We start from the raw sequence: 72,089 nt of genomic DNA on the forward strand, positions 1-72,089 counted from the left end.
CACAACCAATTTTTACTGTGGTTCGTTTATCCCAAAGGAATAAACTACATCCGTTGAGCTCCAAGTAAAATGGAGACTCACTGCACTATAAGGATCAATCTAATTATAGTACAACTCAATCAAGAACAGCAACTCAAATCTCACACTCACCCAACCTTCAAACCACTCGTAATCTCCACAACAAAAACAACTAATACAAGTGTCTCATCCAGAAGAGCTTAAACTTCTTCTAACCACAATTTAACTAATAAATTGCAACAGATTACAAAACTGAAGATTAACCACACTAAGAACGAACCCTAGCAGAGATGAAAAGCGCGGAGAGGAGAGAGTGTATTCCACTGTTGCTGTTTCTATGTAACTTTAACTTAAATAGGTTGACCTCTAGGCTTCGTTTGCACCGTTGGATTAGACTGGAACCAAAGGCTGAGATTTGTCACTTAAAAAAGCTTCAAAACGATAGTGTATCGATCACTCCAAACGACACCGTTTGAAGCTTCACTCAACACTTTCTTTAGACAATTAGTAGTACTTTTAAAAGTTTTAGATTATCTCTTCATATATGAAATTTAAGAGGCTATAAAAAGATTATTTACTCTAGGGTTGCGATTTTTATTTTTTAGCCCCCATCTTTTCTATCAGTAGCCCTCATTTTTTATTTTGACAAATTTAGCCTTAAATAAAATTACTAAAGGACATTATAAATTTGAAATACATTCATACTTTTATTTTTTTAAACATTTAAAATTCTAGTTCACAATTAAAAAAATAATCACTTTTCGCTTCTCCTTTGTATTCAATTTTAGGTAAAATATGTTGATTTTTCTAAACTTGAAATATAAACTAATCCAATTTTTTTTTAAAAAAAAAAAAACAAACAAAAAAGGCAAAACTTGATTTTCTACTGATGGTGGAGTTTCGGAATGATTTGAATGTTTTAGGAATACATAACTTTGTACTTAATGTTAGAATTTTAATTAATTAAAACTCATTGACTAAAATTACTATTTGGTCTTGCACTTTAACATATTAGTTTTATAAAAAATTAATGGTGAACAATTCTTAGTATTAAGCAGTTATTTTTAGTAGTTATCTTTGATAAAAAGACTTTACGTACTTAAAAAAGGAACATTTACAGGTTCCCAATACACGCAATGAATTCTGATATTTCAAAACCATCATTATGAGAAAATTACAGTGCATTGAAAGAATCTGAAATCTTTGAAGAAGACAACAACAACAAATTGTTATGGCTGAGATTAGTGGTAAAGTTATTTGCTTCTGCAAATTCCATGAATGTATATGTGAATATTATATATATTGTTTAATATTGGATTTCAAAGATTTTTATAAACTTAGACAAAATAAAATTGGAGTGATTAATTTAAAAAAATTAGGAAAATGGGGGTTAAAAGGTATTAACATGTTTAAGTCTAAAAGGATAATTTGGTATTAAGTGAGGTTTAAAATAGATTTTAAAATATAATAGGATATACATATAATTATAGGGGGTTAAAATCACTTCCCTTTTCTATATGGCATGAAACTGAATTTGGAAAAACCCTTGTGATTTGGGCCACAGGAGTCATGGCCCAAACAAATTAAATGGAGCAGCCCAGGTAATTATAATTTTATAGCCATTTTTACCCCTCAAGATCCAGCTTACAATTTTTATTGGTAGGTCAGCTGCTACGTAATTGTTGACATATTTTGTTTTTATTTTATATCTAAAAGAATAACACATTTTATAAAGAAACATTTATAAAATAAAAATACAACTCCAAAAATTAGAAATTTAAAATTGGATCTTTTGTATTTTTCTAAATTTTAGAAAATATAAAGTCACCCAAAACAACTTTGTATCAAAAAGTCAACTTAAAAGTCAACAATTGTCACAAATAGGGTGGTATTCTCGTAATCTCGGGTTTTTAGTGAAAAACTGGAAAAAAATATGTAATTTCAGCCAAAGATGGATAGTGATGTAATTACTATAATCCTATTAGGAAGGTTTTTATATATCATAAATTATTTGAAAATAATTTAGACTTGGGTGTTTTAATCATTTTTCGTAGCTTATTAAGACTAGGATACTCCATTAGAATCCCCCCAAGAGAGCCTAATTCAAACAAGTATTTCGGCCTTTAGACTCTTATTGGAAACCCTATCATACCACCACAACCCACCAAAATTCCAAATTAAATGGGTTGGGCTCGCCAATCTCTTGAAGAGAATTAAAAGTATCTCTAAATGACTTTTATATGATATAAACCCTTTATTATAAATAGTTTATTATAAAAATAAGAGTCCAACAGACTTTTATCTTTAAATATAAATTAGAGAGTAAGTTTGACTCTCTATATTTAAAGAGTGAAATTCACTCTCTATCCTAATTTTAATTAATAAACTATAAGTTTTTATGCATTTTATTTATTAATTCTCTTCTTATTAAGTCTCTTTCTTAAAAATAAAGAGCATCTTCATAAATTAAAGAGCCTATTGGATTTGAATAAAAATTATGTTTTATATTATAAATTAATGAAGATGCTCTTTATTTATATGAAAGATACTTTCAAAATAAAGAACACGATTGAAGATGTCTAAGAGAACAAATCACTCTCAATATTTCTTGTTTAGAGTGTGGATGGCATTGAAATCGCTATTTTGCGGGTTGCCTTGACAAAAATGGGCATTAATAACATTATAGTTGACCGATGTGAGCTGATCGATCGGAATTCGATGTGGATATTCATTGAATTCCGACAGATTGGATCATTACGGTCCTAATAGGACTAGCGGTGAGGAGTAACGTCTGTCATCAAAGTTTGTTAAATCTGACTGCCACCGTTGACGTCCATTGTAGTGTTATTGTCAATTTACTGTTGTAGTACATGTCAGCTTAATTTTATTTATTTAATAAAAAAATATAAATATATATTAAAAAATTAAATTTTTATTAAATCTTGATAAATAAAACTATAATACAAGGGGATATATGTCATTTAAACATACAAAATGAGCTTTGAAAAATAATCGATTTTGAGGTAGTTTAGAGTCGTTTATAAACTTGATTATTTTTGTAATCACTTTCAAATGATGCATTTTAAAATTAAGCTGTTTATGAAACATTTTATTGTTATAGTAAAACTGAATTGATTATTTTTGAAACTGGGGCAATAACAATTAATTTATTTGTAATGAATGAAGATATATAAAAAAAAAATTCATATAATGACGAAATACTAAAAGTCCTTACAAATAATTCACGGATAAATATATATAAAGTCAGCTGTGAATATCTATCTAAATCAATAATGGATGAATATTAAGTCTTGAGCATGTATCGCGTGTTGTACTAGATTAATCAATTCATAAAAAGACTTGAACTTCTGTAACGTGTGATGGCATCGCCAAATCCTGACAAAATTCAGTTGTTCAATCTAAATACAGTCATGTCCCTTCAAATAATTTTGATCAGGACAAAGTACCTGCATATATATCTAAAACTAATTACTTTTAGATTTATTCTGTGAAAGGTTAAAAAAAAAAAAAAAATTAATAGTTGATTGTTCTTCTTTTGAAAAAAATCAAAATTAGTAAGACAAAGGTTAATAATAATAAATTGAATCTTAATTATGTAATGAGTCATGTTCCTTCAATAAAATATATAGTATATAAAGGGATATTATAATTGATGTACATGTATTTCTAAACTAATTATTTAAGGATATAGTTTCCTATCTTTCAAAAAATGGACAATTAATCACTAATTGGTGTTAGATTTAATTTGTGTAAAGCTAAGAAAATAATTGAATAGATTTGAATTATTCTTCTTTTAAACTGATCAAAAATAGTAAAAAAAGTTAATAATAAAAAAGTAGAAAAACCAGAAAAAAGAAAACCAAGAATGTTGAAATAAAAGTTCTAAAAAATAAAAATACCAATATATATATATTATATATAATAAAATAAAAATAATAAAATAAATTCTTCAGAAATCAAAGTTAATATGACTATGCATGGGACTAATATGGACAATTTAATTAATGGACCCATAACTTATTTAACTCTTAGATATGAGAAGAAGAAAGAATTGTAAAAAATTACGATTTTATAAAATTAGAAAAGTTAAAAAAAAAAAAAAAAACTTACATTGTATAGCTGAGATGAAAGAATGAGATAAATGTCTTTAGTTTAAGATAATATACACAACATCATTCCCATACAATATTTCTCATACAATATTAGTGGTAAGATATGATTGGGTGAAAGTTTAATTTTAATTTTAAATCAGCCAATCATATCTTGTCACATAATGTTTTATGAAAATGATATATGGATAGTATTACTTTTATTTAATGATAAATGTATGGCAATAGATTGATTTATTGTTGAGGTTTGTAGAGAGTGTGATGGTAAGAGAGAAGATTTGTGGTTGGATCGATGAATAAGAGGTGAAGAAGTTGGTTTAATAAAAGGGCAAAATTACTAATATGATAAAATGGGGATTATAGAATATAAGACTTTTAAAAATAACTTTTTTTTTTTTTTCAATTCATCCATAAAAATAGGGTTATTTATAATAATTACAAATAAAAATAAATAAACCACCTTAAAATAAAAATAAGAAATAAGAGTTAGGACCGTAATATTGAAAGGTTATTGTGATTGAAAAATTGATGAGTTAAAATAAGAGGTTTAGACATATATAACACAACTCAATAACCTCTATTTTTAAATGTATAGATTTATAAAAAACACATTAAAGTAGGAAAATTTTTATTATATTATTTTGAAAATTTTGGCAAAATTTATTTAAAGATTAAAGTTGCTGGAGTATTTGTTATGTAAAGCTTCGTTTAATTAGTGAATGATGAAATGAAATCTGAAAGTCTTGAAGTTGAAGTTGGAATAGGCGAATGGGTATAAAAGTTAGAGCGCAGTTTGTGGTGGATATTGAATGAATGGATGAATAAACAGGAACAGGAGCGTAATTGACCATGTAAATTACGGTGGCCCTCACCTTCATCAATGCCGTTGATCTGTCTTGTCAGTTGAATATCTAGTCTCTTCTATAGACTCTTAAGACCCAACACATGTCCTTTCTCCATCACATAAATATTTCTTCCCCACTTTCTGGTCACATTCATTGTTTCTTTTGCCAACAAGATCCAGTCTATTTTCTCTTTTCTCTCTTTTGGATTCTTCCCACAAAACGTTCTTTCTTCTCTCTTCTAAACTCATCATATCAGAAAGGAGAAAAGCATAATGGCTGAAGTTACCATGAGTGAAGTCTCTACTTCATTTCGTCGGGTTCTCTTATCTCTGCTGGTGCAAGTCACTCTGTTGCTCTTCTCTGTATATTCTCCTACCTAATTTTTTCTCTTTCATTGTTGTTTTAGTTTTATTGGACTTCCAGTCAAAAGAAAAAATCAAGTTTTGTCATATTTTACAATGTAGAAAATATCAATTTGCTGCAAGTATTGAAACTGTTTCTGAACTTGGATAAGCTTTGTCATTTTAGCATTACCTGTAATTTGTTGTGATGCAAAAGCTGATTGAAGTAAGTAAATTACATGATCATATAGCTTGTAGTGATGTTGATGTTGATGATCAATATAAAATTGAGAATGGAAACTATTTGTTTCTGCATTGTTCTGATTTGACGGCTATACAATTCTCTCTTGCTATGCTATCACAGTGGATGTGGGAATGACTTGGTTAGTGTTCCTGTTTTTGTTGACTGCTTCAAGCCAAAGTGGAGCAAAAGGTATACAGATCGGTTCCCTTAAAGCACATGTGGAGGGGATCAGTGTTAATTGTTTGAGAGTGGGGATGGTGGGCTGGGCTGGGTGGGCAGGTGTATGTGGTAAAGAACTAAAGAAAAAATTAATTTTTGTGTGTTCGTAGAGTTCAGTACTAAAAGGTTTTCCTCTTTCATTTCATTTCTAGCTTGTAACTCATCAGAAGCACATAATTTTTTGAGTTATCTTAAGACTTTGTTTGTTGCTCATTGATACTTGTTATGTCTCCATCAATGACTTCCATGAAATGAATGTTTCTATGAAGCTATCTTTTGTTGATTGTCATGATTGCAAATATCATTTGACTTGGGTATATGCAGCTGGTAGACAATGAATACTCTAAAATTTGTTATTAATTGATGAAGAGTGATATTATGATCATTACAGCTGGAAACCTTGTGTGCTCATGGGGACGAGGAGAAGATGGGCAGTTAGGGCACGGCGATGTGAGGATCGACTTTCTCTACCAATTGAGGGCACTAGACGACTTGAAATAGTGTCTGTTACCTGTGGCGTGTCATACAAATTATTCGAGTACGTATGGAAGTCTATAGTTGGGGATGGTTTTTCTACCTTTCCCTGTCTCTTGGGATCTCCAATTTGATATGCTTTCTCTGCAACAAAATTTTTGATTTTCTTTTTAGGCCTGGTTGAGGGGAATTTAAATAAAATTCTGTGTTCTCGAGGACAAGGGAACCAAGAAATTTCAGAGAGTTTTTGTCTAATTGTTTGCAAAAATATTTTTGGATACAGTCTCTTGAGATCAAATAAGTTAGAGAAGGCATCCACTTCTTTGAAAGTGATTGGATGGGCGCTATGGTAGCTGGGATTGCTTGGTTTCATTTTTGTGTTCGAGATTACTGATTGTTCTTATTGTAATTACTTCTTTCCCAATTATACAAGTTTTTTATTTTGCATAATACACATTTACTATTGACACTGCTTTCTGGGTACGGGCCTGATTTTTTTACTGAAAATTGAAGATTTAATAGAAAAGAGGTTTATTTCATTGTCTCCTGGTCTTGTGCCTATGATATATATATTATATCTCATAAATCAACAGGCTTATTGTATTAGATGTTTTATGTTATTCTGTTCCATATACTAAACCTTGACAAATGGCTAATTTTCATGTCATGACCTGCTTATCAAAAGAATTTTCTTAATTGCTCTTTCTTTATTGTATAACATGTCAACATTATTTTCTCTGTTCAAAAATATCCAGGGTGACTTTGGAAGGCTGGGCCATGGCAATTTATTGACTTGTTCAATCCACAAGCCGATTAAGCATTGCATGGTTTGAGGATAAAGCAAATTGTTGTGGGGACAGCCATTGTTTAGCAGTGACCATGGAGGGAGAGGTTCAGAGGTTAGGGTCTTCCTCAAACTTTCTCGCTTCATCTATAATGCATTGAGTTGATATTTCAGTTTAGATTATCTATTGCTTGGTCCAAATTTTCAAGTGGTTGCTTATGTGCTTTGAAACACAGTGATGACCACCATGAATTTAAGGCTTTACTATTGAGAAGCAATTCCTTTGGGATTTAGAGGTATTACTTGTTTGAGGCGAATTTAACTCAAACATGATAGGTTTTCTGTGATTCGACCCAATGTTTTAAAAACCAACCGGGGTAAACCTAGCAAAGAAGCTGGGTCGCTGGTTGACCGGGTAACCGGTGGGTCAAAAGGTGAAGTATCACCTAAAAAAATTTCAAAATTTTGTATTGGACGCACGTTAGCATGGCGCTAATTTTGGCCAGTTAGCATGCATTGACATTGGCCTTCTTTCTCCTTTTTCCTGTTTTCACCCAAATCACCCTGTCACCACCACTGGAACCCCCACCTCTTCTCTTCAAAACCATACCCTTTATCCCCTCTCTACTCGCTGATCGCCAGCGACGGAAAAACGCGTTTTTCAGGCTGTCCTTTGCCAGATTGGCCGTTTTGAGCGCAACAACTCCAACCACCACCACCTTTAGACTCACGGACTACCCTTACAAAATCCCCAAAGTTCTCAAGCCATTCCACCCACCAATGTCGGCAATCAGAAGCTAGGGTTTTGCTGTTTCTTGGCCAAATTCCGGTGATTCTGGCGACTTAAACCTAATCAGACACTACCTTCAACTCATCGTGTCCACCCTCAAAACCCCATGTTGCCTGCTGAACACGGCTAGAAGTCGCCATTTTCTGCATTTTGATTCACCCGGTTTTTTCCAAAAACTGGTTGGACCGGGGGTGCTACAGTACCCCCAGCCCAACCCTAGTGAATCCTTGCCCCCCCCCCCAAAAAAAAGTTTTTAGGCTCTCCCGGTCGAATCGGTCCAGCCCAGCTCACGACCAATCAGCCTAGCCGGCGGGTTTTAAAACAAGATTCGACAACTTGGCTGTGCCTACACTTTCAAGCACTAGAAGCTGTCCTCTAACCAAAGCCCAACAAGCTTTACAGGCGATGACTTTCCCTTGGCCTGAGCTTACTAGTGACAACATGAAATCCTCAAACCTTTTACAAGGGTGGATAACAGTCTGTAGTTCAAAATGGTTGAAGCTTACTGAGAAATTCTCTGGCAAAAATATATGTTCATATTTAAGAGGTGGAGAATGAATAGACTAATCAATAGCAAACTAAAGAACAAACTTCAATTCATCTAACATGACAGAGAATAATGAGAAGAACATAAGATAAGCTAAAGTCCGTCTGCGGGGTTGAGGCTTGTATACCTTGCCTACTTATCTGTATATATTGGGTGTCAGCGTCAGACAGTATTTAGTAATTGGCCACCTATTAGGGCGAACACCTGGGCTTTATTTTGAACAATGCAGTTGACTGAAAGTGTTAATTCAGATGAGGGAATCAAAGGTTAGTTTGAGGGGTCTCATTCTTTTGCAAGGGGGGACTGTTTCTATGAACATAGGTGGTCTGATTACTTAAAAATGTTTCATGAAACCATTATGCTGGACCGAATGATAGCCTTTAGCAAATGGACAGAGATTGTTATCAAATCACTGCACTCTAAGGCTTCATGATTTTTCCAGGATGTATAACTGATATAGAAGCTTTTCATTAAGTAGATCCACAGTAGTTTTGAAAGAACCTGTAATTCGTTCTTTGTTCTTTGAGCCTGTGTGTATAACAATAAACGGTGCGGTAGTTTTGGGGATTGTGGAATGTTAATCTTAGGCCTGAACCCTAAGATTCCTCGGTTAATTTCAGAACTTCAGTTTGCAACCATATGAAGAATTCTATATTACATTTAAAACTTTTTGATTATCGACGCAAACACAAGTAAGTGCTTGTTATTTCTGGAATGATTCATGTTTTACTGTATTTGCATGAGAAAACGCTGTGCTCCATGTCAATAAAAAGTCAGGGAAAAATGAAAAAGTGAATTTTGGAATCTTACAAACTCATTAGTTGTAAATGTTACCCTTATCTCTTTTCTTCAGTATAAGTGTATTCAATTTCTTCATCTTCTTTATAAACATATATATACTATGGCAATACTGCTGTTTTCTATGAAGAATGACGGGACCTAGAAGTAGTGTAAAGTCTACGAATGGTATTTGGTTGACATGACACTTCATTTGTTATGGTAAAATGTTTACAGAAGGCAGTTATAGTAAATAATGTATATTTGATATAGGTATGTATTGTCGTAAGTATGTACTAGGTTGTAATGGTAATTATGATGTTTCAGTTATTGGTGGTGGTCAGTAACGGCAACTATTTGACATTTTATTTCATGTTATTTTACGTGGTGCTAGAGTTGTATCATATAACTAAATATCTTAACTTAATTGATTCCTGCATCTATATTTACTGCATCAGATGATAATATTATATATCCACAAAAAAACGATGTTGAATAGGATATGCTTTTGACGTGGTTCTGTTTCAGCATGTTGTGGGCAGTTTTAAGCATAAACTTGGAAATGCTTTACTGATTGAGTTTTGTTTCTATTAAGCTGGGGGAGGAATCAAAATGGTCAAACTTGGTCTGGAAACCACGAGATGCTTGTGCCTCAAAAAATCAAGCCTTCAGGTAATTTATGTTACTTTGTTGTTTAGGGACATTAATATAGATGTCCACACTAAATATAAATTTTTGCTGTGAAAAATTTGAGCCTCTTTTAACAACCAGATAAATTTACTATTTTTTTATATTTTACAACTGTAGCGAGTGTATATTTGTAAGCATGAATGTTTTTGTAATACGAGAGAACTGTGGTATTTGACTTATAAAGTGTTCCATATAGGTACATATCTTGGAGCTTCATATTAATTATTGACCAACGTAGGTAAAAGTATTGGATATATTTCAAGGTCTACCCGAAAAAAAGAATATATTAATATAAGGGCAGGATGTTACTTCCATCATAGAAAATCTTCACAAGGATTTTCTTTTGAGAAAGTGGAAGAGGAATATAGTACTTTGTGTCATATCAAAACGTTTCGTTTAGTCCACATTGAGAACTTTGTTAAAATATTTTAGCTCTTAATTTCATATCTTTTGCAGGGAGTGTCTAACATGGTTGCTGCTGGCGCCGAACATTCTGGTGGCGTTATCAGAAAAAGGAGAGCTCTTATGGATGGGGTTGGGGCCGTTATGGAAACCTGGGTTAGGTGACAGAAGATAGCCTAATTCCTGGAAAAATTTCTACTCTTAATGTAGTCACAAACTGGTGTCATTTTATTTGATTTAGTATTATTTAAAAACTAACCATCATCTAATTTTTCAATGCATAACCATCGATATGCAGTGCAATATAGTTTGATAGTTCTTTATATGATTAGGATATTTGCAATTTTTTGAAGGTGATGATCATGACAGGGTTGATGAATCTATACTTGAAATAAGAATCAAAAGTAACCATATAACTGGTCGTTCTAGTTCACGGTGTATGCATAAAAAGGGGATTTTGTTTATATTTTATTTTTAATTCTTATCTCCTAGATACTGGCAATTTCTACGTAGTAGGTAATATTGAGAGTTGTTTTATTTGCTTATCCAGGTTTAACTGTTGGGTTCTGTTTAGTTTTCTTTCACCTAAGTCTTTCGGTTCTAAAGTCAAGCTGTATCATTCAAAGTTGCAGGGAGAAAGGATGGTTATGGTTGCTTGTGGATGGCGACACACCATTCTGTTTCTTCTTCCGGTGGGTTGTACAATTAGGATGGAGCAAATATGGTCAACTAGGCAATTGGGGACTTGTGAAGGATCCCCTTGTCCCTCATAAGCGGGAAGCATTGCGGTGACAGCTTTAATTCTCAGGTGATCTTGAGATTCAATTCCATTAGTAAAGTTTTCCTCTGTGATTTACGATGATAGATGGTAGCTTCAAGACCTAATTTTTCCATATATGTTCCCTTAATTTCTGTAATTTGTAGTAGGAGGGATTACTTGGTATTAAAATTGGATGTCTATGGACCTTCCAGTTACAGCTAATTTTCTGCCTCATACAGTCAAATTGAAAAATGATTCGTGGCCTTGGTGGTGTGATTCTGAATAGGTAGACAACTGCATCACATGTTAGATTTTAAGGTCCATGCAGTAGTCATGGTTGCTTGTAAAATATTTAAGTTTTGGGAAATTCAAAACTTGCTGATTTAGTTTTGGGATAGAGAAACTAAGAAGACTTTTTTTCTGTTGATACTTTCACTATAAAGCAAAGAAGGAAGGCATTTCTTAAAATAGATTTTTATAGGTCTTGGGTCACTGGCAATCTGGGGTTTCTTGGATATTTTTGTGGACCAAAGTTTTGGCAGAAGGTGGGGAAATGGATTTTTTTCACTGAAGGTTAGAGATGCGTGAAACCTGCAAAGTCTCCCTTTATTATTTCAAGCCTGAGCTAATAGTGGGTTTTAGGAGGATTTGAGACTAGGAGAAAACTTTCTTTTCTTTGGTGGGTGGTGCTCTCAGTAGTTTGGTGGAGAGAGCTAGGAGGTGAATTGAGATCGTAATATACTCCAGATAAAAAAAACCCTGTCATAGAGAAAACTTCTTAAGCATCCTATTTGGCTTTCATGCATAGTTTGTGATTTTTAGAGGTTTTAGTGCTTTAGGTTCTTCCTTTATTTCAGTAGTCAAGCCTCTTTCTCAATGTGTATCAGATCAATGTGGAATACTGATGGCACTTCTCTAACACAATACAGATGGATGCCACGGATTTCTCATAGTCTTCAAGGATATTGACAACTATTTTCTTAACCAGTTGAGTTTTTTAACTTTTGTTGGGTATACATGTATGCTACTAGAATACATCAAAGAATGGAGGATTAGTAAATTTTCTTTTGGCAATGCAATACTTTTATTGTCATTGGTGATTGTTGGCATGAAATCAATATTTATGGGTAACATACATCCCAACGATTCCACGTGGTGAAGGCAAATTTTATTGATCTAGTTGGTTTTTATGGGTTAGTGGCTTGCCTTTTTTTGGGAGTAATGATTACAAAGATGGTTGATTGCCCTGTAAAAGGATAACAAAAGAAAAAAGGTAATGATTCGTATATTTATTGAGTTTTACTGTGGTCCACAGATTTTGACGGATGGTTGAAAATGAGGCATGAATTAGTTTGTTTGAAATAGTGGGTTTAGGGTCTTTCCAATTTGTCTATGTAGATTATTTGAAATGAAATTTTTTTTTAGTATGTTTTCTTTAGTATTAACAAAGATTAGATATCAAATTACTTTTGGGAAATGGTGTACTAATTAAGATGCAAGATAGTGGGCTAGGTGTACACATTGTACTGTTAGAGAGCGTGACGTCGGTGTTGGACCTTTATTTCATAGTGAAGACTTTTGAGTCAGCATAGTTACTTAACATGGTACTGAAGTGAAACTCCCAGTACAAATCCAATAGTTAGTGCTAGCATCTGAATTATGCTTTTATCTTAGTATTTGGCATTTGATATGTTTCGTTCAAACAGGCTTGTCCAGTTCTACTGTGGGAACCTGTGTAGAGAGTTTAATAATAATATGTAGACTCTTTTTGATAGCTTTGCATTTAGATTGAGTGGTTACAGACAATATACCATGAATTTTTCAAGCAGAGTATTTCCCTAGTGGTGAATTAGATTATTTAAATGATTTCGTTGTTAAAAAGGTATTTAAGCTCTTCCATTGACGAATGTTATATCTATGTACCCTCAAGACTTGCAATTTTTGCGCTAAAAGTAAGTAATTATATGATGCTCAATATTGTTAGATGAGTGAACCCCATAGAAGGTAGGTATTTGTTGACTTAGTATATTACGAACCTATTTCTGATCCTCAGGTTCAGTTCGATTAAATTTCTTTTGGCATTTTTTCTTTTTTGCAGATATCAGGTGGTTGGAGACACACCAATGGCCCTTACATCTGACGGAAAAATTATGGCGGGTTGGAAATAGGTTGGTCATCATTTCCTTAATTTTCACAATGAACTATTTCCCCTAATTTAAATCAAAATTGATGTCTTGATGAAAATGTGTCACCAATGAACTTCACTTTTCTTTATTGATTTAATCTTTTGATATTTTCTGTAGTCTTAATTTAATTGTTATAAACGTGTTTCTTATGTCTTACAGTTTTTGGACAGGTGGGAGTTGGCTGACAATGCAGATCATTGCTCCTGTGCAAGTGAATTTTCTCATGACCAGGCACATTCTTGTACTGTATGCTCCCGAAATTGGTTAACAAATAGGCCATGAGTTTGACATGCAGTCCGTATATTTCTCCTTTTAACCTGACAGGGTTATTTTCGTGTGTTTGGACCATCTTTCTGAGTCTGAAATTTAGCTTTTGATCTTTTATTTGGCAATCGACCGAAGGGTTTCAGATTTCATGTGGATGGAGACATACACTGCTGTCAAGATCGGCAAAAGGATATTCTTGGGGAAGAGGTACAAAGGGCAGCTTGGTCACTGGACAATCTTCTGACCGGTAATAGGATTCACATCTTGTTTAATATCCTCTTAAGTTTTATGTTAAATATTACATTTTGACTTGATGAAGAATGAATAAGATAATTTAAGACGGTTTTGGTAATAGATCGTCGTTACTCACCTATGTTGTATCTACTACATATAGTATAGCATGTACATTCTATATATGCTTCAAATCGCAATTTAGCATGCAGAAGAAAAGGGAAGAAAATGGTTGAAGTAACCTGTAATTTCGAAATAGAGATGGAAGAGTTAACAAGAGTAATAGAGAATGATGTAAAACTGATTTCAAATGTTGTGATGGTTATAGTAATACACTCTCCCAATTCTTGAAGGGAACGAAGTTTCTAATGACAAGAGCTAAAGGGAGCAATGTGTTAAGTATTACCTTACAAGAGTTGATTTCATGTAAATGCTGTGTCCACTGTGAATTGTTCGTATATGATTAGATGAATGAATGAGATCTGAGAAATCTGTTTTTTATTGTTTTTTGTTTTAAATTTGACGTGTCAGAATCAAATGTCTTTGTATTTTTTGTAAACTCTCTAGTAACAAATAAGCTAAGATGTGCTCTCACATATTGATCTCATTTCGGCAGTCCAGTCAAAGCAAAAACGACAGTTATTTTGATTTTTGAAAGGAATATTCCAATTATATAGAGGCCATTGAGCCTTGTGGAGACGATGGGCCAACTAGAATCCTAACATCGATTCATCATCGGTGCCATGCATTCTCATTAACTGTATTTTTTCGTTAATGTTGAATGGAATTTGCTTTTGGTCGATATTTGTCTTTTCTTCTTCTAAATCTACATCCACTGTGTTAGGGAAACCTGGGCTCACAGAAGGATATGCCTGTGTTCCTGATGACGCGTAAGTGTTCTCCCTAAAATCCTACAAATTTCAGCCAAACCTTTATTTTTGTCAAATTTTGATTATATTAAATTTCTAAGTTTCTGTCTGTTAATTTTTCATCACCATTCTCTCGCCCCTGCTATATACTGTGTTGTGGAAATTGAATGACCATTCAGGTTGAAGGACTCTGTATACAATAAATTCCTGGTGGGTAAGTGGTTAGCATACTTTTGCAGGTAGTGCGAGGGTAACGGGAGCGATATAAGTGTTCCGGCGCTGAGTTCAAATGATAGAGTTAATATCCTCATGAAAAACTTTCGTTATTGCCTTGGAGATGCTAGATCGGTTATGAGGACCAGCAGATGCCATTGCTGGCATGTTTTTTTGGGGTATCCTCATGACTTGTAAATGTCAAATGTACTAACTGGTGAAGCAAGAACTTTTTTTATTTTTTTTTAAGTGGTGTACTTATCTTATAATTAAATGTTTGTTTCAATGGTAATGTTTTGCAATGTTCTCCTATGAGATGAAACTTGCATTTTTTGTCCTGTTTTACTGCAGAGAAACCTACCTGTTCTTGCTGAATTTGTGATTGCATTAGTTACTACCAATAACACAAAATAGGATAGGCAGTTAATAGGGCAGTGACTGTTAGATCATGCCAAAAATAGGTATAACTTACTTGATAAATAAGTTGCTTTAAGATGAATTCATTGATTCCCCTCTATACGTGAACTTCACAAAATGCTCTGTCATTTTTCATATTACAGACTAACAGTATGTTTAATTATAGATGGAACGATTTTTTTTTCTTTTGAATGAGGTCCTGAGATCTTCAATGTGGATTTTCGTATTTCATAAGGCCAATGTTACGTTAAGGAAAAAAAATAATATCATCTTCTGTTTTTCACACTTGAACTTGATATAGATGTTTGGACACTTATCATCCACCTCATAAGATTCTCTTAATACTGACCATTATACGCATGGTCTCCAAAGGCAACCGTCAGCCATGCTCAATAAAATATTTACGTAATCCATGAAATTCAACTTTTGATCAACTCTTTCCTCCAGGTATCTTCATAATAATTACCGTAGGGTATGTGTGTCATTCAATCGATGGACAGGATCCCACCATGCAAGGTTTTGATGAATGTTTCATAATTAATTATGTTACTGATGATTGTTTTAAGGAATAAAACTGCACTTTCAGTGGTGCTGATGAAGCTTCTATATTACGTTGAAATTTCTTTTCTTGTGTACCATCCAATATGTTACTGTACATTTGAATTGTTACGATAAAAAATGTTATATCTATTGAAAAGTTGCACTGAAGCATATGGAGACGGCTACGTTAGACGATTGAATACTGACATAAATGGACGGTCGTTCAACAATGTCCATACATCTTGGATAGTCGTTCATAGTATTACGGACGACCGTCCATAAAAAGTTGTGTTGTTTTAAAAAAAAAAAAAAACAATGGACGTCCGTCCAAATTTGTTGGACTGGCGTCCATCTTTATGGACGGGCGTCCATGCATAAAGATGGACGCCAAATATAGCATTGAATATATATTCAAACTATCATCAATTAATATGCTCAATCATCACTGTCATCATAGCATGATAGCAAAATATTTTTACTTTATAAATGCTATCACGGTAACAAATGCAGATATTTCAAACCAAATGAATAACAATACGAATAATATTAGATATATAAAATTTTTGTACATATTTCTTATACAATTTCTACAAATTGATGTATCACAAAGTGAATATACGAATTTGTATATAAAATTAATTCAATAAATACTAATTTAAAAAAAAAATGTGATGATAAAATAGTTTTACCACATCAATTTATATGCAAAAATTTGTATAATTTGTACATAAATAGCATCACATATAATTTAGCAAAATCCCATGATTTTATATCACTTGTTAATAATCACTATCCTTGTTTTTTTGGTAAGTTAATTAATATCGAAATGCCAGATTCTTTACTAGATTTTAGAAAAAAAAAAAAAAAAAAAAAAGGAAAAGGAAAAGGAAAAAAGAGTTAATGACATGTTCCCACCCAAAAGAAAAAAGAGTTAATGACATGTTCCCACCCATCACGGATGGGCGTCCCTTAAGTATGGACGACCGTCCATACTTAAGGGATGCCCGTCCGTGATGGGTGGGAACATGTCGTTAACTCTTTTACGGTCGTCCATACTTAATGGACAGATGTCCATTCATTATGGACGGCCGTCCATACTTAAGGGACAGCATACAATTTATGTGGTAAGATATGATTGGGTGAAAGTTTAATTTTAATTTTAAATCAGCCAATCATATCTTGTCACATAATGTTTTATGAAAATGATATATGTTAGTATACTTTTTTTTTATAAATGTATGGCAATAGATTGATTTGTTGAGGTTTGTAGAGTTGATGGTAAGAGAGAAGATTTGTGGTTGGATCGATGAATAGAGGTGAAGAGAGTTGGGTTTTACTAAAAGGGCAAATTACTAATATGATAAAATGGGGATTTAGAAATAAGACTTTTAAAAATAACTTTTTTTTTTTTTCAATTCATCCATAAAAATAGGGTTTATTATATATTACAAATAAATAAATAAACCACCTTAAAATAAAATAAGAAATAAGAGTTGGACCGTAATATGAAAGGTTATTGTGATTGAAAAATTGGATGTATAAATAAGAGTGAGACATATAACCAACTCAATACCTCTATTTTTAAAATGTATAGATTTTATAAACAACACATTAACTGTAGGAAAATTTTATTTATATTTTTTGAAAATTTTGGCAAAATTTTTATTTATAAGATTAAAGTTGCTGGAGTATTTGTTATGTAAGCTTCGTTTAATTAGTGAATGATGAAATGAAATCTGAAAGTCTTGAAGTTGAAGTTGAATAGGCGAATGGTAGTTAAAAAGTTAGAGCGCAGTTTGTGGTGGATATTGAATGAATGATGAATAACAGGACAGGAGCGTATTTGACCATGTAAATTCCGGTGGCCCTCACCTTCACAATGCCGTGACCTGTCTTGTCAGTTGAATATCTAGTCTCTTCTTATAGACCTTAGCCCTCACGCACATGTCCTTCTCCATCACTATAAATATTTCTTCCCCACTTTCTGGTCCCATTCATGTTTTCTTTCTGCCAACAGATCCCATTCTATTTCTCTTCTTTCTCTCTTTTGGACTTCTTCCCCACTTCTTCTTCTCTCTCTCTTCTTCTAACATCACATACTCAGAAAGAGAAAAGCATAATGGCTGAAGTTACCATGAGTGAAGTCTCTACTTCATTTCGTCGGGTTCTCTTATCTCTGCTGGTGCAAGTCACTCTGTTGCTCTTCTCTGTATTTCTTCCTACCCTAATTTTATTCTCTTCATTTTTGTTTTTTTAGTCTTTTATTGGACTTCCAGTCAAAAAAAAATCAAGTTTTGTATATTTTACAATGTAGAAAATATCAATTTGCTGCAAGTTTGAAACTGTTTCTGAACTTGGATAATCTTGTCATTTATGCATTACCTTTAATTTGTTGTTGCAAAAGCTGATTGAAGTAAGTAATTTACATGATCATATAGCTGTAGTGATGTTGATGTTGATGATCAATATAAAATTGAGATGGAAACTATTGTTTCTGCATTGTTCTGATTTGACGGCTATACAATTTCTCTCATTGCTATGCTATCACGTTGGATGTGGGAATGACTTAGTTTAAGTGTTCCTGTTTTTGTTGACTGCTTCAAGCCAACTGTGGAGCAAAAGGTATACAGATCGGTCTCCTTAAAGCCAATGTGAGGGGATCAGTTTAATTTGTTTGAGAGTGGGTGGTGGTCTGGGCTGGGCTGGGCAGGTGTATGTGGTAAAGAACTAAAGAAAAATTATATTTTTGTGTGTTCGTGAGTTCAGTCAAAAATTTTCCTCTTTCATTTCATTTAGCTTTAACTCATCAGAAGCACATATTTTTTGAGTTACTTAAGACTTGTTTGTGCCTTCATTGATACTAGTTGTTATGTCTTCCATCAATGACTTCATGCAATGAAGTTTCATGAAGCTATCCTTTTGTTGATTGTCATGATGCATAATTCCCTTCATTTGACTTGGCGTATATGCATGGTAGATCAATTGCAATGCTTCTAAATTTGTTATTAATATGAGAAGAGTTATTATATCATTTACAGCTGGAAACCTTGTGTGCTCATGGGGACGAGGAGAATGGGCAGTTAGGGCACGGCGATGCTGAGGATCGACTTTCTCCTACTCAATTGAGTGCACTAGACTCTTGAAATAGTGTCTGTTACCTGTGGAGCTGATCATACACTGCAATTCTGAGTCACGTATGGAGATCTATAGTTGGGGATGGTTTGTTCCCCTTTCCCTTTGTCTCTTGGGATCTCCAATTTGATATGCTTTCTCACACATAAATTCTTGATTTTCTTTTTAGGCCTGTTTGATGTGGAATTTAAATAAAATTCTGTGTTTCTGAGGACAAGGGAACCAAGAAATTTCAAGAAAATGTTTTTGTCTAATTGTTTGCAAAAAATTTTTGGATACAGTCATTGAGATCAAATAAGTTAGAGAAGGCTCCACTTCTTTGAAAGTGATTGGATGGGCGCTATGGTAGCTGGTGATTGCTTTGGTTTCATTTTTGTGTTCGAGATTTGATTGTTCATTTATTGTAATTACTTCTTTCCCAATCTTATACAAGTTTTTTATATTTTGCAATAATAACATTTACTATTGACACTGCTTTTCTGGTTACGGTCCTGAATTTTTTTTACTGAAATTGAAGATTTTAATATGACAAGAGGTTTTATTTCATTGTCTCCTGGTCTTGTGCCTATGAATTATAATATCTTATATCTCATAAATCAACATGGCTTATTGTATTAGATGTTTTATGTTATTCTGTTCCATATACTAACCTTGACAAATGCTAATTTTCATGTCAGACCTGCTTATCAAAAGAATTTTTCTTATGCTCTTTCTTTATTGTATAAGTCAACATATTTTTCTCTGTTCAAAATTCCAGGGGTGACTTTGGAAGGCTGGGCCATGCAATTCTTTGACTTGTTCACTCCACAGCCGATTAAGCATTGCATGGTTTGAGATAAAGCAAATTGCTTGTGGGGACAGCCATTGTTTAGAGTGACCATGGAGGGAGAGGTTCAGAGGTTAGGGGTCTTCCTCAAACTTTCTCGCTTCATTCTATAAGCATTGATGTTGATTTATTTCAGTTTAGATTATCTATTGCTTTGGTCCAAATTTCAAGTGGTTGCTTATGTCTTTGAAACACAGGAGTGCACCACCTGAATTTAGGCTTACTATTGAGAAGCAATTCCTTTTTGGGATTTAGAGGTATTACTTGTTTGAGAGTCAATTAAACTCAAACATGATAGGTTTTCTGTGATTCGACCCAATGTTTTAAAAACCACCGGTAAACCTAGCAAAGAACTGGGTCGCTGTTGACCGGTTTAACGTTGGGTCAAACTGGTACTATCACCTAAAAAAATTTCAAATTTTTTGATTGGCGCACTTAGAATGGCGACTAATTTTGGCGCACTGTTGCATGCATTGACATTGGCCTTCTTTCTTTCTCTTTTTCGCTGTTTCTCACCCAAATCACCCCTGTCACCACCACTGGAACCCCCACCCTCTTCTCTTCAAACCATACCCTTTATCCCCCTCATTACTCGCGATGACGCTCCGACGAAAAACGCGTTTTTCAGGCTGTCCTTTGCCAGATTCTGGCCGTTTTGAGCGACACACTCACAACCACCACCACCTTAGACTCACCGACTACTCCCTTACAAAATCCCCAAATTCTCAAGCCATTCCACCCACAGCGGCGAATCAGAAGCTAGGGTTTTGCTGTTTCTTGGCCAAATTCCGGTGATTCTGGCAACTTAAACTTAATCAGACACTACCTTCAACTCATCGGTGATCCCCCTTCAAAACCCCTATGTTTGCCTGCTAACACTGGCTAGAAGTCGCCATTTTCTGCATTTTGATTCACCCGTTTTTTCCAAAAACTGGTTGGACGGCGGGTTGCTACAGTACCCCCCCCCACCCTCGTGTAATCCTTCGCCCCCCCCCCCCCCAAAAAAAAGTTTTTAGGCTCTCCGTCGAATCGGTCCAGCCCACTCACCGATCCAATCGACCTAGCCGGCCGTGTTTTAAAACAATGATTCGACAACCTTGCTTGCCTACACTTTCAGCACTAGAGCTGTCCTCTACCCAAAGCCCCACAACTTTACACGTCGATGTGACTTTCCCTGTCCTGAGCTTACTAGTGACAACATGAAATTCCTCAACCTTTTTACAGGGGTGGATAACAGTCTGTAGTTCAATGTTGAAGCTTACTGAGAAATTTCTCTGGCAAAATATATGTTCATATTTAAGAGGTGGAGAATGAATAGACTATCATAGCAAACTAAAGAACAAAACTCTTCAATCTCATCTAACATGACACGAAGAATAATGAGAAAAACATAAGATACTAAGTCCGTCTCTGCGGGGTTGAGGCTGGTACCTTGCTACTTTATCGTTATAATTTGTGGTTGTCACGTCAGACAGTATTAGTCATTGCCACCATTAGGGCTGAACACTGGTCTTTATTTTGAACCAACTGCAGTTGACTGAATTCTAATTCAGATGAGGGAATCAAAGGTTAGTTTGAGGGTCTCATTCCTCTTTGCAAGGTGGGGACTGTTTCTATGAACATAGGTTTTCGATTACGTAAAAATGTTTCATGAAACCATTATGCTGGACACAATTGATCAGCCTTTAGCTAAATGGACAGCAGATTGTTATCAATCACTGCACTCTAAGGCCTTCTTGATTTTCTCCAGGCTAGTTATAACTGTATAGAACTTTCATTAAGTGAGCCACAGTAGTTTGAAAGAATCCTGTTAATGCGTTCTTGTTCTTTTTGAGCCTTGTGTTATAACAATAAACTGGTTGCGGTAGTTTTGGGATTGCGGTGAATGTTAATCTTAGTCCTGAAATCCTAAGATTCCTCGTTATTTCAGAACTTCAGTTTTTGCACCTATGAGAATTCATATTACATTTAAAATCTTTTGTGATATCTACGCAAACACAGTAAGTGCTTGTTATTTCTGGAAGTTTCATGTTCATACTGTATTTGCTATGAAAACGCTTTCTCCATGTCAAATAAAGTCAGAGGAAAAATAAAGTGAATTTTTGGAATCTTACAATCTCATTAGTTTTAAAATTTTACTCTCCTTATCCTCTTTTCTTCAGTCATAGTGTTTCAATTTCTTCATCTTCTTTACTAACCTATACTATACTATGTGCAATACTTGCTTTTTCTATGAAGAATGACGGCCTAGAAGTAGTGTTAAAGTCTAACGACTGGTATTTGGTTACATGACACTTCATTTTGTTTATGTAAAATGTTTACACGAAGCACAGTTATAGTAAATAATGAATATTTGATATAGTATGTATTGTCAGTATGTACTAGGGTTGTAATGGTAATATATGTGTTTCAGTTATTTGGTGGTGGTCAGTAACGGCACTATTTTGACATTTTATTTCATGTTATTTTACGTTGGTGCTAGAGTTTGTAATCATATAACTTATTATCTTTAACTTAATTGATTCTGCATCTAATTTACTGCATCGATGATAAATTTATTATATCTCCACAAACGATGTTGAATAGTATATGCTTTTGACGTGGTTCTGTTTCAGCATGTTTTGACAGTTTTAAGCATTAACTTGGAAATGCTTTTACGTGAGTTTTGTATTCTATTTAAGCTGGGGAGGAAAATCAAATGGTCAACTTGTCTTGGAACCACTGAAGAGGCTCTTGTGCCTCAAAAAATTCAAGCCTTTCAGGTAATTTATGTTACTTTGTTCGTTTTAGGGACATTAATATGATGTTCCACACTTATATAATTTTTGCTGTGAAAAATTTGAGCCTCTCATTTTAACCCAGATAAATTTACTATTTTTTATATATTTTTACAACTGTAGCAGAGTGTATATTTGTAAGCATGAAATGATTTTGTTAATACCGGAAACTGTGTATTTTTTAACTTATAAAGTGTTCCCATATAGGTCATATCTGGAGCTTCTATATTAATTTATTGACCAACGTAGGTAAAGTTTGGCTAATTCAAGTTCTACCCGAAAAAGAATTATTAATATAAGGGCAGGATGTCCTTCCATCATAGAAAATCTTTCACAAGTTTTTCTTTGGAAAAGTGGAAGAGTTATTAGTTACTTTGTGTCTATCAAACTTTTTCGTTTAGTCCACATTGAGGAACTTTGTTAAAATATTTTATGCTCTTTAATTTCATTATCTTTTGCAGGGATGTGTCATCCAAAATGGTTGCTGCTGGTGCCGAACATTCTGTGCTGTTACAAAAATGGAGAGCTCTATGGATGGGGTTGGCCGTTATGGAAACCTGGGCTTAGGTGACAGAAATGATCGCCTAATTCCTGAGAAAATTTCTACTCTTAAGTGTATGTCCACAAACTGGTGTCATTTTATTTGATTTAGTATGTATTTAACAACCTAAACCATCATCTCAATTTTTCAATGCATAACCATCGATATGCAGTGCAATATAGTTTGATAGTTCTTTATATGATTAGGATTATTGCATTTCTTCTGAAGGGATGATTGCATGGTTATGTAATCTAACTTAATAAAGAATTCAAAAGTAACCATATAACTGGTCTGTCTAGTTCATCCGTAATGTATAGCATATAAAGGGGATTTTGTTTATTATTTTATTTTAATTCTTATCTCCTAGATACTGGCAATTTCTTACTGTAGGTAATATTGAAGTTTGTTTTTATTTGTGCTTATCAGGTTTAACTGTTGTTCTTGTTTATTTTTCTTTCCCCCTAAGTCTTTTCGTGTCTCAAAGATCAAGCTGTTATCATTCAAAGTTGCAGGAGAAAGGATGGTATACGGTTGCTTGTGGATGGCGACACACCATTTCTGTTTCTTCTTCCGGTGGTTGTTTAACTTCGGATGGAGCAAATATGGTCAACTAGGCCATGGGGACTTTAGGATCACCTTGTCCCTCATAAGCTGGAAGCATTGCGTGACAGCTTTATATCTCAGGTGATCTTTAGTCATTCAATCCATTAGTAAAGTTTTCCCTGTGATTTACGATGATAGATGGAGCTTCAAGATCCTATTTTTCATATATTTCCCTTAAATTCTGTAATTGTGTAGTGGATATATTAACTTGGTATTAAATTTGAATGTTATCATGGACCTTCCAGTTTACAGCTAAGTTTTTTCTGCCTCATACAGTCAAATTGAAAAATGCATTCATGTCCTTTGGTTTGATTCTTGAATAGTAGACAACTGAACTTGCATCACATGTTTAGATTTAAGGTCCATGGCAGTAGTCATGGTTTTGCTTGTAAACTTTTTAAGTTTTTGAAATTCAAACTTGCTGATTTAGTTTTGGAATAGAGACATCAAAGAAGACTTTCTTTTCTGTTTGATACTTCACTATAAAGCAAAGAGGAAGGCATTTGCTTAAAATAGATTTTTTATAGGTCTTGGGTCATGGCAATCTGGGGTTTCTGGATATTTTTTGTGGACCAAAGGTTTTGGCAGAAGGTGGGGAAAATGGATTTTTTTCACTGAAGGTTAGATGCGTGAAACCTGCCAAAGTCTCCCTTTATCTTATTTCAAGCCTAGAGCTAATGAGTGGTTTTAGGAGGATTGGACTAAGAGATAAGATTCCTCCTTCTTTACTGTTGGTGGTGTGCTCTCAGTAGTTTGGAGAGAGCTAAGGAGGTGAATTGAGATCTTAATATACTCCTATAAAAAAAACCCTGTCTAGAAGAAACTCTCTTAAGATCCTATTTGGCTTTCATGCTATGTTTGTGATTTTTAGAGTTTTATGCTTTAGGTTCTTCCTTTTATTGCAGTAGTCAATGCCTCTTTCTCAATGTGGTATCAATCAATGTGGAATACTGATTGCAGCCTCTAACAATAACAGATGTATGCCACGGATTTCTCATAGTCTTCAAGGATATTGACAACTATTTTCTTAACAGTTGATTTTTAACTTTTGTTGGGTTATACATGTATGCTACTGATATAATCAAAGAATGGAGGATTAGAAAATTTTCTTTTGGCAATGCATATACTTTTAATTGTCATTGGTGTTTGTTGGAATGAAATCAATATTTTTAGGTGTAACATCCATCCCAACGATTCACGTGAATGCAAATTTTATTGATCTAGTTGGATTTTTATGGGTTAGTTTGCGGCCTTTTTGTGGGAGTAATGATTACAAAGAAGGTTGTATTGCCCTGAAAGGAAACAAAAGAAAAATAGGTAATGATTCGTATATTAATTGAGTTTTTACTGTGTGTCCACAGATTTTTGACGTATGGTTGAAAATGAGCATGCATGTAAATGTGTGAAATAGTGGGTTGAGGTTCTTTCCATTGTCTAGTGTGAGATTATTGAAAGTGAAATTTTTTTTTAGTATGTTTCTTTAGTATTAAACAAGATTAGATATCAAAATTACTCTTCCTGGGAAAATGTGGTACTAATTAAGATGCAAGATAGTTGGGCTATGGTTCCACATTGTACTGTTAAGAGCGTGACTTCGGTGTTGGCTTTATTTCATAGTGTAAGCTTTTGAGTCAAATAGATTTACTTACATGGTACTGAAGTGACCTCCCAGTACAAATCCACTAGTTATGTGCTACATCTGTGAATTTGCCTTTTTTATTTAGCATTTGGCATTTGATATGTTCTGTTCAAACATGGCTTGTCCAGTTACATCTGGTGGAACCTTTAGAGAGTTTATAATAATATGTACTCTTTTTGATACTTGTGCATTTATCTGAGTGGTTACAGACAAATATACCATGAATTTTCAAGGCAGAGTATTTCCCTATTGGTGAATTAGTTTGTAATGATTTCGTTGTTAAAAAGGTATTTAGTTCCTTCCATTGACGAATGTTTATATCTATGTACCCTCAAGACTTTCAATTTTGCGCTAAAAGTAAGGTAATTATATGATGCTCATCTTGTTGATGAGTGAATCCCATATAATGGTAGTATTTGTTGACTAGTATATTTACGACCCTATTTCTGATCCTCCAGGTTCAGTTCGATTAAATTTCTTTTGGCTTTTTTTTTTTTTGCAGATATATCAGGTGGTTTGGAGACACACAAGTGGCCCTTACATCTGACGGAAAACTTATGGCTGTGTTGGAATACGGTTGGTCATCAATTCCTTAATTTTCACAATGAACTATTTCCCCTAATTTTAACATCCAAAATTGATTCTTGAAATGAAATGTGTCACAATTAACTTTCACTTTTTTCTTATTGATTTTATCTTTTGATATTTTCTGTAGTCTAATTTAATTGTTATAACTGTCTGTTCTCTATGTCTTACAGTTTGGACAGGTGGGTTGGTGCAATGGCCGATCATTGCTCTCCTGTGCAAGTGAATTTTCCTCATGACCAGGCACATTCTGTTTACTGTAGCTCCCGAAAATTGGTTAAAATAGGGCCAGAGATTGTACATGCAGTCCGTATATTTCCTCCTTTAACTCTGACAGGGTTATTTTCTGTCTTGTTTTTGGACCATCTTTCTGAGTCTGAAATTTTAGCTTTTGACTTTTATTTTGGCAATCGACAGAAGGTATCAGATTTCATGTGGATGGAGACTACCTGTGCTGTGAATGCGCAAAAGTATATTCTTCTGGGGAAGAGGTACAAATGGGCAGCTTGGTCATGGACAATCTTCTGACCGGTATAGATTCACATCTTGTTTAATATTCTCCTTAATGTTTTTGTTTAAATATTCTCATTTTGACTTGATGATGAATGAATAAGATATTTAAGACGTTTTTGGCTAATAGATCCGTCGTTACTCACCTTATGTTTGATACTACTACATATAGTATCCTGCTACATTCTATATTATCGTTCAAATCGCATTTAGTGCAAAGAAAATGGAGAAAATGTTGGAAGTAACCTGTAATTTCGAAGATAAGAGATAGGGAAGAAGTAACAAGAGTATAGAGAACTGATTAAAAACTGAATGTCAATGTTGTGATGGTTTATAGATAATACACTCTGCCCAATCTTGAAGGGAAACACTTTTCTAATGACAGACTCTAAAGGGAGCAATGTGTATCAAGTATTAACCATTCAAGAGTTGATTCATGTAAATGCTGTGTCCACTGACGATTGTTCGTATATGATTATTGAATGATAGATCGAGAAATCGTTTTTTAATTGTTTTTTGTTTTAAATTTGACGTGTCAGAATCAAATGTCTTTGATATTTTTTGTAAACTTCTTACTCGTAACAAACTTAAGATGAGTGCTCTCACATATTGGATCTCATTGTCGAGATCAAGTCCCAAACTAACGACAGTTATTTTGATATTGTTGAAAGGGAATATTCCATATTAGTATGAGCCATTGAGCCTTGATGGACGAGTGGCCAACCTATAGAATCCTCTAACATCGATTCATCATCAGGTGCCATGCAATTCTCATTAACTGTATTTTCTGTTTAATGTTGATTGGAATTTGCTTTTGTCGATATTGTCTTTTTCTTCTTGCATAATCGTACATCCACTGTGTTAGGTAAACTGGGTCCCACCACAGAGATATGCTGTGTTCTGATGACTCGTAGCTGTCCCCTAAAATCCCTCCAAATTTCAGACAACCGTTTATTTTGTCAAATTTTGATATTAGTAAATTTCTAAGTTTTTCTGTCTGTTAATTTTTCATTCACCATTCTTCCTCGCCCCATGCTATATACATGTTGTGGAAATTGAAGACCATTTCAGTGTTGAAGAGCTGTATGCAAAAAATTCCCTGGTGGGTAAGTGGTTTGAGCATACTTTTTCAGGTAGCGAGGGTAACGGAGCGATTAAGTGTTACCTGAGCTGCTGATGTTCAAATTTCGAAAGTTTAATATCCTCACTGAACTAAACTTCGTTATTGCCTGTGAGATGCTAGCTCGGTTTATGAGGAGGACAAGAACAGATGCCATTGCTGGCATGTTTTTTTTGGGTCTCCTCATGACTTGTAAATGTCAAATGTACTATACTGGTGAAGACAGGATACTTTTTTTATTTTTTTTTAATTTTTTGTTGGTGTACTTACTTATAATTAAATGTTTGTTTCAATGTAGTTCATTGGCAATGTTTCCTATGAGATGAAACTTCAATTTTTTTGTCCTTTTTTAACTGCAGATCAAACCTACCTGTTCTTGCTGCATTTGTGTTTCGATCTAGTACATACAATAACACAAACTAGGATAGGCGTTACTAGGGCAACGTTGACTGTAGATCAGGCACAAATAGGTTATAACTTACTTGATAAATAGTTGCTTTAAAGATTGAATCTTGAATTCCCCATCTATAGTGACTCTCACAAAATGCTTGTCATTTTTCATATTACATACTAACAGTATGTTTAATTATAGATGGAACGATTTTTTTTTTCTTTTGAATGAAGGTCTGAGATCTTCAATGTGGATTTTCGTATTTTCATTAAGGCCAATGTTACGTTAAGGAAAAAAAATATATCGTCATCTTCTGTATTTTCACACTTGAATTGATTAGTTTTGGACCACTTATCTCCATACTCATTAAGATTCTCTTAATACGACCCCATTTATACGCATGGTCCTCAAATGCAACCGTCAGCCATGCTCAATAAAATATTTCTACTCCTCCATGAAAATTCAACTTTTTCATAACCTTTTCCTCCAGGTATTCCTTCATAATATACGCGTATGGTTTCTTGTCGTCATTCCATCCCTTTTTAGAAAATATAAAGTCACCAAAAAAACTTTGTATCAAAAAGTCAACTTAAAAGTCAACAAATTGTCATAATAGGGGTATTCTCGTAATCTCGGGTTTTTAGTGAAAAACCTGGAAAAAAATATGTAATTTCATGCCTAAAGCATGGATAGTGATGTAATTACATATAATCCTATTTTAGGAAGGTTTTTAATAATTCATAAAATTATTTTGAAAATAATTTAGACTTGGGTGTTTTAATCATTTTTCGTAGCTTATTAAGACTAGGATACTCCATTAGAATCCCCCCCAAGAGAGCCTAATTCAAACAAGTATTTCGGCCTTAATGACTCTTATTGGACACCCTATCATACCACACCATAACCCACCAAAATTCCAAATTAAATGGGTTGGGCTCGCCAATCTCTTGAAGAGAATTAAAAGTATCTCTAAATGACTTTTTATATGATATAAACCCTTTATTATAAATAGTTTATTCATAAAAATAAGAGTCCAACAGACTTTTTATCTTTAAAATATAAATTAGAGAGTAAGTTTGACTCTCTATATTTAAAGAGTGAAATTTCACTCTCTATCCTAATTTTAATTAATAAACTATAAGTTTTTATGCATTTTATTTATTAATTCTCTCTCTTATTAAGTCTCTTTCTTAAAAATAAAGAGCATCTTCATTAAATTTAAAGAGCCTATTGGATTTGAATAAAAATTATGTTCTTTATATTAAAAAATTAATGAAGATGCTCTTTATTTATATGAAAGATACTCTTCAAAATAAAGAACACGATTGAAGATGCTCTAAGAGAACAAATCACTCTCTAATATTTCTTGTTAAGAGTGTGAGATGGCATTGAAATCGATATGGGCTTTTGCGGGTTGCCTTGACAAAAATGGGCATTAACAACATTATAGCCGACCCGATATGATCGATGTGAGCAGATCGATCGGAATTCGATGTGGATATTCCATTGAATTCCGACAGATTGGATCATATCGGTCCTAATAGGACTAGCGGTGAGGAGTAACGTCTGTCATCAAAGTTTGTTAAAATCTGACTGCCACCGTTGACGTCCATTGTAGTTGTTATTGTCAATTTACTGTTGTAGTACATGTCAGCTTAATTTTATTTATTTAATAAAAAAATTTAAATTATATATTTAATAAATTAAATTTTTATTTAAATTCTTGATAAATAAAACTATAATACAAGGGGATATATGTCATTTAAACATACAAAATGAGCTTTGAAAATAATCTGATTTTGAGGTAGCTTTTAGAGTCGTTTTTATAAACTTGATTATTTTTGTAATCACTTTCAAATTTGATGCATTTTAAAATTAAGCTGTTTATGAAACATTTTTATTGTTATAGTTTAAAACTGAATTGATTATTTTTGAAACTGGGGCAATAACAATTAATTTATTTTGTAATGAATGAAGATATTATAAAAAAAAATTCATATAATGACGAAATACATAAAAGTCCTTACAAATCAATTCACGGATAAATATATATAAAGTCAGCTGTGAATATCTATCTAAATCAATAATGGATGAATATTAAAGTCTTGAGCATGTATCGCGTGTTGTACTAGATTAATCAATTCATAAAAAGGACTTGAACTTCTGTAACGTGTGATGGCATCGCCCAAATCCTGACAAAATTCAGTTGGTTCATGTCCCTTCAAATAGTTTTGATCAGGACAAAGTACATGCATATTTATCTAAAACTAATTACTTTTAGATTTAATTCTGTGTAAAGGTTAAAAAAAAAAAAAAAATTAATAGTTTTGATTGTTCTTCTTTTGAAAATAAATCAAAATTAGTAAGACAAAGGTTAATAATAATAAAATTGAATCTTAAATATGTAATGAGTCATCTTCCTTCAATTAATAATATAGTATATAAAGGGATATTATTAATTGATGTACATGTATTTCTAAAACTAATTATTTAAGGATATAAGTTTCCTATCTTTCAAAAAATGGACAATTAATCACTAATTGGTGTTAGATTTAATTTTGTGTAAAGCTAAGAAAATAATTGAATAGATTTGAATTATTCTTCTTTTTAAACTAGATCAAAATTAGTAAAAAAAAGTTAATAATAAAAAAGTAGAAAACCAGAAAAAAGAAAACCAAGAATGTTGAAATAAAAAGTTCTAAAAAATAAAAATACCAAAAATATATATATATATATATATATAATAAAAATAAAAATAATAAAATAAATTCTTCAGAAATCAAAGTTAATATAGAGCTATGCATGGGACTAATATGGACAATTTAATTAATGGACCCATAACTTATTTAACTCTTAGATATGAGAAGAAGAAAGAATTGTAAAAATATTACGATTTTATTAAAAATTAGAAAAGTTAAAAAAAAAAAAAAAAAAACTTACATTGTATAGCTGAGATGAAAGAATGAGATAAATGTCTTTAGTTTAAGAATAATATTACACATACATCATTCCCATACAATATTTCTCATACAATATTATGTGGTAAGATATGATTGGGTGAAAGTTTAATTTTAATTTTAAATCAGCCAATCATATCTTGTCACATAATGTTTTATGAAAATGATATATGTATAGTATTACTTTTATTTTAATGATAAATGTATGGCAATAGATTGATTTATTGTTGAGGTTTGTAGAGAGTTGATGGTAAGAGAGAAGATTTGTGGTTGGATCGATGAATAAGAGGTGAAGAAGTTGGGTTTTACATAAAAGGGCAAAATTACTAATATGATAAAATGGGGATTATAGAATATAAGACTTTTAAAAATAACTTTTTTTTTTTTTCAATTCATCCATAAAAATAGGGGTATTATAATAAATTACAAATAAAAATAAAATAAACCACCTTAAAATTAAAAATAAGAAATAGAGTTAGGACCGTAATATTGAAAGGCTTATTGTGATTGAAAAATTGATGAGTAAAATAAGAGGTTTAGACATATATAACCAACTCAATAACCTCTATTTTTAAAATGTATAGATTTTATAAAACACATTAACTGTAGGAAAATTTTATTTATATTATTTTTGAAAATTTGGCAAAATTTATTATAAGTTAAAGTTGCTGGAGTATTTGTTATGTAAAGCTTCGTTTAATTAGTGAATGATGAAATGAAATCTGAAAGTCTTGAAGTTGAAGTTGGAATAGGCGAATGGTAGTTAAAAAGTTAGAGCGCAGTTTGTGGTGGATATTGAATGAATGAATGAATAAACAGGAACAGGAGCGTAATTGACCATGTAAATTCACGGTGGCCCTCACCTTCATCAATGCCGTTGATCTGTCTTGTCAGTTGAATACTAGTCTCTTCTTATAGATCTTAGACCCTCAAGCACATGTCCTTTTCTCATCACTATAAATATTTCTTCCCACTTTCTGGTCACCATTCATTGTTTCTTTCTGCCAACAAGATCCCAGTTCTATTTCTCTTCTTTCTCTCTTTTGGACTTCTTCCCCACTAACACGTTCTTTCTCTCTTCCTTTTTAACATCATCATACTCAGAAAGAGAGAAAGCATAATGGCTGAAGTTACCATGAGTGAAGTTCTACTCATTTCGTCGGGTTCTTCTTATCTCTGCTGGTGCAAGTCACTCTGTTGCTCTTCTCTGGATATTCTTCCTACCTAATTTTATTCTCTTCATTTGTTTAGTCTTTTATGGACTTCCAGTCAAAAGAAAATCAAGTTTTGTCATATTTACAATGTAGAAAATATCAATTGCTGCAAGTATTGAAACTGTTTCTGAACTTGGATAAGCTTTGTCATTTAAGCATTACCTGTAATTTGTGTGATGCAAAAGCTGATTGAAGTAAGTAAATTACATGATCATATAGCTTGTAGTGATGTTGATGTTGATGATCAATATAAAATTGAGAATGGAAACATTTGTTTCTGCATTGTTTGATTGACGGCTATACAATTTTCTCATTGCTATGCTATCACAGTTGGATGTGGGAAGACTTAGGTTTAAGGTTCCTGTTTTTGTTGACTGCTCAAGCCAACTGGGAGCAAAAGGTATACAGATCGGTCTCCTTAAAGCCACATGTGGAGGGGGATCAGTTTAATTTGTTTGAGAGTGGGGATGTGGGGTGGGCTGGGCTGGGCAGGTGGTATGTGGTAAAGAACTAAAGAAAAAAATATATTTTGTGTGTTCGTAGAGTTCAGTACTAAAAGGTTTTCCTCTTCATTTCATTTCTAGCTTGTAAATCATCAGAAGCACCTAATTTTTGAGTTATTCTAAGACTTGTTTGTTGCCTTCATTGATACTAGTTGTTATGCTTCCATCAAGACTTCCATGCAAATGAATGTTTCTATGAAGCTATCCTTTTGTGATTGTCATGATTGCATAATTCCTTCATTTGACTTGGCGTATATGCAGCTGGTAGATCAATTGCAATACTTCTAAATTTGTTATTAATATGATGAAGAGTGATATATGATCATTTACAGCTGGAAACCTTGTGTGCTCATGGGGACGAGGAGAAGATGGGCAGTTAGGGCACGGCGATGCTGAGGATCGACTTCTCCTACTCAATTGAGTGCACTAGACGATCTTGAAATAGTGTCTGTTACCTGTGGAGCTGATCATAAAACTGCATATTCTGAGTCACGTATGGAAGTCTATAGTTGGGGATGGTTTGTTCTCTACCTTCCCTTTTGTCTTGGGATCTCCAATTGATATGCTTTCTCTGCAACATAAATTCTTGATTTCTTTTTAGGCCTGTTTGATGTGGAATTTAAATAAAATTCTGTGTTTCTGAGGACAAGGAACCAAGAAATTTCAAGAAAATGTTTGTCTAATGTTTGCAAAAATATTTTTGGATACAGTCTTGAGATCAAATAAGTTAGAGAAGGCATTCCACTTCTTGAAAGTGATTGGATGGGCGCTATGGTAGCTGGTGATTGTTTGGTTTCATTTTTGTGTTCGAGATTACTGATTGTCAGTTATTGTAATTACTTCTTTCCCAATCTTATACAAGTTTTTATATTTTGCAAAATAACATTACTATTGACACTGCTTTCTGGTTACGGTCCTGAATTTTTTTTACTGAAAATTGAAGATTTTAATATGACAAGAGGTTTTATTTCATTGTCTCCTGGTCTTGTGCCTATGAATTATAATATCTTATATCTCATAAATCAACATGGCTTATTGTATTGAGTGGTTTATGTTATTCTGTCCATATACTAAACCTTGACAAATGCTAATTTCATGTCATGACCCGTTATCAAAAGAAATTTTTCTTAATTGCTCTTTCTTTATGTATAACATGTCAACATTATTTTTCTCTGTTCAAAATATTCCAGGGGTGACTTGGAAGGCTGGGCCATGGCAATTCTATGACTTGTTCACTCCACAGCCGATTAAAGCATTGCATGGTTTGAGGATAAAGCAAATTGTTGTGGGGACAGCCATTGTTTAGCAGTGACCATGGAGGGAGAGGTTCAGAGGTTAGGGGTCTTCCTCAAACTTCTCGCTTCATTCTATAATGCATTGATGTTGATTTATTTCAGTTTAGATTATCTATTGCTTTGGTCCAAATTTCAAGTGGTTGCTATGTGCTTTGAAACACAGTGATGCACACCATGAATTTAGGCTTACTATTGAGAAGCAATTCCTTTTTAGGGATTTAGAGGTATTACTGTTTGAGTCGAAATATAACTCAAAAATGATAGGTTTTCTGTGATTCGACCCAATGTTTAAAAACCAACCGGGGCTAAACCTAGCAAAGAAGCTGGGTCCGGTTGAACGGTTTAACCGGTGGGTCAAACTGGTGACGTATCACCTAAAAAAATTTCAAAATTTTGTATTGGCGCACGTTAGCTGGGACTAATTTTGGCACATGTTAGCATGCATTGACATTGGCCTTCTTTCTCCTTTTTTCGCCGTGTCTCACCCAAAATCACCCTGTCACCACCACTGGAACCCCCACCCTCTTCTCTTCAGAACCATACCTTATCCCCTCTCATTACTCGCTGATCGCCAGCGACGAAAAACGCGTTTTTCAGGCTGTCCTTTGCCAGATTCTGGCCGTTTTGAGCGACAACAACTCCAACCACCACCACCTTTAGACTCACCGACTACTCCCTTACAAAATCCCCAAAGTTCTCAAGCCATTCCCCACCAATCGTCGGCAATCAGAAGCTAGGGTTTGCTGTTTCTTGGCCAAATTCGGTGATTCTGGCGACTTAAACTTAATCAGACACTACCTTCAACTCATCGTGATCCACCCTTCAAAACCCCTCATGTTGCCTGCTGAACATGGCTAGAAGTCGCCATTTTCTGCATTTTGATTCACCCGGTTTTTTCCAAAAACTGGTTGGACCGGCGGGTTGCTACAGTACCCCCAGCAACCCCTAGTGAATCCTTCGCCCCCCCCCCCCCAAAAAAAAGTTTTTAGGCTCTCCCGGTCGAATCGGTCCAGCCCAGCTCACCGATCCAATCAGCCTAGCCCGGCCGGGTTTTAAAACAATGATTCGAACCCTGGCTGTGCCTACACTTTCAAGCTACTAGAAGCTGTCCTCTACCCAAAGCCCAACAAGCTTTACAGTCGATTGACTTTCCCTGGCCTGAGCTTACTAGTGACAACATGAAATTCCTCAAACCTTTTTACAAGGGTGGATAACAGTCTGTAGTTCAAAATGGGTGAAGCTACTGAGAAATTCTCTGGCAAAAATATATGTTATATTTAAGAGGTGGAGAATGAATAAGACTAATCAATAGCAAACTAAAGAACAAACTCTCAATCTCATCTAACATGACAGAAGAATAATGAGAAGAAACATAAGATAAGCTAAAGTCCGTCTCTGCGGGGTTGAGGCTTGATACCTTGCCTACTTTATCTGTTATAATTGTGGTTGTCAGCGTCAGACAGTATTAGTCAATGGCCACCATTAGGGCTGAAACACTGGTCTTATTTTGAACCAACTGCAGTTGACTGAAAGTTATAATCAGATGAGGGAATCAAAGGTTAGTTTGAGGGGTCTATTCTCTTGCAAGGGGGGACTGTTTCTATGAACATAGGTGGTTGATTACTTAAAAATGTTTCATGAAACCATTATGCTGGACACGAATGATCAGCCTTTAGCTAAATGGACAGCAGATTGTTATCAAAATCAGCACTCTAAGGCCTCATGATTTTATCCAGGCTAGTATATAACTGATATAGAAGCTTTCATTAAGTAGATCCACAGTAGTTTGAAAGAATCCTTGTAATTCGTTCTGTTCTTTGAGCCTTGTGTTATACAATAAACTGGTTGCGGTAGTTTTGGGGGATTGCTGGAATGTTAATCTTAGTCCTGAAATCCCTAAGATTCCTCGGTTAATTTCAGAACTTCAGTTTTGCAAACCATATGAAGAATTCTATATACATTTAAAATCTTTTGGATTATCTGACGCAAACACAAGTAAGTGCTTGTTATTTCTGGAATGGTTCATGTTTCAGTACTTGTATTGCTATGAGAAAACGCTGTGCTCCATGTCAATAAAAGTCAGGGAAAAATGAAAAAGTGAATTTTTGGAATCTTACAATTCATTAGTTGTAAAATGTTACTCCTTATCTCTTTTCTTCAGTCAAAGTGTATTCAATTTCTTCATCTTCTTTACTAAACATATACTTATACTATGTGCAATACTTGCTGTTTTCTTATGAAGAATGACGGGACCTAGAAGTAGTGTTAAAGTCTACGAAATGGTATTTGGTTGACATGACACTTCATTTTGTTATGGTAAAATGTTTACAGAAGGCCGTTATAGTAAATAATGTAATATTTGATATAGGGAGTATTGGTCGAAGTATGGACAGGTTGTAATGGTAATATATGATGTTTCAGTTATTGGTGGTGGTCAGTAACGGCAACTATTTTGACATTTTATTTCATGTTATTTTACGTTGGTGCTAGAGTTGTAATCAATAACTTAAATTATCTTTAACTTAATTGATTCTGCATTCTAATTACTGCATCAGATGATAAATTATTATCTCCACAAAAACGATGTTGAATAGTATTGCTTTTGACGTGGTTCTGTTTCAGCATGTTTGTGACAGTTTAAGCATAACTTGGGAAATGCTTTACTGATTGAGTTTGTATTCTATTTAAGCTGGGGGAGGAATCAAATGGTCAACTTGGTCTTGGAACCACTGAAGATGCTTTGTGCCTCAAAAAATTCAAGCCTTTCAGGTAATTTATGTTACTTTGTTCGTTTTAGGGACATTAATATAGATGTTCCACACTAAATATAAATTTTTGCTGTGAAAAATTTGAGCCTCTCATTTTAACACCAGATCAAATTTACTATTTTTTATATATTTACAACTGTAGCAGAGTGGTATATTTGTAAGCATGAAATGATTTGTTAATAACGAGAAACTGTAGTATTGGTAACTTATAAATGTTCCATATAGGTACATATCTGGATGCTTCTATATTTAATTATTGACCAACGTAGGTAAAAAGTATTGGCTATATATTCAAGGTCTACCGAAAAAGAATTATTAATATAGGGCAGGATGGTCACTTCCATCATAGAAAACTTTCACAAGGATTTTTCTTGAGAAAAGTGGAAAGAGTAATATTAGTACTTTGTGTCATATCAAACGTTTCGTTTTAGTCCACATTGAGGAACTTTGTTAAAATATTTTATGCTCTTAAATTTCATTTATCTTTGCAGGGAGTGTCTATCAAAATGGTTGCTGCTGGTGCCGAACATTCTGTGGCTGTTACAGAAAATGGAGAGCTCATGGATGGGGTTGGGGCGTTATGGAAACCTGGGCTTAGGTGACAGAAATGATCGCCTAATTCCTGAGAAAATTTCTACTCTTAATGTATGTCCACAAACTGGTGTCATTTTATTGATTTAGTATTATTTAACAACCTAAACCATCATCTCAATTTTTCAATGCATAAACCATCGATATGCAGTGCAAAATAGTTTGATAGTTCTTTATATGATTAGGATTATTTGCAATTCTTTGAAGGTGATGATCATGCATGGTTGATGTAATCTATACTTGAAATAAAGAATTCAAAAAGTAACCATATAACTGGTCGTTCTAGTTTCATCCGTAATGTATAGCATATAAAAGGGGATTTGTTTATTATTTTATTTTTAATTCTTATCTCCTAGATACTTGGCAATTTCTTACTGTAGGTAATATTGAGAGTTGTTTTTATTTGTGCTTATCAGGTTTAACTGTTGTTCTTTTGTTTAGTTTTCTCCACCTAAGTCTTTTCGTGTTCTAAAGATCAAGCTGTTATCATTCAAAGTTGCAGGGAGAAAGGATGGTTATGGTTGCTTGTGGATGGCGACACACCATTTGCTTTTCTTCTTCCGGGGGTGTACACTTACGGATGGAGCAAATATGGTCAACTAGGCCATGGGGACTTAAGGATCACCTTGTCCCTCATAAGCTGGAAGCATTGCGTGACAGCTTATATCTCAGGTGATCTTTAGTCATTCAATTCCATTAGTAAAGTGTTTCTCGTGATTTACGATGATTAGATGGTAGCTTCAAGATCCTAATTTTCATATTATTTCCCTTAAATTTCTGTAAATTGTAGTAGGATGGATATTAACTTGGTATTAAAATTTGAATGTATCATGGACCTTCCAGTTACAGCTAAGTTTTTCTGCCTCATACAGTCAAATTGAAAAATGCATTCGATGGTCCTTTGGTTGATTCTGAATAGGTAGAACAACTGCGATCACATGTTTAGATTTAAGGTCCATGCAGTAGTCAATGTGTTGCTTGTAAACTATTTTAAGTTTTGGAAATTCAAACTTGCTGATTTAGTTTTGGGATAGAGACATCAAAGAAGACTTTCTTTTCTGTTTGATACTTTCACTATAAAGCAAAGAAGGAAGGCATTCTGCTTAAAATAGATTTTTTAAAGGGCTTGGGTCATGGCAATCTGGGGGTTTTGGTATTTTGTGGACCAAAGTTTTGGCAGAAGGTGGGAAAATGGATTTTTTCACTGAAGGTTAGATGCGTGTGAAACCTGCCAAAGTCTCCCTTTATCTTATTTCAAGCCTAGAGCTAATGAGGGGTTTAGGAGGATTGAGACTAGGAGATAAACTTTCCTCCTTATTTACTTTGGTGGGGGTGCTCTCAGTAGTTTGGTGGAGAGAGCTAAGGAGGTGAATTGAGATCTTATATACTCCGATATAAAAAAAACCCTGTGCATAGAAGAAACTCTCTTAAGCATCTATTTGGCTTTCATGCATTATGTTTGTGATTTTTAGAGTTTATGCTTTAGGTTCTTTCCTTTATTTCAGTAGTCAATGCCTCTTTCTCAATGTGGTATCAGATCAATGTGGAATACTGATAGCACTTCTCTAACAATACAGATGGATGCCACGGATTTCTCATAGTCTTCAAGGATATATGACAACTATTTTCTTAACAGTTGGATTTTTAACTTTTGTGGGTTTAACATGTATGCTACTTAGATATCATCAAAGAATGGGAGGATTAGAAATTTTCTTTGGCAATGCATATACTTTATTGTCATTGGTGTTGTTGGAATGAAATTCAATATTTATGGTGTAACATACATCCCAAAGATTCACGTGAGAATGCAAATTTTATGATCTAGTTGGATTTTAGGGTTAGTTGCTTGCCTTTTTTGGAGTAATGATTACAAAGATGGTTGTATTGCCCTGATAAAAAGGAAAACAAAAGAAAAATAGAGTAATGATTCGTTATATTAATTGAGTTTTTACTGTGGTCCACAGATTTTGGGAGGTGGTTGAAAACATGATGCATGAATTATGTTTGTTGAAATAGTGGGTTTAGGGTTCTTTCCAATTTGTTAGTGTAGATTATTGAAATGAAATTTTTTTTAGTATGTTTCTTTAGTATTAACAAGATTAGATATCAAAATACTCTTCTGGGAAATGTGGGTTAATTAAGATGCAAGATAGTTGGGCTAGGTTACACATTGTACTGTTAGAGAGCGGACGTCGGTGTTGGACCTTTATTTCATAGCTGAAGCTTTTGAGTCAAATAGTTACTTACATGGTAATGAAGTGAAACTCCAGTACAAATCCACTAGTTATGTGCTAGCATCTGAATTTGCTTTTTTATTTAGCATTTGGCATTTGATATGTTCTGTTCAAACATGGCTTGTCCAGTTACAATCTGTGGGAACCTGTTAGAGAGTTTAATAATAATATTGACTCTTTTTTGATAGCTTGTGCATTTAGCTTGAGTGGTTACAGAAAAATACCATGAATTTTCAAGCAGAGTATATTTCCCTAGTGGTGAATTAGATTATTTAAATGATTTCGTTGTTAAAAAGGATTAAGTTCCTCCATTGACGAATGTTTATATCTATGTACCCTCAAGACTTGCAATTTTTGCGCTAAAAGTAAGGTAATTATATGATGCTTCATACTGTTAGATGAGTGAATCCCATAGAATGGTAGGTATTTGTTGACTTAGTATATTACGAACTATTTCTGATCCCAGGTTCAGTCGATTAAATTTCTTTTGGCATTTTTCTTTTTTGCAGATATCAGGTGGTTGGAGACACACAATGGCCCTACATCTGACGGAAAACTTTATGGCTGGGGTTGGAATAAGGTTGGTCATCAATTTCCTTAATTTCACAATTGAACTATTTCCCCTAATTTTAACATCCAAAATTGATTTCTTGATGAAAATGTGTCACAATGAACTTTCACTTTTCTTATTTATTATCTTTTGTATTTTGTAGTCTTAATTAATTGTATAAACTTTGTTCTCGTCTTACAGTTTGGACAGGTGGGAGTTGGTGACAATGCCGATCATTGCTCTCCTGTGCAAGTGAATTTTCCTCAGACCAGGCACATTCTTGTTACTGTAGCTCCCGGAAAATTGGTAAAATAGGCCATGAGATTGACATGCAGTTCCGTATAATTTCCTCTTTAACTCTGACAGGGTTATTTTCTGTCTTGTTTGTGACCATCTTTCTGAGTCTGAAATTTTAGCTTTTGATCTTTATTTGGCAATCGACAGAAGGTAGTTCAGATTTCATGTGGATGGAGACATACACTTGCTGTCACTGACGGCAAAATGTATATTCTTGGGGAAGAGGTACAAATGGGCAGCTTGGTCATGGACAATCTTCTGACCGGTAATAGGATTCACATCTGTTTAATATCTTCCTTAATGTTTATTGCTTGAAATATTATCATTTTGACTTGATGAATGAATGAATAAGATATTTAAGACGTTTTGGGTAATAGATCCGTCGTTAATCACCTTATGTTGTATAATACTACATATAGTATAGCCATGATACATTCTATATTTATCTTTCAAATCTGCAATTTAGATGCAGAAGAAAATGGAAGAAAATGTTGGGAAGTAACCTGTAATTTCGAAGATAGAGATTCAGGAAGAAGTAACAAAGAGTAATAGAGAACTGATGTAAAAACTGAATGTCAAATGTTGTGATGGTTATAGATAATACACTCTCCCAATTCTTGAAGGGAAACGACTGTTCTAATGACAAGAGCTAAAGGGAGCAATGTGTATAAGTATTAACACATTCAAGAGTTGATTCATTAAATGCGTGTCCACTGAATGATTGTTCGGTATATGATGATGAAATGAATTAAGATCTGAGATCTGTTTTTTATTGTTTTTTGTTTTAAATTTGACGTGTGTCAGAATCAAATGTCTTTGATATTTTTTGTAAACTTCTTACTCGTAACAAACTTAAGACGAGTGCTCTCACATATTGATCTCATTTCGGCATCCAAGTCCCAAACTAACGACAGTTATTTTGTATTTTTGAAAGGAATATTCAATATTATAGAGCCATTGAGCCTTGATGGATCGAGTGGCCAACATATAGAATCCTCTAACATCGATTCATCATCAGGTGCCATGCAATTCTCATTAACTGTATTTTTCTGTTAATGTTGAATTGGAATTTGCTTTTGTCGATATTGTCTTTTTTCTTCATAAATCTTACATCCACTGTGTATAGGGAAAGCCGGGTCTCACCATCAGAGAGATATGCTGTTGTTCTGATGACTCCGTAAGCGTTCTCCCTAAAATCCTCCAAATTTCAGACAACCTTTTTTTTTGTCAAATTTTGATATATTAAATTTCTAAGTTTTCGTCTGTTAATTTTCATCACCATTTCTCTCGCCCATGCATATATACATTGTTGTGGAAATTAATGACCATTCAGGTGAAGGCATTGTATAAATAAATTCCTTGGGGGGTAAGTGTTTAGCATACTTTGCAGGTAGGCGGAGGTAACGGGAGCGATATAAGTGTTCCGGGGCTGATGTCAAATGAGTAAGAGTTAATATCCCTACATGAATAAACTTTCGTTATTGCCTTGGAGATGCTAGAATCGGTTTATGAGGACCAGACAGATGCCATTGCTGGCATGTTTTTTTGGGTATCCTCATGACTTGTAAATGTCAAATTGTACTACTACTGGTGAAGACAATGAACTTTTTTATTTTATTTTTAATTTTTGTGGTTGTACTTTATCTTATAATTAAAATGTTTGTTTCAATGGTAATGTTATTGAATGTTATCCTATGAGATGAAACTTCCATTTTTGTTGTCCTTTTTACTGCAGAAAACCTACCTGTTCTGCTGCAATTTGTGATTCGATCTATGTACATGACAATAACACAAAACTAGGATAGGCAGTTAATAGGCAACGTTGACTGTTAGGATCATGCCAAAAATAGGTATAAACTTACTTGATAAAAAGTTGCTTAAGAGAATCATTGAATTCCTCCATCTATAGTGAAATCTTCACAAAATGCCTTGTCATTTTTTCAATATTTACAGACTAACAGTATGTTTAATTATAGATGGAACGTTTTTTTTTCTTTTGAATGAAGGTCTGAGATCTTCAATGTGGATTTGTATTTTCATTAAGGCCAATGTTACGTTAAGGGAAAAAAAATATATATCATCTTCTGTATTTTCACACTTGAATTGATTGATGTTTGGACCACTTATCATCCTCACCTCATTAAGATTCTCTTAATACTGACCCCATTTATACGCATGGTCTCAAATGCACCGTCAGCCAGCTCAATAAAATATTTCTACGTACTCATGAAATTCAACTTTGATCAACCTCTTTCCTCAGGTATTCCTTCATAATAATACTCGTAGGGTTCTTGTCGTCATTCCATCCGATGGACAGGATCCCACCATGCAAGGTTTTGATGAATGTTCATAATTAATTATGTACTGATGATGGTTTAAGGAATAAAACTGCACTTTCAGTGGTGCTGATGAAGCTTCTTATTACGTTGAAATTTTTTCTTGTGTACCATCCAATATGTTACTGTACATTTGAATTGTTACGATAAAAAATGTTATATTATTGAAAAGTTGCACTGAAGCATATGGAGACGGCTACGTTAGACGATTGAATACTGACTAAATGGACGGTCGTTCAACAATGTCCATACATCTTGGATAGTCGTTCATAGTATTACGGACGACCGTCCATAAAAAGTTGTGTGTTTTAAAAAAAAAAAAAAAACAATGGACGTCCGTCCAAATTTGTTGGACTGGCGTCCATCTTTATGGAGGGCGTCCATGCATAAAGATGGACGCCAAATATAGCATTGAATATATATTCAAACTATCATCAATTAATATGCTCAATCATCACTGTCATCATAGCATGATAGCAAAATATTTTTACTTTATAAATGCTATCACGGTAACAAATGCAGATATTTCAAACCAAATGAATAACAATACGATAATATTAGATATATAAAATTTTTGTACATATTTCTTATACAATTTCTACAAATTGATGTATCACAAAGTGAATATACGAATTTGTATATAAAATTAATTCAATAAATACTAATTTAAAAAAAATGTGATGATAAAATAGTTTTACCACATCAATTTATAGCAAAAATTTGTATAATTTGTACATAAATAGCATCACATATAATTTAGCAAAATCCCATGATTTTATATCACTTGTTAATAATCACTATCCTTGTTTTTTGGTAAGTTAATTAATATCGAAATGCCAGATTCTTTACTAGATTTTAGAAAAAAAAAAAAAAAAAAAAAAGGAAAAGGAAAAGGAAAAAAGAGTTAATGACATGTTCCCACCCAAAAGAAAAAAGAGTTAATGACATGTTCCCACCCATCACGGATGGGCGTCCCTTAAGTATGGACGACCGTCCATACTTAAGGGATGCCCGTCCGTGATGGGTGGGAACATGTCGTTAACTCTTTTACGGTCGTCCATACTTAATGGACAGATGTCATTCATTATGGACGGCCGCATATAAGGGACGCCGCCCATGATTTATGGACAGACGTCCAAATATTTTTGTTTTATTTTTAAATCAAATTATGGATGGGCGTCTAAATATGGACGGCGTCCATACTTAAGGGACGCCCGTTCGTGATGGGTGGGAACATGTCGTTAACGCTTTTACGGCGTCCATACTTAATGGATGGGCGCCCATTCATTATGGACGGCCGTTCATACTTAAGGGACGCCCGCCCTAAAGCGTTCAAATATTTTTTGTTTTATTTTTAAACCAAATTGGATGGGCGTCCATTCTATACAGACGTCCGTCCACACAATACGGACGCCCGTCACAATTTGTGGATGGGTGTCCTGGTTTTTTTTAAATTTTATATTTTAAAAAAAGGACGGGCGTCTCTTATTTGCGGACGCTCGTCCAAAATTAAGGGAAGGGCGTCCATTAACATATGAACCCCGTCCAATATGTATGCCGTCTCTAATTTTTTTAATATTTTTATTTCATTATCAATGGACGGGCGTCCTTTAAATGAGGAAGTCTGTCTGTGGTAAAGGACTCAGTCCATATAATATGGACGGAGTCCATGTTAATGAAAGGCGTCCATAGTTATGGACGGCCGTTCATTAGAAAAAATTTATTAACATAAAACGCATTGATACGTAAGTCGGTACAAATTTCGGTGTAAAAAACACTGTGTGTAGCATATGACTTCAACCAAACAACACTCTTCCTGCTTTAGCATCTCTTCTGATTCTACTTCTGTGTTCACCTTATTGAAGCTGTAGGGTTAATTTCACAACCCATAGCCACTTTTAGTGGTGATGCACAAAGAAAACTTAAATGTCCAAACTTTATAACTGTCAACTTGTTTATATGCTTTTTTTTTTTTTTTTCCTTCTGTGCGTATAGATATTTTAGAAATTAATTAGTGTCTTGCATGAAAAGTGATATGAAATTCATCAGATTCTATTTAATGCTTAAGAACTGATTATAAACATTTGATTTTTTTCATTACATATATTGTAGCAACATGTACATAAAGTATATATACTATTAAATCATGCTGTAAAATGTCGTAATATGAAATGTTAGACAGTATAAATATTACAAATTAATTTTGGGTTACACATGGAAGTCAGATACTGAGTATAGGGGTGTATTTTTTAAGGAAACTTTGATTGTACAAGAATATTTATTGAATAATACATCTAAAACTCTATATACAAACTCTTCTAAACTAATTGACATTGTACAAACTGAAAGAATGAATCTGTACAAAAAAGTTAATTTTAAGAATGCTCCATCAAAATTTATGTATGGTGTGACAATTAATAAAAGAGTTGTAATATATCAATTTATAGAAAGATATACAATAGTTTTTATACTTAATCTATACGCTACATGTAGCATTACCCAAATTTATGATACCAAGAAAGAAAGAATGGACCGATCATAATAAACCTTACCTCTGAAGGGAAGTGCTATAGTGATAGTCGCGGGTGCGACCATTGCTAACTTTCCTAGTGACATGTGTCTATTTTAATTAAGAATAATGCTACGGACACTGATAATTTGTATCAAATTTTTGTACCGACATACATGACATCTACTTAGACACAACCATATTAGAGATAATACTCGTCTTTCGTAAATGAACGGCTGTCCAATAATTATAAACGCTCGTCCATATTTGATGAATGATTGTTCATCACAAATGGACGAATGTCCACGAAAATAACAATGGACTCCTGTCCATATTATTTGGACGGGAGTCCATCTACTATGGATGAGCATCCACCTCATATGGACGCTCGTCCATAAAAATTTAGAAATAAAATAATGGATGCCGGTCCATATAATATGGAAGGGCGTCCACCACCAATTCACCTGTTGATATTTTTGTCAAACTTATGTTATGGTGACACCTTTTTCCAAGTGGCATTTTCTTTTTGTTGTCTTGCACATCAAGTTTATTTTGATTTATGATATTTTTGTGTGCCTTATGCCTTTCGTTTTTTCAATTCATGTGTGTGCACAATGGATGTGTGCTTGCACAATTATGTCAGACATATGTATGCTGCATTTCATTTCGCATTTTACTTCGTGTGTGCACACACATTTCTGCTGTGGAAAGGTCGCATGTCTAACTCATTTTTTACAAGTTGCATTTTTAACTTTATTAGGTGAGATATTTTTGTCCATTTGTTGTGCTTTCATGAGATCACATACAGGTGTCCCAATATCCTCTTGTAGTCTGGGGAAATAAGTTTTTTCCTTTTTTGGTTGTGGTCCCAAAAGATAGATGAAATCTTTTCCATTTCTGGACCAACATATGTCAGCCCTTGTTTGCTGACTTGACAAGAATTGGGGAGCACGAAATTGGTCTATATCTTCTTCGTTCTTGCTCATTTGTAAACTAACTTTTATGTTTGTTTTTGCCTTGTGCTCTGAAACTTTCAGAGAGTTTTTTCCTTGAAGGTTCCTCATATGTTTTTGTGCTAAACACTTATCATCCTTCATTTTTGTTGAGCTAAAAGGAAGTTCATCTTCTTCCTTTTTTGTTTTTCTTTTTGAACTTGAATATCTATTTTGTTGGTGTTCTGAACTTTTCAGAGAATTGTTCTTGGTTAGGTTCTTTTATATGGGTTTGTGCTAGAAACTTTCTTGTTTATCTTCATTGTTGAATGGCGGTTGGAATGTGGTTCCTTTGCTGATGCTGGAGCGTGTCTTCAGCGACTGAAGCTTGGGTGGAGCTCAAGCATTTACTAGGAGTGAGCCTGGTGTGAAGAGATTCATGGTGCAAAAAGACATTAGAGATTCAGAGTGTGGTGCTAAGTGTAAAGTTGAATAGGGAGTTCTTTTTACTGTATCTTAGATCAACTTTGAACTATATCTTGTAATGTTTGTTGATTAGTGGATTTGCTTCGATTTGGACGAGATCTCATAGATGTAGGCTAAAAGTGGATTTAGCCGAACCATGTATATGCCGGTGTGCTTTACAATTACAGCTTAATTATTATTGATTTGTTGTAAACCTAACTATGTTAACACAACTTGGTAAATTATTCCACTGCGTTTTTATAAATGGGTACTGGTGGGTGTCGAATCCAATAAATAATAAAATTCTCACTCTCAAAAGAAATATAAATTGTAATAGTGATGAGCAAGGTCGTATCCACAGAGATTGGGTAGATTTATTTTAATGAAAATTAAAGCAAAGAAAAAGGGGGGTTTTGAGATTTCGAAGTGAGATAAAAGAAAGCAATTATAATCAACTAAAAATTGAGGAGAAATCAATATCAAGCAAATATCCAACCAAAGGTATAATTTCAGAATTGGTTCAGAGAATTGATCACAGATACAAGGATAAAATCTTCTATTCTTCTCTAAATTGGTTATTGTTATTAACAATCTCTAACAACTTATCTCTCTTTACTTTCTCGATAATCAAAACAAGTTCTTTGATTACTTCCCTTGTCAATAAACAACCCTAAACAAGCTCTTAGGATTTAATCTATCGACAACATTAATAATTAGAGAGACTACCAATTCTAGCCAACAAATACACAAGCTCGATTCATTTAGACTAGATTATACATCTTCATAACATAAATCGAAAATCCCTTTATAATCAACTATGTTATTTTACTACTAATATTAGAACACTTAAACAATTACGGATTTAAAGTTCTAAATGGCAATTTATCAACCTGATAATTGAACAATGGGCCCTTTGCATCAATCAATCAAGACAATAATTGTTAATAAACATAGAAGATATATAAATAGTAAAGAAATAAAAGAACACTGAAAATTATTTAGATCTCACAATTCTTGAAGAACCAAAACTTAAATTATCCTTCAGTTGGAAGAGAAGTATTTAGCTACACATAGTTAAAAGAATGCCTAAAGAAAAGAGAAGAGAGAGAGGTAGAGATAGCTGTCTCCCTTTCTTGTGAATAATCTCCCTATTTATAACTCTATCTAATAATAGTTACCCTATCTAGATCAGGAAACTAATTAAAAGCAAATCCCACCAAAATAGGGAGTCTTGGCAAATCCTAGAGATTAAGAAAGGGTAAATAAATCTTTCTAGCTATCATGCATATCTTTTTCTCCAACAAATTCGTAACCCTAGGTCGAAAACCTCGGATCCAGTAAGGCGCATCCACGCTTTATCTGTTGACTACTTTTGTGAACATTCTGGGAAACCAGGACGTGCCCACGCTTTAAGCAAAATCCGCTTCTGGAATGTATCTCTTTTTGAGCTTCGATTTTTTCTCTTCAAATCTCTTGATTTTGAATTCAATTTGATTTAACTCCTTAATCTACTCCACAAAATACGAAACATAATCAAAATTCAGGATTTAAGCATTTATAACCATTAAAACATGAGGAAATTTAACAAATATATAGATATTATGAATGCTTATCAAATTCCCCCACACTTAAACAATGCTTGTCCTCAAGCATACAATAGCTCAAGTTCGTCACCTTTTCTCATCATCGTTTTTTCTTCTACCTTTACTCATCCTCTATAATCCAAATTATCATGCCTTAAAGATTTAAATCTAAAGACAAATAAGAAATGAGAAATAGAGTAAATTCTTATAAACCACATCCATGAACAATCACCTTAATGATCTTCGCGAAATCAAAATGCAATAGGATCTAACACCCTCTCATTGGATTCACTCAATACACTCAAAGTGTTTAGGGGTTCAATAAACTCTCAAGTCAAAACATAGAAGATCTTTACCATAAGCTTGCTAATATATCATGTCTTTATCATCAGTGGATTGAATTGAATGCAAAAAATCTAAGGGTCTTAAATGGGTTGTAACGGGGCTTAGGTAAGGTGCGGTGAGAAGGAATTTTTAGGTACTTTTATCAAAGGAATTATATCAACTTCTTCACACAAAGCGCAACTCAATAATGTTAAATGTTTTCTTCAATCAATTCACTTCCAAACAATTGAAGTCGCACAACTTTTCTTTCTTCATAGCCCCCTATTTTTCTTCTTCTTCTTTTTTTTTTTTTTGTTGTTTTTTTTTCTTTTTTGAAAAACCAAGGCACTTGTAACTTGAATCACTTTATTCCCAATATCTTTCAATCATTTCAAAGATAATTTGAAGCTTCATGTGAACAAGCTAGTATGATCCTTCAATTCAAGGTTCAAAAGAGGGAAATCGTCAAAAGAATGGGTTGACAGTGCTTATATCATAGTTAACTTCTAACAAAAGGGCCAAGGTTCAAAATTGGCTTTCTAAGGTGAAAATCAAGGTAGGCTTTTTAAGAAAGCTAAATGGTTCCACCTAAATGCCCTTATTAATTCAATGCATCCAATTCAACAATATTATTCAAAAAGTTTTTATATTGAATTTGTAAATTATTCTATATTTTTAGAGCAGTTAAGAGTCCCAACAACTTATTAATTAATTACATAGTTTTTGTTATTCCAAAGCACTTTTTACTATTGGATAAAATCAGCGAAAAATTCATTAAGATTATTGCGATTCCCAACCTGTCATTAATTCAAAGAATAGGATAAAGATAAAGCATGATCTAGTAAACATAAATTCTGGCAACAAACATTAAGAAAAATTGGAAAGAAATTAATGGAGATCCATATATTGGAATACACATTGCATAATTTACATCCCAAGTTCTCCTTTTTGACTCTTGAAAGTTGAAACAACAATTACTAAAACGACAACAAAACCAACTAAAGTTAAAACTATAAATGAACCAACACACCAAATTAACACCCACCCCCTTTAGGCCTTTGCTTTTCTTACAACAATTGAAAACTTAACCTGGTAAAAAGATATATATATATATTATAAGCCGTGGATTTATCAATTAATAGTTTTTTAATGCTTGTAAACCTTAAGGCAAGCATCACACCAGCAATGGAACCGGCACCAGCCACAATCGACAGTACCAGGCAAGCCATGCTCAAAATTTGGAGACATATCCATCTTGTGCTCCATTTGGGTATCTCTTTTTGTGCAATATAACTCTCCACTGGAAAATAAACCGTTAAAGGCCAAAACCCAAGTGCCCCAAGAATTCCAACAACGTCATTGAAGAATGGAAGCAACATTGATATAATTGTTGTCAAGATCACAAAACACGTTCTCCAGACCAATCTAAAGGGTTAAGTTTGAATGGAGCACTCGAGCCTGGAATTGGGATTTTGAATTTTTTTGTGATGAAGTAATTTTCGGGCCATCTTTGTGTTGCTTGTTTTTCAATAAAGGCAAATATTGGCTGCAAAATACTTGATATGCGCCAACTAGGTGGACCACAATGCGGCGTTGGCGATATCAAGAAGCCAAAATGGGTTTAAAAGCCAAAACCAGTGAGGAGATTTCCAGGGGCAAAGTCACCAAAAGCGCATAGCCCATGCATCCACAAAGCATATAGAAAGCTGTTGTGACGGCAATGCTTAATTTGGCTGCCGCCTTCATTGTTTTTGATTCTGCTGGTGGGATTTACTGTGTCCTGTCAGAATTAAGTGTAAAATTTTTAGTCATTCATAGCTTTGCCATGTATATATTTTTTTGCTGGATAAAAACATCCAAAATTTTGTACCTGAATTTCAATTAGGATGACTGAATATGAGTATGCAAAGCGATTCCCCAAGAGCTTGGAAACTTCTCCATATCTTTTGCGTTTGCGTTACAGTTCCAATGCTTATTCCCGTGAGACTACCCTTAATAACTCCGTTTGCTGATAATTACACAACAAAATGATAGACTCAGCTTCCGTAGAGCTCAGTAAACATTAAACTTCAGGAAATTTGAAATTTGATTAGATAAATAAGCAAATCAAACCTGCGACTTGGGTAATGCCGAGGCCAGACCAATGGAAGAGTAAGTAAAAGACATAACTGCACCACAATTGAGAGCCACCATATTTGATCAAAATCTGGGATCTGAGAAAGGAAAATTTCCATGATTCCAACAAGATCATATATGGATTGCTTGACAAATGACACGTTTTCTTTCCACCACTCTCGTGGAACGTTAGACCTTTTGATTGCCCTCCAATTGAATTGAAACAACAAAACAATTAACCAAAGATTCCCAACATACAAATAGCCATCTTAAAAGAAAACACTCACATCATGCTTATAATGCTGCAATGGTATTCCAATGGCAATACCAAAAAGATTCAAATCTGAACCTCCCGCAAGCCTTGACTTTTGCTCCACCTATCCGGATAACATAAAAGATTATTAGCTGAGTAAAAGAAAATCAAGACGAAATAATATCAAACAAGTTTGTGAAGAAGTTGCCAGAAAAATATACCAAAATAGAGTGAACGGCGTCCGTGTAAGTGTAGTTTCTTTTGCCGGAAACGGGGTCACCAGTCCGATAGCAGTCAGTGAGAAGAGATGAGTGTAGTAAGTAACAAAAAGAAACAAGAACATGACAGCAGGACGGCGACCCAACCAAGTTGAGCTATAGCCCATGCCAACGACAGCACTCCGGAGCCGATCACACAGTGTTATGTGGGAACTTGCATTCCATATGGTCCCTAAACATGGCAATAATTTGGTTCAAATGAAGTTTAAAGTGAGGAAAACAGAGAAGGAAAATTGGTTACCAGTTCGTTTGAGGCGGCCATCATCATCAAAGCATTTGGAGCCGTTTTGAGTAGGCACATCAATGGAGATGTCGGACTTGGTGGTTGAAGTGGTGGTGGTGGTGTTCATGGTGGCAGTGTTCTCACCCATCTTGTGTCAAAGAAAGAGGAAATGAGTTGTGTTTTGAAGCAAAATGAGAACTGAAAATGATAGCAAGAAGTTGGGAGAATAAGAGAGTTGGGTATGTAAAGTTGTATGACTACCTAACTTCAAAACACAATGGGGGAGAGAGAGGAAAGTTGGGAAGCAGAGGCGCAATGCAAATATGAAGAAATAAGGGGGAAAGGGTATTTATAACGGTTCAAGAACTAGTGGTAGTTAAAAAGAATAAACTACAGGTACAATACAAAGAGCCATTAAGTAGATATTTCAGCAAAAAAATAATACCCCATTACTACTTGTTTAGAAAAAACCATGAACATACTCAAGTCAAGTCAGTCAACCAAAACTCCAAGATGAAAACCGAAGAGAGTATCAATAGGCCAGACTGGCCACGAAAATGTACTCCAAAAGTTTCAAGGAAGGCCCAATCTACCCATCTTCCCAATTCATAATGGGTCAAGCCTAGACATCCTAAAGTGAACGGCCCATTAGTGTGTTTATCTTTGAATATATTATTTTAGGGAATAAGATTAGAAACATACTACATCAAAGAGCAATGTTAGCGATAGCCCCAGTATAACAGTTGTCAGCATTTCTTCTCTTTCCTTGTTCCCATTTATAGCGAACAAATGTAGAAATATTGATCAAAATGTGTGAGGTAAATAAGGAAAAGAAAATGGTAGTATTAGATCAACAAATTAAAGCCATCAACATGACTTCAAGCCTTGCATGAGCAAATTCATCGTCAAATGCATAATAATTTAATTAATACCATACTAAAAGACAAAATTAATGAGCCATTGTCATTCCCAAGTTACATTAATAAGCAAACCGAATCTACTTACTTCTTGTCTTCTACCTAGTTAATACCAAATAACAAAAATTTGTGGAAGCATGAGCTTCTTACCTGCATTATTTAAGTCCTCAAGCTCCCTCAAACTGAGGAACTAATCAAATCAAGCTATTTACAAAGAGAGTTTTTTATTTAGATAATAAGATGGGTTGATGAACTTGCTGCACGGTTCTTTGCTTAACCCACTCAAGTTTATATATTACGCAAAAGGCAACACAAGAGTTTGGAACTTGGAAGCCGCTATGGAAATAATTTCTTATTATTTCAATGTGATAAAGGCTACTTTTGAATGCTTTCTCACTGTATAGCCTCTCCTCCATCCTTATTAAAGAAAGAATTTGTGCTTCTTCCTCCTCCGTCCCTTTGCTTTGCCTCAGTGGCTTACATGATTGAGTGATTTTTAATTAAGCAACAAGAATATATATTAAATCATGTATATGGCTTTTTCATAGCTTTCTTGATTTTAGTGAAGAAGCAACTATGTGGGGTTGATGCTCTCCACACTCCTTTCAACTTAATTTCATTGATTTGAAAACATAACTTATTTCCATCGTTGAAAATTTTGTTACATATTATTCCATGTACTTGTGATATGTTTTTTAAGAAACATAATTTCTAAGTGTGGATGTAAATATATAATGTAAAGGATATATCCCATAGAGTTTCTTTACTTAATATATGTTAATGGGTGTCTTCCTTTAGAAGATTAATATTGAAATTTTGAATTATTTAAGTTATATATAAGACTATTTTTCTTTATGGTTTTGCGTATATGAAGAGCTATATTATATGTAGTGGAGAAGGAAAAATAATATTTCTTCAATTTTTTTAAGTTGACTCGAATTTAATTATTTATTAGGTTAATTAGAACAATAGTAAATTATCTACAAATATATAAAAAGAAATCCACTCGTTACAGTGGATATCTTTTCTCTAATATGTTCGGTAATTCACTGCTTAATGCAATGATCACGCAATTTTCTATAACTCAAAAACAAATCATCAATGTAAATAAAAAAAAGGTATCATATTCCTGCAACTTCGATGCTCATGAAAGAGGAAATTAAGATAAGTTATTGAACATTCAAAGTGCTCTTATTATTACTTTCAACAATCCTTTTAGTCAATACTCAATAGATTAATTAAGATTTGGTTCTTCGCCCACTTATTTTAGTGGCGGTAAGAGTCAACTCCTTTAGTGGCAGCAACTGGTCAACTATGAAAGTGAGTTACAAAATTTAACCACATTGTGAATCTTTTCTCTAAATTTACCATTAAATTAAATAATAACACTATACATATAAAATTGGGATATTAAATTTGTATCCCAACTCATGTGATATTTGATTTAGCAAGATCTCCTTAAGTATAGGATGATTGGGGTAAGTAAAATGTTAATTTGTCAACTCAACTGTCACGAGGGTTGTGATACAAAGTTAGAATCCAATTTGTATGTGTAACGTTACTCTAAATTAAATTAGTAAACAAAATATCAATCATATCTCTCTTCTTTTTCCAAGTGCTTACTACCCTATACTTAATCAATAGATTGCCCTCTTCAGTTCTAGAGAATGAAAGTCCTTTTGAATATTCTTTGTTTTTGAAATCAAAGGTGTGGGCATTACGTCATTATCTTGAATCCAGTGGCTTGATCTTTACACACATTGTTGCGATTTCAGACCAAATCACATTCTAAAACTACTGCCAATTCAATCACACACACAAGATCAAAGAAGAATCAAAGACACAAACAATTACCATGGTTCACTTGTTTAAGATTCGAACAAGCTACGTCAATGTTGAGCTCTAGAACACTGAGGCCCACTGCACTATGTATCAAGAAAGTTCTTACGGATTAAAAGCTCTCAAGAACTCTCAAATCACTCTCAGTCACTATTACAAGCACCCATTCACAGTAATCCTTACAAATCCTAACCTAGCACTCTCTTTGTGTGTAGCCTTTTGCAACTAACCTAGCCTTGTATCTTGGAGGGTCAGACTGATTGTCCCTTCCTTTAGCTTGAACAACCATTTACACTCTACACACTTCTGATCTTTAGGTTTTTGAACCAGTGACCAGGTTCTATTTACCTTTAAGAGTGCATTTCTTCACTCATGGCAGCCAACCATTGCTTGCTATCCTTTGAGCTTATAGCTTCTTCATAGGTGGCTGGTTCAGCTCTTTGGATTTCAACCCTAGCTAATAATGTCGTGTAAATCAGGTTTGCATAGTTGTATCTTATAGGGGGTTTGATTTCACGCTTGATCTTATCCCTTGCAAGCTGATATTGAGCAAGATTAGCTTGTTGAGGCCCTTCTTCAGGCTCTATTTCTTCATCTTCAGTGCCTTGAGTGATACCTATAGGTTATGGCAGCTCTGCAGGTCTTGTTTCATCATTAGAATTGGTTAGGTTAGTTTGGTACATTGTTGGCTCCACCTCAATTTGGGTGTTATCAGTTTGGTTCAAATATTCAGGCTCACTATTAGAGGTACATGCAGTGGAGTTAGAAGATTTAAAAGGAAAAACACATTCATTGAAGACCACATCCCTGCTAATTATGACTCTTACCCTTGGAGCCTCTCTCTCCCAAAGCTTATACCTTTTTGTCCCTTCTTGGTATCCTAGAAACACACATCTAAGAGACCTTGGGTCTAACTTCCCATCATTTGTGTGTGCATAGGCAACGCACCCAAATATCGTTAGGTGGTTGAGACTAGGCTTCCTACCAAACAATCTCTCTTTAGGACACTGGAATTCTATAGCACTAGAGGGGTTTCTATTTATAAGGTAGGCAACAGTAGTTAGGGCTTCTCCCTAAAAGGTTTTAGGCAACCTCGAGGTGAATATGAGACACCTAACCTTTTCCAACAATGTTCTATTCATTCTCTCCGCAACCCCATTCCGCCGAGGGGTTCTCCTAATTGTCCCATGCCTTAGGATCCCTAGGTCACTATAGTAGGTATCAAATTCAAAGTTACAAAACTCTAAACCATTGTCAATCTTGAGGGCTTTAACTCTATTTTCACTTTGGTTTTCCACCAGAGTTTTCCAGCCTTTAAACTTGGTAAAGGCTTCATCCTTAGACCTTAGGAGATACACCCAAACCTTCTTACTGAAGTCATCTACAATGGACAGGAAATATGAGTTCCCACCATGAGACCTAACCTTCCCAAGACCCCACAAATCTGCATATAGGTATTCTAAACACCTAGTGGCCTGATGAGTTCCTTTTGGGAAACTCATCCTATGTTGTTTACCCAACACACATGTTTCACAAAATTCCAGGTCAATGACAGTATCATTCCCACAACACCCCTGTTGTCTGAGAATGTTCATACCTTTTTAGCCTATATGGCCCATCCTCAAGTCTATTTCTCTGCAGCAGACATGTTAGTAGTAAATAGAGCAGTATTAAAAGATTTATCACAGTAATGCCCACATAGTATGTACATCCCATTTTTCTTAATCCCTCTAAGCAATACATGATTATTCTTGTACAATACTATACAGCCATTCTGAGCCTTATAATACATCCAACCTTATCAATTGTCCCTAAAGATACCAGGTTACATTTTAGTTCAGGCATATATCTTACATTGGTTAGTTTAATTACTTTGCCATCATTTAGCTTGATGGCAATACTACCAACTCCCTGGACCTTACATGAGTGATTATTACCCATAAAAATAGTTTCATTCTCATCACGTTTAAGGTCTTGAAACCAGTCCTTATTTGGACTCATGTGGAAAGAACACCTTGAATCTAAGACCCATTCCTTAGCACTAACAGAGTTTGAAACAGTAAGAGCTTTAGCAAGCTCAATGCTATTACTAGTACATGCTAGATTGCTTTCAGTAGTAGTCTGCTTCTGTTTCTTAATCCAATCATAACAATTCTTTTTAAGATGCTCAGTTTTATTATAGTAAAAGCATTTCCTAGTTTCTGATTTAGGCTTACTGTTACCTTTACCCTTCTTTTTGTTCTTAAACCCTGGATTATGTTGAAACCCTCTTCCAACCTCTTTTCCTAACTGACCAGCATTAGTCCTACCTCTTACAAACAAGTTATTGCCATTTCGCTTCTAAGTTTTCAGTTCTAACTCCCTACATTTCAAACCAGCCACAATCAGATCAACACTAGGGACAGTCCCACTATATTGCAATGCATTTTTGACAACTAAATAGTCCTTAGGCAGGGAATTTAATAGGATCATCGCCAAGGTAGAGTCTCCTAATTCTTAGTCAGTGCCTTTAAGAATTAGTGTCATTTTTAGGAACTCATCTAGATTATCATCTAAAGATTTATTGACATCCATTTTATATGCAAACAAAGAGCCCTTTAAAAAAGCTAAATTAGGGGCATATTGTAATGCAAATAAAGTTTCGAGTTTACCCCTGTAATGCCCCACTTGAGGTATGTAACGAATTTACGTTGCATTGCTTGAATCTTTATTGTTTTGCTCTTAATTGAGTTGTTATATTGTTAATATTGTTTGGTTGGTCCTTGGTTGAAGGGATATTGTGAGTTGGTTGAGTGGTTGCCCTGAAATTTGTAAAGACTTGACAAATTTTTGTATTACAGACTTCGCCGGGGCGAAGAAAAAGCTTCGCTGCGGCGATGAAGTCCTGCAACCTACGGTGTAGGTTCTGTAAGTTTTCGTCGGGGCGAAGAAAGATTCTTTGCCGCGGCGAAGGGCTTGAAAAAAATATGTATTGAGATTCTAGAGAATTCTTCCATAGGGGCAAAATGATCTTTCTATCCTTAATTAGCAGGAAAATTGGGGAGTAAAATGTAAGAGAATTTTATGAAGAATATGCTAGAGTGGGGGTGTGATTGTAATAATTTAAAGGACAAGGATGGAATTCCCAAGGAAGAGCAAGGGTAAAATGGGAATGAATGAAGATAATTTGAGCTAAAAAGGGGTTAAGTTTAGTAAACCCTTCATTCACTCTTCTTCCACCACCTCTTCCATTCTCCATTTCCTCTCAATTCTTCCTTCAAGCTTTCAAGGATTTTTTAGGGTTTTTAGTTGGATCTTGGTAGAGAATTGATCTAAGGCATCCTAAGGTAAGAATCCTTGCTTTAGATGTGAAATTTACCTATAAAGGTGTTGAGGTCTTAATGTGTTATAATTTAAAGGTGTAGAGAAAAGACATCTACCAAAGGAAAAGAGAAGTGTTAGTGGAATCACAACATCACAAGGTAAGTAAATCCCAATCCAAGTTGATATTTGAGAAATCCTTTGAGTAGAGATTTATTTATGCATGATATATGTTATGTTATTGAGAACCTGTGTTGAGATGAGTAGTTATTTTGTGGTTGTTAAATACACTTCAATTGAGAAGTGTGATGTGTGAGGAGAATGTAGTTTGTGATGAAATTGGAGAAGATTGAGAAATCTTTTTGGAAGTGTTAAGTTATGGCAGGGATTATAGCTTGGTGAGGGAGTTTTCTCCCATTTTGGATGGTTCAAGAGAGGGATAGACTTATAAATAAAGTGGAGTGTAAGTATGCACACTAGTTGTTTGATGAAATGCCTAAGACAAGTATGAGCATGAGTTGTGAACCTTAATTTTTGCAACATTGCATATTGGCATTTCCTAAGTGCATTAATGAACATGAACCATCCATATGCATTAATTGTGCATTTGAGAAGTAGTTTGAGAAAGAGTAGAGAACTGTGTGAATGAACTACTCTAAGAGTAGAAAGAATGAGAAGAGCACTAAGAACGGGTTGGTGCTTTGTGATCTCCACCCTATAGTTATGAAAACGGGTTGGTGCTTTGTGATCTCCATCTGATAGTTATGAAAAAGGGTTGGTGCTTTGTGATCTCCACCCGAAAGTCATGAAGAGTGGGTTGGTGCTATGTGAACTCCACCCGGTCGTGCCTCCGGTAAGATGAGGCCATGACATATAACAGAAGTTAAGAGAGCCGTGTGAAAGAGAAAATAAATGAGATGAGAAAGAGTGTAAGGAAAGAATTAAGAGAAAAAATTATGGGGACAGTCGAGTAGAGGGTTTACTTACTGAGTATTGTTTTGTGCTCACCCCGTTGTTTTCTTTGTGGTTGCAGGATCTAGGTGAGAACGCAGTCGGATGGGCGTCGGCAAGCGAGGAGCAATAGCTACGCTGTCCACTGTCCACTGTTTTAATATCATTTTGTAAAGGATATTCTATTTTGTATAAATAATGTTTATATGTAATAAAAGAAAATTTTGGGGCCCATTTACTTTTGCTAATGTACATATATTCTACTTGATATATTTTTCTGAGTATCCTAGTATAAAGCAGTCACTACAACCCCACAAGGCAATTGGATTCTCTAGGCTACCTGCCTTCCGTAAAACGCTGTCTGATAGGTTCAGGATGATGAGATTATACGCCTCCTCATCAATCTCAACCTTCTTTTTCAGCTTCTCCTTTGGCCACTTTGTTGAATCTTTCTCTAGTGCAATTCCCACTTATTGTGAGACAAGAGAGCCTTCATCTTCTGTTTCCAATACTTGAAATCAATTTTCCCATCATACTGGGTGATTTCGATGCGAGTGGTAGTAGTCATGGTGTGAATTTTTGATTAAACTCATTAAATCAAGAAACCCCAATTTAACAAACCTTAAAATAAAAAATTTCCCAAATCAAGAACCTGATTGACGATTTCTAGAGCCATTGACTCCCCAAGAACTGTTAAAACATGAAACCCCCAATTTTAACAAACCCTAGGATCAAGAATTTCCCAAAACCCTAGAATCGACAAACCTTAGAACCAAAGCTCTGATACCACTGTTGCCATTTTGGACCAACTCACACTCTAAAACTACTGCCAATTCAAACACACACACAAGATTAAAGAAGAATCAAAGACACAAACAATTACCGTGGTTCACTTGTTCAAGATTCGAACAAGCTATGTCCACGTTGAGCTTTAGAACACTGAGGCCCACTGCATTATGTATCAAGAAAGTTCTTACAGATTACAAGCTCTCAAGAACTCTCAAATCACTTTGAATCACTATTACAAGCACCCATTCATAGTAATCCTTACAAATCCTAGGAGAAATCTAACCCACTCCTCTTAACCAAAAAAGGAAACACAACCTTTTCTACACAATTTACCAAGAAATCGCCCAAGAATTACACAAATAGTGTTAAGTAAAAGAACATAGCAGAAAGCAAAAATACATGAAGAAGAAAGCCAAAAAACTATTCACGTAATGAAGAATTAGCTGCTTTTATATGTTGACTAAATGAGAGGATGGTAGCCATTGGATCTTCACATAAAGGGACGACCAAGATTAAAACAGAAAAGGGGATAACACTCAAAACAGTAGCGCATGGGATTAAGTCATGCAACACCGTTTATGGCTTCACATTTTAACGCACATAGACTAGTCTCTCTCAATTTTTGTACATTTTATAACTTTTTTGAAAAATATCGTAAGTGTATATTTGGCAAACCTAGAAGCCGTAGAAAGTGAAACACAATGAGAGAAATAATTAAAATTTTTAGTGAATTAGGGTTGTTCTATATTAGGAACTACTTACAGAGCCACACAACATCTGTAGCAATGACATAATCAAGTTTTATGGTAGAGTCAACAATCTTGTTTAACACACACCTGCTAGGATTATGCCCTAAAGATAAATAATTTTGTTTGTTTGTTTGTTTGTAATTATACAATAATGAATAAAGAGTACTTATTCAATTTCTACCACACATAATTTAGTTTCATATTTACCTAAAGATGTCATTATCTAAGGTTTCATGACTTGTCTATAAGTTTAGAACTTCTTTTATGTTATAGAGTCATGTATGACAGATACAATTCTTAGCTAAAGCTCAAAATTAATTCACAACCCATTAATAAAATTAGGCAATTTATTTAGATAATGTTGTTGTGTTGTTTGTCTCAATGAGGAATAACAAGTTTCAAGTCATCAAAGTAGAGATTTTGGCAAACATAGGGATGTAGTGTGACCTAATACATCTATACTAGTTCACAAAAGTATATAAGCTATGTAAAGCTATGTAAAGCTATGTAATCTATGATTTTAGTCACATTGAATGAAAAACCAAAAAGTGCTATTTTTTCTCCTCAGTTTTTCTGAAGTTCTTTATGGTATTAGAGCTCTATGAATAATGTCAATATGGCAGATTTTCCTTCACTTTCTATGCAGCCAAATAGAAACCAAATTTCATCAAACACTTCTGCATAAACATATACAAAATTCAATAAGCCAACAAATGATAAACTAACCAATTTTAGTCTTGTCCAACTTGTTTCATCTTCATTTACACTTGTTCCAATTGGTATAAAATTGAGTAGATCTAACTATGCATTTTAAAGACCTCAAAATCTCTCTGGTGTTAGATCTAATGATCTTGAAGCATTCATCAATGGATAAAGGCTATGTCAAACACAATTGCCAGAGTCAAATCATCAAACACTAGTGAAGCTGATATAATTAAGGTAAATCCCAATTTTACTCTATGCAAAAGACTTGATTTAATTGGCTACTTATGTCTTTAACCGAGGCAATGTTATGACATATTTCTTAATGTAATACAACAAGTGAAACTCGGCTTACATTTGCAAGGATGATAATTATTGATGTGAAAATCTGTAGTGACCAGAATATCGAGGCAGGATCAACCAGAGATACTATAGTGATTGCTTTGGAATCGAGCAAGATGGATGCGTGACTCTAGGGAGTTAGCGAGGATAGATGTGAGTAGTTAAGAAAAGATAGGAATAGATGGCGACGTTAGCTAATAGTGACAATATAGAGATGAGTTTTTTAAAGTGGTTCAGGTGAATAATAAACAAAGCCTACATCCATTGATTTTTATTGGGATGAGTGAATATATGGAAGTGCGAGAGAAAGTGGGATTGATTGCTCTCTTCTCTCTTTTTCTTAGTATTTTTTGGGCCCCCTTTTTAGGGTTTCAGTTTTGTATTTATAGGGGGTGTAATGGCAGTCATTAATGGAGATACGTTAGTAGAATGATTACTTATTAGTCTGATAGGTTTTGGGCAATTGAATGCATCAGGGGATTATTACACTTAATCCTTATCGTTGCTGTAATTAACTCGGGTTTGTCGGACAAGGCTTGTTGGTTAAGGAGGCAACTCCATGTATAGCATGTGGCGATCATGCGGTTTAGTAGGTTCACTTGGTGTCGTACCAATTGCGGAAGTTATTGACATATGGCCAGTCCGTCGCGAGCTGACACTTGTCCTGGGTGGACAATTTTTACAACCTGTTTGACGTGATGTCCGAACTGGGATTCTCAGGCTTTTTTTGGGCTTGAACTGGATGTTTACTTCCACATAACATGTAAGTAATTGATCTACCATACGCAGTGGAAAACAAAAATTCAATCAGTAAATCAATTACCTTTCTTTGCTTAGATCCGAGTATAGATTATACCGTTTACATGTTTATAAACAAAAATCTATATAAAGTAAATCCATTTAAGGATTAGAATACTTACATACGTTTGGAGACTCCTTCGAATATCTCTGATTTTGGACAGGAATACTATTCATAGTTACTATTCACTATCTACTATTCACGTGATTTTTCGCCAATCGATCCAAAGTAGGATCACACTCACGGAAGTCTACACGAAGATAATCCATAGAACCCTTGATTATTTTGCTAGAACAATCAAGGGCTTCAAGAATCAAGAAAGAAGAACAAGAAAAGTTTTCTTCTTGAGAGAGAGAGAGATAGGGTGGCTAGGGTTTTTCTTGAATGAATAATTCTATTATGTTTTAATTTTAAGTTGCACTTATATAGTGCAACAATTAAAACCCTATTCCATTTAGGAATAGCCATGGTCTCCAACCTTAGTTCACCCTTGCAACCAAACACACCCTTTATGGTATTTTAATTAATTAATTATTATTATAATTAAAATAAATTAATACATAATAATATATTAACATTCAATTAATAATAATAATTCATTTAAATATATACATAGATATATTTAAATATAATCTCACTAATTTAATTTTAATATTAAAATTAAATACAGGTAACAACCTCAGCAAATTTAATTGCACTATGAGATTACCAAAATATCCTTTAGTCTTGAAAGATGAAAATACCTTTCTCACAAATTGATTTCTTAAATTATCTTCTAAGTGTGTGACCTGTAGGCTCCTTATCATATCGGTAGTGAGTAGTATCGTGATTAACACCAATTAATCGTCTCACTACACACATACCAAGATTGACCCCTAGCAAGACACCATGACCACACGATAGATTCGGATTCAACGAAACCCCAGCCTGTGAACGATTTGGTTACCATGCAATCAAATCCTTTCATCAACTGTTATCTCATTGAGACTGAGGTATAGAAATAGTGTCAACTTCAGATATCCTCGACATATTTGTATTTAGTTACTGGACCAATGATAGGAATATTAAATTGGATTGAACATCAACTCAATCCCACTGTGGCCACATATTTATTGTCATTGCAATTTACTGAATTACCCAGTGAGATAACTTCTCCCGTACCCAAGAGTGATGAATCATTTTTTGATCCATCATAGTCTCGATACACTTCTCAATGTAGCCAATCACTACCGTATTGATAGCTTTGAATAGTGCCATTTACTGAAAAACCTGGTGAGGTAACTTCTCCCGTACCCAAGAGTGATGAATCCTTTGTCGATCCATCATAGTCTCGATACACTTCTCAATGTAGCCAATCACTACCGTATTGATAGCTTTGAATAGAATTACGTTGGGCTAGTGTCAAACTACACCAATTGGTGCACAAGGCGCTCCGATGATCTCAAGTCTAAGGATCACATGCACCACCACCTGTTAGAGGATTTATTCCATAGACACTAGGGTTACCATCCATATGGAATCCTCTGGTGGGTCTGTCTAGTGAACTTGCCTCTAGCAAGCACCTATGAGTTCACCAGGTTGTCGATAAACAATCTTGACAAGTAAAATCAGTCATTGCCTTTTGACAAGGTCGTTCAACACTATGATAGTCTTACCGTATTATCTATGTCCTTGGTCAGAATAATACTAGGGCTACGGATGTTTCTAGAATGGCCACCATATGTGATCATAGGGTTCTCACTACCAAGATTTGAAGCACTTGATACCCTCGTCACGGTTCTACCATCCTAAAGACATATATCCTTACATACACGATATAGAAGAATACACATTTTATTGATAAATAAACATTTATTACAGAGTCAATTTTACAATAATTGATTGGCTCTAGGACACCTACTCTAACACAACATCTACCCCCCAGTTTTAAAGGTTGCGGCGAGCTTCCGAAACTATTACTTCATCGATCTGAATTTGCTAAGTCGGGCTCATGAGGGTCTTGTCATGTCTAACAGTTGCACGAGTGAACTGTTTCCTTAGTCTTTAGATGACCCGTGCCATGCGTTTTGATAGTGCATTAAATAGGGGCATGTTGATCTCTCTTCCTCAGGTGTTCTTCAGGAACTATGAGTGGCTGCTCAGGAGGTGGTTAATGTGCCTTCCTCTGAACCTATAAATTGTTGGGTCTTTTACATCACGACTTGGTTTCACTTGGCCTCTTCGCACTGCCGAGGAACTTTCTGTGTTTTACTGGTTTATTTTTCTGTCATCGTGTTTGCTTTTCTCAAGGTTTTTCCTTCATTTCTTTTTCTTCACTTTCATTTTTAACTGCTGTCTTCCTAATGTAACTTTTGCTTCTTTTATTTAATTTCTGTAGATGTCATCCAATTTATCGTTCAACAGGTTCAATGCATATCGTGTCAGTCGTAGTGGGTTCCTTAGGGGGCCTTCATCTCTTTTGCATGGTGCGTAGGGCCGCTGTACTTCGGGCCAGGGCCAGCTTAAGGGGTAGGCAGGTGAGACACCTGCCTAAGGCCCCAAAAAAAGGGGGCCCAAATTTTTTATAATTTTTTTTTTTGAATTTTTTTTTTGAATATCTTACAAAAATGAAAATAGTTTATAATTTCTTATCTAAGCCAGGGGTCCTAAAAAAAAAGTCAAAAAAACCCAAATTTATTATAAACTTTTTACATATATTCCCACCCAAAGTTTAACAAAGTAGCAAGTTTGTACCTCTAGTTTTATATATTCTAGTTTATACCCCTAAATTAACACATTGAATCTCTTTTAACAATGGAAGACTAAAATAGTCATTTACATATCTCAAATTACTCACCCCCTATTCAGTCCCAAAATTTGATATTCACATAAATCATCTCTAGTCCTTTTCTGCCGCCAGTGGTTTGGAGTTGATTTCGGTCAATTTTGGTTCAGGTCGATTTTCTCACCAAAATCGATCGAAATCATCATTTTATCATTTCCCAACCTTGATAGCCCTCGATTTGACTAATTTTTGATGAATCTCGCAACCCAACTCCACCACACGACAGCCATTTCTAGCCTTTTTGGCATGCACCCGACATTGTTGGCCTTCCCCGACACCACCATCTTCCTCCCCTCAGCTCTCTCACCAAAACCCCTATCATACCTTATCCCTTTACTCTGCCAATCACCGGCCATCGATACCTTTTGGGCCGTGACTTCTGAAGCCTTTTCTTATCAATCTTGGCATTGGAAATCACTAATTTCACCACCCATCACTTCTCCAACATCTACTCTCCAAAACCCCCTACCAACCTAACCTTGTTAGCGTGCCGATTGCTGTCCACCTCTCCTAGTGATTTTTCATCTCAAAAGGCAAAAAAAAAAAAAAAATAATAATAATAATTTTTTTAATATATGCTTATATTATTAGAGGCTCCTAAATAACTCTTGCTTAGGGTCATAAATGTTCTAGAGACGGTCTGCTTCGGGCCTTGATTATGCGGGACTCCCCCTACAGTTTGTAATGAGTGGGTTGGACACAGTTCTCTACTCCTTGTCGGAGATACCTCTCTCAGCCGGCTAGGAGTTAGGTTGATGAGGGACATGGACGACTGGGGAAGGCTCTATGCCAACTTCCCCATAGAGAAGAAGAAAGAGAGTAATTCCCCTGTCCTTCACTGTGAGAAAAATGTTAAATGGATACGTCTTCAGGTTCTGCAAGAGCGAACCCTAAGGAAGTGATTGGGAAACTTACGGACTGGCTTCGCGTTCAAATGCATCTCCTTGTTGATGGCGTCCCTGAAGGATAGTAGGTTACCCTTTGGAGGCTCTCTCTAACTGATTTCTTACAGAAGGCCACTATGATTTGACTCAGGTTAGTGCTCCCCCGTTTCTCTTAGTCCCTTGTAAAGGCGTTCGTATTACTTATTGTTGTTTTCCCCTTTGCAGCTTTTCTCCTTGATGATGTTGCTTCATTAGGAGGCTCATTACGCCCTTTCAAATCAAGGGGCGACTGCGCTTCGGATTTAGAGGGCTAAAAGGGAGATTGCAGAGTTGAAGGGGCATCTCACTATGTCCCAAGCTGAAGTTGCCTGGGAATGCATGGGTTACTCCGTGAGATTGATTTGAGGGAGCAAATGATCGTTGATTTCTATCAAGAGAGGGCGATTAGTCATCTTGAAATGCTGTGGCTGCAGGACACGAACAACGATTTTCGTCATGAGAAGGAGAAGCTCAAGTGGCAGGTCGCTCGATTGCAAATGGCAGAGTCTCCAAACTTGTCGCTTCCCGGCATAGATTAGGTTTTTTTCCCCTTTTTTTTTTTTTTTTTTTTTTTTTTTTTTTTTTTTTTTTTTTTTTTTTTTTTGGGACCATGACTCCATTTTTGTTTGTGCATGTAGTAAATATTTGTATCAAACTTTGAACTTTAATGACGACTTCTATTAATTCCGGTCAATTAGTGCGCATTTATAAAACATGATTATCTTCTAATACCATTGCCTGGCTTTTACCTTTCAAAGATTCGTCATTTCATGTTGAATAGTTGGGTCACATTACTTTTCTTCCCTAACCTTGTTATGCCTGGGAAATCAGGGCTGACGTGGGAAATCACATGATGGGGGTGACTTGCTCCCGTCAGAACGGTAAGCACACGTCAGGCATGCAAGGCGCCGTGGAGCTCCCACGTGTCCATTTCCCTGCTCCAGCGTAAAATCAGCTTGGAAGGTGGCAATGGGACTAAAGCCGGATTTAGTCTACATTCGCGCCAACCGAGAATGATGGTTATCTGCACTCATCTCACTATAAAAAGGAAGGATCTTTTTGTTAAAAGGATTCGGCCTTCTTGCACTCTGGACTAGCTTTCTCTCTCTCTTGTCATTATACTTTTGTATTTACTTTTTTCGGAATTTTTTGTAAGCCAGTCCGCTGTTGCGACCTGACCCACGATTCTAATACAAACTATCAGTGGACGTAGGATCTGCTACCTTAGCATCCGAACCACTTTAAAAAGCTCTCATTGTTGCATTTACTCTACATTTCATCCATAATCATGTGTGTCTCTTGACCAATCAACGTTATGCATGTGTCGATTAGTTGTGTCAAAATCACGCATCAATAGTTTTGGCGCTAGAGGAAGGGCCTGGTTTAGTGTTCATCCTTCATCAGGAGAATCTTCAACCTGCTAGTCCTACAGCAACAAATGGCCTGCCAATCTAAACCTGAGCAAGCCAACCAGCGCGTTGAGGAAGTTCCCCTAACCCAGGGGGATATCCCTTCCAGGATACTTCCAGTTTCACAAAATGCTGCGGTGGATATCCCGGCAGCTTCGCAGCTTGACCCCGCCATCAGAAGCTATCTGGAGAGGTTCGACAATACTCTCCAGACGATCAACCAGAGGCTGGACCGTTTGGACCAAGACATATCATCTAGAACAGCCGGGGCGGTGCAACTGCCAGAAACACTTGCAGGTCGTGCGAAAGCGCGACAGAGGGAAATAGCCCGTGCCGCGAGCACTGCAGCGCGTAGACGTAAGGGCAAGCAAGTGGCAAAAAACAAGCCTACGGGCTTCCAAGGACCAGCGAACACAAGCTGTGCCCCAAGCAGGGTGCCGACAAAGCTGAGACTCAGCAAAAAAGTGAATCTCGAGCTGTCCCATGCCATGTCGCAGGTGAACCCAAGCAAAAGTTCCGGGCGCGATGATTCCTATCACCGCCAGCAGAACGATCCTGATCGCTATCATACGGGTGGTCCTCACACCTCGCGGGGTGGTTCGTACCACCCCGAGGGTCGTGAAAATACCCCGCACAATCCATTGCCTTCACACGCCTCTAGTCAGCGTGTGTCGAGAATGGCTGGAAATGCCGGCCGAGGCGAAGAGGAGTCCGACCTCCAGACTTTCTTGAACCGTAATCATGAAGGCCGGACTCGCATGGGTGAAAGCAATCCCCAATTGGCTCCGTTACCACAAATTGAGGAGCTACAGCGAGCTCTAGATAGGTTAAGGGAGCAGCAAAACGAGTAGGCCCAGGTCGCCTCTGCATCCCCTTTCTCTCCTGAAGTGCTAGCTGCTCCACTCCCACCGGGATTCAGAATGCCCGACATGCGGCCGTTTGATGGGAACCATGACCCGCATGATCATTTGTATGAGTTCAACGACCTGATGAAGTTCCACCAGGTTTCGGATCTTGCAAAATGGCGTTGTTTGGCCGTGACGCTGACTTCTCACGCCAAGCGGTGGTTAAGGTCGCTCCCAGCGGGATCGATCAGTTCGTGGCCTCAGATGAGCACGACGTTCCTACGGCATTCCAAGCAAATAGGAAGTTTTCGATGCCTTTGAGCTACCTCAGCAACATAAGGCAAGAATGAGACGAATCCCTACAATCTTACATCGACCGTTTCCACAGGGAACTCAACAAGGTGGCTCATGCCCCCGAAAAGTCCATTGGAACACTTATAATAGCTGGAGTTCGCCCGTAAACTGACCCGTGGAAAGACTACAGGCCGAGGACGATGTTTCCCTCACCAGATTTTACAACCTTGCAGAAAAATATCTCCGAATAGAGAATTCATGGCGGCACTCCGCCGTCGCGATCACGACACTTCAAGCAGTATGTCTGGTCGGGGGGAAGGTAGGAGAATTGATGGCAAAGGAGACATCGACGATCAGCGAAAAGGGAAGAAACCCTGTTACGAACACAAAAAGTCCTATGCTCCTGTTCCTCATCGCGACCGAGACAGAGTTCAATACACTCCGCTGAATGTGTCCATATCCGTAATTTTTGACAAATCTGAGGAGGCCAGCTTGCTCGGTGAGCCGGAACCCATGAAAACCCCTGCTATGGCCAGAAACAGCAAAAAATACTGCCGTTTCCATCGGGACAACGGGCATCACACCGATGAATGCCGAGCTCTAAAGCAGGCAATCGAAGAGCTCATCAAGAAAGGGCACTTCAAGGAGAACCAAGGGGAGCAAAAGAAAAAGCGTCGTGATCGCAGCGGATACAGTAGTGTTAACATAATCTTCGGAGGCCCGCACCTCGCGGGAAACACGCGAGGTGCGTAGGAAATGTACGCTTGTGAAGCATATCACGACCCGATCAGGGTAATGAACACTTCGCAGCGACCGCAAAAAGCTCGAAAGGAGGAGCCGATCACCTTCTGCGAAAAGGAAGCAGCTCGCCTGCACCATCCTCACGACGACGCCCTGGTGATCACGCCCCTGATAGGGTGCCATAATGTCTGCAGAATGCTCGTGGACAATGGAAGCGCTGTGAACATCCTGTTCCAGACCGCTTTCGAAAGAATGAACCTAGACGAGGCCGACCTGAAGCCCGCCTCGATACTTCTTTACGGTTTTACAGGGGACCATCTAATCCCCAAAGGAACGATCCAACTACCAGTCACGCTCGGCGACTACGACGAGGTGACTAGGATTACCGAATTTTTGGTCGTGGATTGCCCATCGGCCTTCAATGGAATCTTGGGGCGACCTCTGTTGAGAAGCTTCAAGGCAGTCACTTCCATATACCATCTCAAGATGAAGTTCCCAACTCCAACGGGGATAGGGGAAGTGAGCGGATCACAAAGTGCATCTCGCGAATGCTACGTAAAAGCGGTGCAGATGGCAGGCAAGGGAAATGGCATTTCGCGATGTGTGCCTCGCCAGGCTATGGCAATCAGTCAGATCGAGCCACAGCCTGGTCCAGCGGAGGATAATATAGATCCTTGAATCCAGGAAATCCCTCCCAGTGGCCTGGTTGAGGATCTGTCCGAGATTTCGGTTGATCCAAAAGAGCCGAGCCGAGTGTTAAGAATTGGAAGCTGTCTCAACCCTCAGCTCGCTTCCGAACTAATAAGCTTCCTGGTTGAGAATATCGATGTGTTTGCCTGATCACATGCAGATATGGTCGGGATCAGCCCGGACATCACTTGCCATGCGTTAAACATCGACTGTGAGGCCAAACCGGTTCGCCAGAAAAGAAAAGCAATGGATCCGGAGCGGTATGCTGCATTAAAGTCAGAAGTGGAAAACCTCCTCCAGAATGGGTCCATCCGAGAGGAAAACCTGCTAGAAAGACAGCTTCCCTCTGCCAAGAATCGACCAGCTCGTTGATGCCACCTCGGGGCACGAGCTGCTAAGCTTCATGGATGCATACTCGGGATATAATCAAATCCCGATGTATGGGCCAAACGAGGAGCATACGTCCTTCATTATGGACCGGGGGCTGTACTGTTACAAAGTTATACCTTTCGGCCTCAAGAACACTGGCGCAACCTACCAGCGGCTGGTTAACCGAATGTTCTCCGACCAGATCAGAAAGACAATGGAGGTCTATGTGGATGACATGCTGGTCAAATCCCAGGTCGCCTCATAACACATTGCACATCTTGCTAAGATGTTTGACATCCTTCGACTCTACAGAATGAAGCTGAACCCTCTCAAGTGTTCGTTCGGGGTATCGTCAAGAAAGTTCCTGGGGTACATGGTCAATCAACGAGGGATAGAAATAAACCCCGAGAAGATTCAAGCCCTGCTCGATATGGAGAGCCCGACAGCAAAAAACAGGTCATGAGTCTAAATGGGCGAATAGCAGCACTTAGTCACTTCATATCGAGACTAACAGACCGCTGCTTGCCATTTTTCAATGTTCTGAAGGCCAACAAGAAATTCGAATGGACTCCCGAATGCGAATAGGCGTTCCAAAGTATAAAAGAACACCTCAGGAAGCCACCTCTCCTCTCTAAGCCTCTTCCGCAGGAAATCCTGCTCATCTAGTTGTCCGTTTCTCAGTTCGCGGTCAGTGCAGCTCTAGTACGGGAAGAGGAAACGGCGCAATGGCCAGTGTACTATGCGAGCAAGCGTCTGATGGATGCCGAGATGCGGTATCCGGAAATGGAGCGACTAGCCTTTGCTCTGCTGATCGCATCCAGAAAGCTGCGACCTTACTTCCACGCCCATACGATCTACGTAATGACTAATTACCCCCTCAGGCAGGTCCTCCAGAAACCAGAAGCCTCGGGTAAACTGCTCAAATGGGCCATGGAATTAAGCTAGTTTGACCTGAAGTACAAGCCCAGGTCGACCATTAAAGGGCAAGCTGTTGCTGACTTCATCTCAGAATTTTCCTATCTTCCGAGCGAGCAACAGCCTGGCGAAGTCATCCAGGAAAGTATTCGGAACCTGTCGACCTGGAACCTTTACGTCGATGGGTCATCAAACAAAAAGAGAGCCGATGCGGGTCTTCTCCTTGTAAGCCCCGAAGGGACTCGAATCCATGGTATTCTCCGGTTCGGGTTTAAAGCGACCAACAATGAGGCTGAGTATGAAGCACTCTGCTTGCCGGGTTGTGACTTGCCAAAGAAATAGGTGCAACAGTGATCAGCATTTACAGCGACTCCATGCTGGTCGTCAACCAAATTTTAGGGGAATACCAAGCCAAGGAAGAGAATATGGTCCGCTATCTGAAAGAAGCTAAGACCGCTCTTGGGTCATTCAAACACTTTGAAATCACTCAGATTCCCAGAGATAGCAATTCTATAGCAGACGCCCTAGCAAAAATAGCCTCGTCGTTGGATTCAGAAGCTCCAGATAACATTCCTGTTCGGTTCGTCGATGCTCCAACTATCAGTTCGACCGGACAGGCCGTAAATATGACTTAACCAGACTCCTGGATGACTCCCATTTTCCAGTACCTCAAGGACGAGACCTTGCCAGACGACAAGGTCGAGGCAAGGTGTAAAACCCCTCCCTAGCCGGGTATTTCCTAAGTATCCATTGGCCATTGAGAACCTAGAAAACGCACGCCTAGGAAAGAAGTTTATTTTTAAAATCCTATTTAAAGAATAAACTTGTAGTTTAAAACATATATATAGATATATGTGTTTAATTTTTTTCCTTAAACTAAATAAGATCATTGTATAAACAAAAAAATATAGTTTCTTCTTGGAGTAAATTATGAAATCCATAGTAATACTTACTAAAACATACACACTTTATTAAAATTTACTAGCAATTTGATTTCCTTATTAATACAACATATTACTCCATTATAGAACATGGACATAATTATCACATTATGAAATATGAACATAATACTACACTAAATATTAGCAAAACCATTTAATAGTCATCATTAAAGCATCCCTCATGCTATAGCGTCCCTTGGAATCCTCTCCTAGCTTCATGCCTTAGTCGTACCTGCAAAACATTTTAAAACATTTCATGGGGTGAGCGCTAATCGCTCAGTAAGGAATATGGCCATTTATAAACTATTAAGGTTCATTATACAAGTAAATTACTTAGGACTTTACCTACCTACAAAACATGACCTTCATTCTTTGACATAACAAGTTCATAAAACATATCATACATTGGACTTTTCTAATAAACATAAGTCATAACATAACCATACATAATATAA

The 72,089-nt window shown here is 35.7% G+C and overlaps 3 pseudogenes; 2 read left to right on the plus strand and 1 right to left on the minus strand.

The window, feature by feature from the left end:
* The first annotated feature begins 5,265 nt into the window (after positions 1-5,265).
* On the plus strand, positions 5,266-26,375 carry LOC116139100 (annotated as a pseudogene).
* Positions 26,376-31,696: 5,321 nt separating this feature from the next.
* On the plus strand, positions 31,697-41,458 carry LOC116139101 (annotated as a pseudogene).
* Positions 41,459-49,138: 7,680 nt separating this feature from the next.
* On the minus strand, positions 49,139-52,467 carry LOC116139102 (annotated as a pseudogene).
* Positions 52,468-72,089: the final 19,622 nt, after the last annotated feature.

Source organism: Pistacia vera, unplaced genomic scaffold (genome assembly GCF_008641045.1).
Source record: "Pistacia vera cultivar Batoury unplaced genomic scaffold, PisVer_v2 Contig347, whole genome shotgun sequence".
NCBI lineage: Eukaryota > Viridiplantae > Streptophyta > Magnoliopsida > Sapindales > Anacardiaceae > Pistacia > Pistacia vera.